The following is a 72089-nucleotide window of genomic DNA, read 5'->3' as shown; positions in this document are numbered from 1 at the left end:
TGATATCACTATACAAATTAGCACTGAATGTGAAAAATAAAACAATCTCCCTAGAAATAGAAGCCGGGGGCGTGGCCGCAGCATGGCAGCGTAAGGATGTGTATCAGCAGAGCTCCGGCCGGCCCGCTTCTTTCTTCAGCTCCCACGGCAGCTGAGGGGAAACCACCCACACTGGGATACCACCGAAACTGAGACAGTCCCCGCCACCACAGTGGACACCCCAGCTTTGTTCTAGTTCCTTGGACGTGTATTTTTCTGGCGGCGGGACCCATGAATCCAAGATGGCGCCAGGTGAATGCTCTATAGCCATATGTGCGGCCCCCTGATTCCTTCCCCACAGCTTCAATCGGCTTAACCTCCTCCCACCTCCTCAACCAGTTCCTCTCACAGCTCAGTCAACTGCTTAGACCTGGGAGATGCTCTAGGGGACAGAGACTTGCGATTACGCATCATGTCCTTTTACACAAAGGCTGATCTGGACAATTTTGCACTCAGGATGGCGAAAGCCCTGAGGCAGGAATTCGAAGCCCTGTAGGCTGATACGGCTCATTTAGGGGGTAGAGTAGATGCCCTGGAGACATCTGTGGGGGACATCACCCCCACCTTACAAGCCATGCAAATGCATTGTAAAGAACAGGATTAGACTCTCTGCTTGACCAATAGGATGATGTAGAAAACTACAGCCGCAAGGTTAAAATCTGCATAGGGGGCCTACCCAGGCACATAGTCCCCACCTATCAAGGTATCTTTAAGCAGATCTTGGACAGAGAGGCGCCAGACCACAATTAAATTGATCGTGCTCATAGAACTTTAAGACATCCTTTGCAATCTTCACAAATACTCACTAAAGAAATGTTTTATGTATCACATCAGAGGTGTCCGCCATATGATGGGTCCAAAATGTCCCTATTTTCAGACCTCTCTAGATGCACCTTGCTACAATGCAGGGCACTCAAGCCACTCTTAGAGGCCCTACAAGATGCTCGCTTAATCTACCGCTGGGGTTTCCCCTTCAGCCTTTCGGTCACTAAAGATGGCCACCAGGTCACCCTGCAGAATTAAAGCGGATCTACCTAATTTCCTTTCTTGCGTTGGCTTGCCTTCAATAGACATTCCAGATTGGCATACCTCTCCGGAGATCCCCGTTCCTGCTAGTTCCCAACCATGGCAGCTTGTTCGCTGCAGGGGGCGGAAAACAGACCATGCAATGGTTCATCTCGCAGATGGATTGACACCCTCTTCATTGGTGGCTCCTTGAGTGACTGTCTCAGTCTTTACTGAACTCTTCCTCCCCCTCAGGGTTGCTGTTGTGAATAATTCACATGCACATCTGGGACTTGGATGCACTTTTTTGCTGAAGTGGGTCCACCTGCTGGGTTCCCGTCTGATGCCTCCCCATTTAACCCCAATAGGATAACTCTTTTGAGTTATGTTTCCCGGTTGGGGAAAACTGCGGTGCACTGATGTCACCACCGGTTTGGCCAGAAGGCGATCTCTGTGCCATCGTTACTGGTATCCTTTGATCGCCTGTCAGGCATTCTGTTTTTTGTATGTTATGTTTAAATGTTGTTTTTCAGGTTTTTACTTGTTTTCTTAGTTTCCCCAGCACTCTTTATTTCATGGTTCTGGCTACTGCAAGTCTCTCTCCACCATTCCTGAAGATCCTTAGTTATCCACATACCGCCTCCTTATGGCTTTCCTGAAAATTGTGTCATACGATGTCCGTAGCTTGGGTTCTCCACATAAACGCACTAAGTTGTGGCTTGAGACAAAAAGACTGGGGGCACACATCCTCTTTTTGCAGGAAACACCTTTTTGTACTGACTCGGTACTACGCCTCCACACACACTTTTAAAATGAATCGTACCTTAGCAACTCATCTCGGTCAAAATCGAGTGAAGTGGCGATAGCCATACATAAACCATGGCACTTTGTTGAACCTTTAGACCACTATGCTGACCTGGATGGAAGGTTTGTCTTCTTAAAAGGCACCTTGTTTGAACATAAAATCACCCTCGCTGCGGTCTATGCACCAAACACCAGGCAGCTTACATTCCTAGACAGGGTTTTGGAATCCCTTTCCTCGTTCCGAGAGGGGCAACTGGTTTTGTGGGGGGATTTTAACATAAGCCCTGACCCGCAGCTGGATACCTCCTCTGACCACTCAATACATTCCTTTGCATTTCTCAAATACTTCCGGAAGTCCCTGCACGCTTATTATTTTTATACAAGATTTATATAGCACAGACAGTTTGGGCAGCACTTTAAAATGTAAAGGAAGACCCTACAACCAACAGTACAATTCAAAACAAGAGGGTTAGAGGATCCTGCGAGCTTACAATCTAAGAGGGAGGGGCTGTAGATGAGGAGAGTAGAAGATATGGTTGTTAGCTGGAGGCAGGATAGACCTCCCTGAAGAGATGAGTTTTCGGGGATCGCCTAAAAGTGGACAAAGTAGGAGATAACCAGACAGATTAAAGTAGTGAATTTCAGAGGATGGGAGAGGCTCTGGAGAAAGTCCAGGAGATGAGCATGGGAGGAGGAGACAAGGGAACTAGAGAGCAGAAGGTCTTGGAAAGAGAGGAGAGGACCGTTTGGGTGATATTTAGAGATAAGATTGGTGATGTAGCTCGGGGCAGAATTGTGAATGGCTTTGCATGTTGTTGTTAGTGTTTTGAATTTTTTTTGTTGGGCAATGGGAAGCCAGTGGAGGGATTGGCAGAGAGGAGTGGCAGACACTGAACAGTTGGTAAGCTGGATGAGTCTATGCACTCTTCATGGTAGACTGAAGAGGGGAGAGGTAGGCCAATGAGGAAGGAGTTACAATAGTCAAGGCAAGAGAAAATAAGGGAGTGAATAAGTTGCTTAGTGGTGTCAACGTTAGAAAGTGGCGTATTTTAGAGATGTTTTGGAGGTGAAGTCTGGACGATTTGGTCTGGATAGTGATTGGATTTGGGGCTGAAAGGACAGGTCAAAGTCTAGGATTACACCTAGTACCTTGGCATGAGGGGAGGGACTGATGGTTGTATTATTGGTCTTGATGGAGACATCGGGGGGGGAGGGGGCACGGGCTGGAGGAAAAATTATGAGCTTGGTTTTAGAAAGATTGAGTTTGAGGAAGTGGTGTGACATCCATGTTGATATGTCAGTTTGTAAGTTAGTAATGCGAGAGGAGACAAATGAGGAGTAGAGAGATAGATTTGTGTGTCGTCAGCACAGATGTGGTACTGGAAGCTATGGGAGATTATTAACAGACCAAGGGAGGAGGTGTAAATGGAGAAGAGAAGGGGTCCAAGGATAGAACCTTGAGGTACCCCTACAGAAAGAAGAAGTGGAGAGGAGGAAACAGAGTTATAGGTCACACTGAAGGAGTGCTGTGATAGGTAGGAGGAAAGCCAGGAGAGAGCAGAGTCTTGAAGGCCAACAGAGTGGAGTTTTTTTGAGAAGGAGGGGGTGGTCAACAGTATTAAAGGCTGCAGAGAGGTCTAGTAGTATGAGTATGGAGTGGTTATGACTAAGGCCTTATAGGATGAAACGCATCAACTGACTCAATCTGCGTTTGTTTAACCACTTAAGGACCGCCGCATGTAAATGTATGTCGGCACAATGGCACCGACAGGCACAAGCACGTACATGTACGTGCTTGCCTTCCAGCGGGTGGGGGGTCCAATCGGACCCCCTCCCGCTGGCTGCGGCGGTCCGTTTGCGCTTCAGGAGCGATCCGGGATAAGGGGATGGCCGTTGGTTTCTGGCCATCCCCTCTCGATCGCTCCTGGCGAATGAGAAGCTTCCCCCGCCTGTGTAGTGTAAACACAGGCAGGGAGGAAGTGATGACACTCTACTCGGGGCAGTCTTTTTGACCGGACTGCGAGGAGAACAAATAGTAAGTGCACCAATCACTACACTGACACGTAGGTATACATAGGCACACAAATCAACCCCCCCCCCTCCCCGATCGCCCCCTGCGCCCCCCTCCCAGTCACAGTGTCACTGATTGCAGTGATCATTTATTTACTGATCACTGCATTTAGTGTCAGTTGTGACAGTAAAAAGTGTCAGGGCAGTTAGTGTTAGGTCCAGGGTAGCCCTCTACCCCCCCTAATAAAGGTTTAACCCCCTGATTGCCCCTAGAGTTAACCCTGTCACCCCCTTTTGCCAGTGTCACTAAGCGATCGTTTTTCTGATCGCTGCATTAGTGTCACTGGTGCCGCTAGGTAGGTAGTTATTTTTTTAGGTTCATCGTCAGGTTTTTATAGCATTAGGTACCCCCATATACTACCCAATAAAGGTTTTAACCCCCTGATTGCCCCTAGAGTTAACCCTTTTACCAGCGATCACCGTATAAGTGTCACTGGTGACGCTGGATAGCCAGTTAGTTATTTAGTTATTTAGGTTCCCCATCAGGTTTTTATATAGTGTCCGGGACCCCCATATACTACCTAATAAAGGTTTTAACCCCCTGATTGCCCCCAGGTAACCCTTTCACCCCCTTTTGCCAGTGTCACTAAGTGATTGTTTTTCTGATCGCTGCATTAGTGTCACTGGTGCCGCTAGGTAGCTAGTTATTTTTTATGTTCACCGCCAGGTTTTTATAGCATTGGGTACCCCCATATACAACCTAACAAAGATTTTAACCCCCTGATTGCCCCTAGAGTTAGCCCTTTCACCAGCGATCACCGTATAAGTGTCACTGGTGACGCTGGTCAGCCAGTTCATTATTTAGGTTCCCCGTCAGGTTTTTATATAGCGTCAGGGACCCCCATATACTACCTAATAAAGATTTTAACCCCCTGATTGCCCCTAGTTAACCCTTTCACCAGTGATCACCGTATAAGTGTTACGGGTGACTCTGGTTAGTTAGTTTGCTTTTTATAGCATCAGGGCACCCACCATTTATTACCCAATAAAGGTTTAACCCCCTGATCACCCGGCGGGTGATATCAATTGGGTTTTAGGGACAGGGTCAGCGTCGCCCCAGGCAGCGCTAGGTTAGTGCCAGTACCGCTAACACCCACGCGCAAAGCATACACCTCCCGTAGTGGTATAGAATCTGAACAGATCAATATCTGATCTGATCAGATCTATACTAGCGTCCTCAGCAGTTTAGGGTTCCACAAAACGCATTGTTAGCGGGATCAGCCCCCCCCGCCCAGCCCACCCAAGTGCAGTATCGATCGACCACTGTCACTTACAAAACACTAAACACATAACTGCAGCGTTCGCGAGTCAGGCCTGATCCCTGCGATCGCTAACAGTTTTTTTGGTAGCGTTTTATATTTAAATCCTGAAGGCAGTGCTTGGTTTTCGGGGTCCTGTACGCGGCTAGGATCCCAAAAAGTCCCCCACATGTGGTATCCCCGTACTCGGGAGAAGCAGCAGAATTTACTTTGGGGTGTGATTTCACTTATGCCCATAGCATGTGTGAGCAATATATCATTTAGTGACAACTTTGTGCAAAAAAAATAAAAAATTGTAATATTCCTGCAACTTGTGGCAAAATATAAAACATTTCATGGACTCAACATGCCTCTCAGTAAATAGCTTGGGGTGTCTACTTTCCAAAATGGGGTCATTTGGGTGGGTTTTGTGCTATTTTGGCATTTTATGGCCTTCGAAACTGTGATAGGTAGTGAGGAGCAAAAATTTGCACCCTTAGAAATCCTGAAATGAAAAATAAAAACTTTTATGGAAAAAAAAAAGAAATCCTGAAGGCAGTGATTGGTTTTCGGGGTGCCGTACGCGGCTAGGCTCCCAAAAAGTCCCACATATGTGGTATCCCCGTACTCAGGAGAAGCAGCAGAATATATTTTGGGGTGCAATTCCACATATAACTATGGCATGTGTGAGCAATATATCATTTAGTGACAACTTTTTGTAAACTTATTTTTTTTGTGTCATTATTCAATCACTTGGGACAAAAAGAAAAAAAAAAATTCAATGGGCTCAACATGCCCCTCAGCAATTTCCTTGGGGTGTCTACTTTCCAAAATGGGGTCATTTGGGGGGGTTTTGTGCTATTTTGGCATTTTATGGCCTTCAAAACTGTGATAGGTAGTGAGGAGTGAAATCAAAAATTTACACCCTTAGAAATCCTGAAGGCAGTGATTGGTTTTCGGGGTGCCGTACGCAGCTAGACTCCCAAAAAGTCCCACATATGTGGTATCCCCATACTCAGGAGAAGCAGCAGAATATATTTTGAGGTGCAATTCCACATATAACTATGGCATCTGTGAGCAATATATCATTTAGTGACAACTTTTTGTAAACCTTTTTTTTTTGTGTCATTATTCAATCACTTGGGACAAAAAAAAAAATATTCAATGGGCTCAACATGCCCCTCAGCAATTTCCTTGGGGTGTCTACTTTCCAAAATGGGGTCATTTTGGGCGGTTTGTACTGCCCTGCCATTTTAGCACCTCAAGAAATGAGATAGGCAGTCATAAATTAAAAGCTGCGTAAATTCCAGAAAATGTACTCTAGTTTGTAGACGCAATAACTTTAGCGCAAACCAATAAATATACGCTTATTGACATTTTTTTTACTAAAGACATGTGGCTGAATACATTTTGGCCTAAATATATGACTAAAATTTAGTTTATTCGATTTTTCTTATAACAAAAAGTAGAAAATATCTTTTTTTTTTTTTAAATTTTCAGTCTTTTTCCTTTTATATCGTAAAAAATAAATATTGCAGAGGCAATCAAATACCATCAAAAGAAAGCTCTATTTGTGGGAAGAAAGGGATGCAAATTTTGTTTGGGTACAACATTGCATTATCGCGCAATTACCAGTTAAAGCAGTGCAGTGAGAAATTGTAAAAAGACCTCTGGTCCTTAGGCTGACAATTGGTCTGGGGATTAAGTGGTTAATGTGGCTATTCAATAAAATGAAGAAATTTTAAGAACAATAACCGGATTGCGGATCATTTTTTCAACATTACTCTACTGTGGATCGAGCACAAGGGCACAAGGAGCTCTGCTATCTATGTGGTGTATGGGTAGTAGCACTAACTTTTCTGTTTATACTTTAAGCATGGAGTAGTGGCTATTGGTTTTGCCAGTTAGTAGGTCATTAGTGAGTTTCAATAGGGCAGTTTCAGTGGAGTGTAGCAAGGGGTCAAGAAGGTTGTTGTCAGTGAGGTAGCAGCTGATGCAAACGGGAGCAAGGAGATGGGTCTTAAGTTGTTCAGGCTGGTGGGATCCAGTGAGGGCTTTTTAAGTATGGGGTGATCAGGGCATGTTTTAGAGGGGAAGACAAGGTGCCAGTAGATAGTGAGAGATTGAAGATGTGAGCGAGGGAGCACAAGATAGAAGAAGAGAGTGACCGTAGTAGAAGTGAGGGAACAGGATCCAGGGGACAGGTGGTAAGGCGGGCTTCTAAGAGACCTTTCGGTAGTACAAAAGGTCAAAAGAGGAGAGTGTTGAGAGAAGATTCGTATGTTAAGTGGGTTAGATGTATGTGCAGTGGAGATGTCCCTACGAATTGCATCAATCTTGTTTTTGAAGTGATTGGCAATCTTGTGAGCAGTGAGTGAGTTATTGGGTGGAGATGCTGGTGCAGAAAGTAGAGAGTTAAAAGTAGAGAAGAGGCGACAAGGACTGTAGGACAGAGTATTAATGAGGGTGACAAAGTAGGTTTATTTGGCAGCATGGATGGAGAAATTGTATTTTAAGAAGGCAGATTTATATTGCGTGAATGCATGCTGGGAGATGGTTTTATGCCACTCACTCCAGTGCTCGGCTAAGGTTTCTGTTGTTGTCGGTGTGCCAAGGTTGTAATAGTCAGGGCCTGAAATTTTATGTAGTGAGAAGAGCAAGAGAGTCCAGTGAGGGTGAAAGTGAACTATTGTAGATAGAGATGGCCAGGTCGGGGCAAGACAGGGGTGAGATTTTGTCATGGAGGTGGTCAGTTGCAGAGCAGAAAAGAGAAGCATTAAAGTGACAAAGGTCTCTGCAAGTAATTGTTTTCTGTTTGGTAGGACAGGTGGTCGGAAACAAGCACATTTTGAAAGTGACGAGGGGGTATCAGTGAGGTTGTAGGGAGTGCAATTCTTAGAGAAATGGGAGAAAACAGATGAATGAGGGTTAGACGGGACTTGAAGCAAACCAACTCCACCTCCTTTCCGTCCACTGGGTCTGGGTGATTCAGTCCAGTAGAGGCCTCCATGGAAGAGGGCTGCGTGCAAGGAAGAATCTGACTCTTGAAGCCATGTTTCTGTGATTACAAGGTTAGGGAGTGGGAGATAAAAAGGTCATGGACAGAAGTGAGCTTATTGCAGACAGAGCAGGCATTCCAGGGGGCACATGAGAAGGGGAGGGTGGTTTTTCCAATAAGATTGCGGCTGATGCTGGAGGAGGGAGAGTGCTGGGTGTGGGGGTGAGATATTGGCCCACCTGGATTGGGGGAGATATCCCCAGAGGTTAGCAGAAGAAGGAGAGTGAGGAGAGGAAGATGGGAGTGGGATGTGTATGAGTGCATGTGCTTCCCTGTCCTTCTGTGTGGGTCAGCAGGTGGGTTAAGTATTAGCAGGAGGTGATGAGAGCAGTAGTAGGGAGAGGTTAGAAGTGATGGTGATATGTACAAGCTCTGGGGTAGAGAAGAGGGGAAAAGAAGTGAGAATTTGAAAACAGATGATACTAGTATGAGAAGGCAGAGTAGAGGGGACATATTAACCACTTGCCGACCGCCGCACGACGATATAAGTCAACAGAATGGCACGGGCAGGCATATGGGCGTACCTGTACGTCCCTGCCTTCCCGCGGGTGGGGGGCCCGATCGGGCCCCCCCCCCGGTGCCAGCGGCGGTCGGTATCCGTTCAGGAGCGATCCGGGATGAGGGGGGGGCCATTCGTTCATGGCCACCCCCTCGCGATCGCTCCTGACGAATGGAAGTGAGGCGTTACATCACTTCCTCTCCTGTAATGTAAACACAGGCAGAGGAAGTGATGTAATCTCTCCTCCGTGTCGGTATTTTTCGTTCCGGCACCGAGGAGAGAGGATCGGTGAGTTGCACCAACACGACACTACACAGTAGAACATGCCAGGCACACTCTCACCCCCCCTTCACCCCCCGATCACCCCCCCAATCACCCCTGCCCCCCCAGTCACAGTGACACCAATTGCATTTTTTTTTTGCATTGGTGTCATTTGTGACTGTAATAACTGTTAGGGCAGTTAGGGTTAGCCCCCTTTAGTTCTAAGGTACCCCCCTAAACCCCCCAATAAAGGTTTAACCCCGTGATCACCCCCCGTCGCCAGTGTCACTAAGGCTGGGTTCACATTGCATCGGTTTATGAGAACGGATGTGATTCGCACCGCACTGCAGTGCAAATCACATCCGATCTCTGTGCGATTCGAGTTCAGCCATACAGATAGTATGGCTGAATTTGCGTCGCACCCGCCGCAAATTCGCACGGGACCCTTTTTTTGGTCCGCAGCAGAATCGCACTGCGATATGCGAACTGATCTGGGGGTGTCATTAACATTTCACTGACACTCCCAGCAGTTCGCATAGGGCAGTGTGAACTGCCGCCGGGAGGCATGCGATGCGGGAACCCGCCGCGGATTCGTGGCGTTCCTGCATCGCTCTAGTGTGAACCCAGCCTAATAAGCGATCATTTTTCTGATCGCTGTATTAGTGTCACAGGTGACGCTAGTTAGGCAGGTAGGTATTTAGGTTCGCCGCAGCTTTTTATAGCGCCAGGGACCCCCATATACTACCGCATAAAGCCCCCTGATTGCCCCCTAGTTAACCCTTTCACCAGTGATCACCATATAACTGTTACAGGTGACGCTGGTTGGTTAGTTATTTTTTTATAGTTTCAGGGCACCCGCCATTTATTACCTAATAAAGGTTTAACCCCCTGATCACCCGGCGGGTGATATAAGTTTGAGGGTCAGATAAGGTCTGCGTCGCCCCAGGCAGTGTCAGGTTAGTGCCAGTACCGCTAACACCCATGCACAAAGCATACACCTCCCTTAGTAATATAGTATCTGATCAGATCTATATTAGCGTCGCCAGCAGTTTAGGTTTCCCAAAACGCACTGTTAGCGGGATCAGCCCAGATACCTGCTAGCACCTGCGTTTAGCCCCTTCGCCAAGCCCAGACCAGCCCACCCAAGTGCAGTATCGATCAATCACTGTCACTTACAAAACACAACACACATAACTGCAGCGTTTGCAGAGTCAGGCCTGATCCCTGCGATCGCTAACAGTTTTTCTTGTAGCGTTTTGATACAGTCGCTGACAGCCTAGGTGCTTTTTTACCTGTGAGTCTCACTAGTGTACCCCTAAATTTAGGGGTGTCTACTTTCCAAAATGGGGTCATTTGTGGGGGTTTTGTGCCATCTTGGCATTTTATGGCCTTCAAAACTGTAATAGGTAGTGAGGAGTGAAGTCAAAAATTTACGCCCTTAGAAAACCTGAAGGCGGTTCTTGGCTTTCGGGGCCCCGTACGCAGCTAGGCTCCCAAAAAATCCCACACATGTGGTATCCCCGTACTCAGGAGAAGCAGCAGAATTTATTTTGGGGTGTCATTTCACATATGCCCATGGCATGCGTGAGCAATATATCATTTAGTGACAACTTTGTGAAAAAAAAAAAAAAAAAAAAAAAAAGCTTGTAATTTTCCCGCAACTTGTGGCAAAATATAAAATATTCCATGGACTCAACATGCCTCTCAGCAAATAGCTTGGGGTGTCTACTTTCTAAAATGGGGTCATTTGTGGGGGTTTTGTGCCATCTTGGCATTTTATGGCCTTCAAAACTGTAATAGGTAGTGAGGAGTGAAGTCAAAAATTTACGCCCTTAGAAAGCCTGAAGGCGGTGCTTGGCTTTCGGGGCCCCGTACGCAGCTAGGCTCCCAAAAAATCCCACACATGTGGTATCCCCGTACTCAGGAGAAGCAGCAGAATTTATTTTGGGGTGTCATTTCACATATGCCCATGGCATGCGTGAGCAATATATCATTTAGTGACAACTTTGTGAAAAAAAAAAAAAAAAAAAAAAAAAAGCTTGTAATTTTCCCGCAACTTGTGGCAAAATATAAAATATTCCATGGACTCAACATGCCTCTCAGCAAATAGCTTGGGGTGTCTACTTTCTAAAATGGGGTCATTTGTGGGGGTTTTGTGCCATCTTGGCATTTTATGGCCTTCAAAACTGTAATAGGTAGTGAGGAGTGAAGTCAAAAATTTACGCCCTTAGAAAGCCTGAAGGCGGTGCTTGGTTTTCGGGGCCCCGTACGCGGCTAGGCTCCCAAAAAGTCCCACATATGTGGTATCCCCATACTCAGGAGAAGCAGCAGAACTTATTTTGGGGTGTCATTTCACATATGCCCATAGCATGTGTGAGCAATATATCATTTAGTGACAACTTTGTGAAAAAAAAAAAAAATAAAAATAAAAGTTTGTAATTTTCCCGCAACTTGTGCCAAATATAAAATATTCCATGGACTCAACATGCCTCTCAGCAAATAGCTTGGGGTGTCTACTTTCTAAAATGGGGTCATTTGTGGGGGTTTTGTGCCATCTTGGCATTTTATGGCCTTCAAAACTGTGATAGGTAGTGAGGAGTGAAATTACAAATGTATGCCCTTAGAAATCCTGAAGGCGGTGCTTGGCTTTCGGGGCCCCGTACGCGGCTAGGCTTCCAAAAAGTCGACCACATGTGGTATCCCCATACTCAGGAGAAGCAGCAGAATGTATTTTGGGGTACAATTCCACATATAACCATGGCATGTGTGAGCAATATATCATTTAGTGACAACTTTGTGAAAAAAAAAAAAAAGTTTGTAATTTTCCCGCAACTTGTGCCAAATATAAAATATTCCATGGACTCAACATGCCTCTCAGCAAATAGCTTGGGGTGTCTACTTTCTAAAATGGGGTCATTTGTGGGGGTTTTGTGCCATCTTGGCATTTTATGGCCTTCAAAACTGTAATAGGTAGTGAGGAGTGAAGTCAAAAATTTACACCCTTACAAAACCTGAAGGCGGTTCTTGGCTTTCGGGGCCCCGTACGCGGCTAGGCTGCCAAAAAATCCCACACATGTGGTATCCCCGTACTCAGGAGAAGCAGCAGAATTTATTTTGGGGTGTCATTTCACATATGCCCATGGCATGCGTGAGCAATATATCATTTAGTGACAACTTTGTGAAAAAAAAAAAAAAGTTAGTAATTTTCCCGCAACTTGTGGCAAAATATAAAATATTCCATGGACTCAACATGCCTCTCAGCAAATAGCTTGGGGTGTCTACTTTCTAAAATGGGGTCATTTGTGGGGGTTTTGTGCCATCTTGGCATTTTATGGCCTTCAAAACTGTAATAGGTAGTGAGGAGTGAAGTCAAAAATTTACGCCCTTAGAAAGCCTGAAGGCGGTGCTTGGTTTCGGGGCCCCGTACGCGGCTAGGCTCCCAAAAAGTCCCACATATGTGGTATCCCCGTACTCAGGAGAAGCAGCAGAACTTATTTTGGGGTGTCATTTCACATATGCCCATAGCATGTGTGAGCAATATATCATTTAGTGACAACTTTGTGAAAAAAAATAAAAATAAAAATAAAAGTTTGTAATTTTCCCGCAACTTGTGCCAAATACAAAATATTCCATGGACTCAACATGCCTCTCAGCAAATAGCTTGGGGTGTCTACTTTCTAAAATGGGGTCATTTGTGGGGGTTTTGTGCCATCTTGGCATTTTATGGCTTTCAAAACTGTGATAGGTAGTGAGGAGTGAAATTACAAATGTATGCCCTTAGAAATCCTGAAGGCGGTGCTTGGCTTTCGGGGCCCCGTACGCGGCTAGGCTTCCAAAAAGTCGACCACATGTGGTATCCCCATACTCAGGAGAAGCAGCAGAATGTATTTTGGGGTACAATTCCACATATAACCATGGCATGTGTGAGCAATATATCATTTAGTGACAACTTTGTGTAAAAAAAAATATATATTTTTTTTTTGTCATTATTCAATCGCTTGAGGCAAAAAAATAAAATATTCAATGGGCTCAACATGCCTCTTATCAATTTCCTTAGGGTATCTACTTTCCAAAATGGGGTCATTTGGGGGGGTTTTGTACTGCCTTGCCATTTTAGCACCTCAAGAAATGAGATTGGCAGTCAAACTAAAAGCTGCGTAAATTCCAGAAAACGTACCTTAGTTTGTAGATGTGACAACTTTTGCACAAACCAATAAATATACAGTTATTGACTTTTTTTTTTACCAAAGACATGTGGCTGAATACATTTTGGCCTAAATGTATGACTAAAATTGAGTTTATTGGATTTTTCTAATAACAAAAAGTAGAAAATATCATTTTTTTTCAAAATTTGCGGTCTTTTTACGTTTATATCGCAAAAAATAAAAATCGCAGAGTCAGTCAAATACCTTTAAAAGAAAGCTCTATTTGTGGGAAAAAAAGGACACAAATTTTGTTTGGGTACAACATTGCATGACCGCGCAATTACCAGTTAAAGCAGCGCAGTGCCAAATTGTAAAAAGACCTCTGGTCATTGACCAGCAAAATGGTCCGGTCTGAAAGTGGTTAAAAGGTAGTGGGGATAGGATTCAGACTTGCAGGATGCCCTCCAAAGTGGTGGTTTGTGGTATATCCAGCATGGAGCAGAGTTCTTTGTGATCTTTTCTTGCAGCTTTTGTTATCCTGATTTAGTTAAACTGCTTATCATCTGGTTGACTGCCCGGAGAGTACTCCATCCCACTGCTGGAAATTTTAGCTGTCATTCTGTCACTCATAATGTATATACACGCATCGATCTTTTGCTAGTGGACCAATATTTTCTGTTGTCGTTTTCCAGCGCATCCATCGGATTTCTCACCATTTCTGACCATGTTCCAATCTCTATTTTCCTCACCTCGTTGTCCCCAGACACAAAACAGTGGACCTGGCGTTTGAATAAGAATCTGCTGGATGACGCTGTAGCACTGAAACAGGTCTGATACTATTTCCCTATATTTTGCTGAAAATCTAAGGGTAGACTGCAGTGGTGGAAAAGGGAACACAGAGGTGATTCGGGGGGGGCAACCCAGGGCTGCAGGCTAAAAAAAAAAAAAAAAGCACACACTGGGGAACTACATTCCTTACTGACCAAATTTCGGGCTGCACAACTTAGACACAAGCATTGCACGACCCAGACACTGGCGACAGAACTCCAATCCCTTAGGGAGGAACTTTCTAATCTTTTACAGATCCGAATACGGGCCCGGATGCGGCATGTATCTGATGTTTTATGAGTTAAGGAACAAATGCGGGAGCCTCCTGGCCAGTGCTCTACGGCATCAACGCACGTCCAGTTATGTTCACAAACTTCACACCACACAGGGCCCCCCAACCGTATTTACCTCTAAGATAGCGTACATAGTCAGAAAGCGGAGCTTCTTTTGCAGTATCCAGACGAAGCGCAGTTTCCTCAGCTTACAACACAAATTAGTGAGCAATCGGACAAGCCGATTAATCTGGGGGAGATAGCGTCTCTTATCAAGGACTTGAAAAGGGGCAAGAGCCCGGGACCTGATGGGTTTACTGATGCCTACTAGTGGAAATTTCTCCCTCTTCTCTCTAAACACGTGTGTGTATTTTAATGCCTAATGCCACATACACACGATCAGACTATCTGGCGGACTTAGTCCGGCGGACAATTCGCCGGACAATTCGCCGGACTTTGCAGCGGAGGTCCGCTGGACTTTCTGAACAAGCGAACTTGCCAACACACGCCCGGACTTTTGGCAGAGGTCTGCCGGACTTTTCAAATGAGCGGACTTGCCCACACACAGAGTAAAGTCCGTTAATTTTGAACGGGACTCCAGGTAGACGGGACTAGCGAAGGAAGTCTCCATTGGTGAGATTGAAACCTCGCGAGCCCCGTCGCCTGGTATGGATTTTAAGGGGAACCCCTATGCCGAAAAAAACGGCGCAGGGGTCCCCCCAAAGTCCATACTAGACCCTTATCCGAACATGCGCCCTCCTCCTTTAATAAGGGAGCCCCCAGATTCCGGCCCCCCACCCTATGTGAATGAGTATGGGGTACGATGTACCCCTACCCATTCACCTGGGGGAAAAAATAAAAAACACACAACACAGGTTTTTAAAGTAGTTTATTAGTCAGCTCCGGGGGTCTTCTTCTGACTTCGGGGGTCTTCTCGCCGGGCTCCTCTGCTATCTTCTGCTTTTTTGCCGCTCTTTTGCTAGTGGAGGAGCCCAGCTTCCTCGTTCGTCATCGTTGCCGACCGCAGGACTTCTTCCGACTTCGGGGGTCTTGTCCCAATCTTCGGTTCTTCTGCCGGGCCTCCGCTATCTTCTTCCAGCTCTTTTACTAGCGTTTGCCTGGTCTTCTCGTTCGTCGCTGTCGCTGTTGCCTTTTTTTGGCGTAGGGGTTCCCCTTAAAATCCATACCAGGCGATGGGGCTCGCGAGGTGTAAATCTCGCCGATGGAGGTGGCGACATTGACTTCCTTCGCTAGTCCCATCTACCTGGAGTCATGTTCAAAATGAACAGACTTTACTCCGTGTGTGGGCAAGTCTGTTCATTTGAAAAGTTTGGCGGACTAGCACACAGATGGGCGGATTGTCCGACGGACTGCCGAGTCCGGTGGACAATTTTGAGTCAAGACTTTTTTCTAAGTCCGCTGGACTTTTGGGAAGAAAAAGTCAGCCGGAGCCCACACACGGGCAAAATTGTCCAATCGTGTGTACACGGCATTATCCTCACGAACGATCATTCCTAAAGAAGCACTGCTGGCTCACATAACGATCCTCCCTAGGGAAGGAAAAGACCCTACTGCCCCAAGTGGTTATAGATCGATCTCGCTGCTGAACACTGACATCAAGATACTGGCGCGGGTCTTGGTGAATCAATTGAAACCCATCTTGGCAACTGTAGTACATCCTGACCAAACAGGGTTTATATCAGGGAGGGAAACCAGAGACCATTCCAACAGGACAATCCAGCTGATCCATTGGGTGAATTCACAAAATACACCAATCCACCCTGCCTTCTACTATCTACTGATGCTGAGAAGGCCAGGGTGGACTGGACGTATCTACAAGCTGTGCTGGCCAGGCTGGGTCTCGGTCACAAAATGCTTAAATGGATAGGGGCCTTATATAGCTGCCTGGAAGCTCGGGTCAAGGTGAATGGAACTCTCTCTGGTTCCTTTCCCATTCAGAATGGGACGAGGCAGGGATGCCCCCTGTCCCCACTCATATTTGCCCTTACCCTTGAGTCTTTACTGAATATAATTTGTTTGAATCCAACATTAAGAGACTCATTGTGGGGATTATTGAACACAAGCTGTCGGCATATGCTGATCATGTACTAATTATGTGGCTGATCCGCTAATTTCCCTCCCTAATATTATGGCTGAGCTAAAAATTCCATTCACTTTCAAAATGAACTATTGCAAGTTGGACATTCTCCCCCTTACTGTGCCCTCCGAACTGAACTACACACTAGAAACTACGTCCTCTTGCTGTCTACAATCAGATCAGACTTGGTGCCTATATCATTTCCCAGGTCCTTCTTTTTGGCCCTCAACAGTCTGTTTTTGAAATTTATCTGGCACAGGCAGAGCCCCAGGGTGGTCCCCTGCACCTTGCAATGTCCCAAGACATCGGGGGGATTGGGGGTACCTCCCCTCCATAAGTATTAAGACAAAAGCCCTGCAGCAGGTATTGAACTGGCATCATCATGTGCACACTAAATTCTTGGCTGGTCGCAACCTGAAACACTCATCTTGGCTCTCCAGAGCAGTGGTCATCAACCCTGTCCTCAGGGCCCACCCACAGGCCAGGTTTTCAAGATAACTGAAATATATCACAGGTGATATAATTTGCTGCTCAGTGATTGCATTATTCTAGTCTGCATCTGCCCAAGGTAATACATATAACCTGGCCTGTTAGTGGGCCCTGAGGTCAGGGTTGATGACCACTGCTCTAGAGAACATCAGAGCCTTTCAGATTTTACGTCCCGTCACCATCCATGTACTGAAATTATAGGACACTCTTAATGCTCAGGGGTTGTTGTCCCCTTCAGTATCTCTCCTGGCTTCTTTGGGGGGCTTCCCCTGGTTCACTCCTGGGGAACATCTCTCCTATATTCGTACATGGGCAAGGGATGGAAAGGTGCACGCTGGAAATTCATACAGAAACAGGGTCTTATCTCCTTGGATTGGCTCCGTGAATAATTTGGCCGCTTCTCACTGAATGACTAGCGCTATAGACAGTTACACCATTTTGTCCGCAGCTTACCCCAAACCATCAGACTTCCATCCTCCCTGACTCCGTTTGAGAAGCTATGTATGTTGGTTGCCCCCATTCCCCACTCTAACTCAGTCCTTTATGAGATGCTGTAGTCAGCAAAGTCTAGGGGTAAGCCGGCCTGTATACAGGAGTGGAAGAGAGACTTGCAGCATACATTTACAGAGGCTCAACTGGACCATCTGTATCACCTTACATGTGCGAGTTCTGTGGACACAAAGATGCAGGAAAATAGTTGTAAGCTGTTGACAAGTTGGTATAGAGTACCTGCTAACCTGGCTAGCATTTTTTCAGCAATCTCTGATGCCTGCTGGAGAGGTTATGGGCTGAGGGACAATTACCTCTATATTTGGTGGGAGTGCCCAAAGCTTCAACCATATTGGCAAGATATGAGGGCCCAGATCAAAGTGATTCTAGATATGCCTGACTCTCCCTTATGCCACGTACACACGATTGGAATTCTCTTCGGAAAAAGCTCTGATGGTTTTCCCAATTCCGATGGAATTCGGCTCAAGCTGTCTTGCCTACACACGGTCACACCAAATTCCGATCGTTTATAATGCGGTGACGTACAAACACGTACGACGCGACTAGAAAAAGGAAGTTCAATAGCCAGTAGCCAATAGTTTCTGTCTCGTAGTTGAATCTGAGCATGCGTGATTTTTGGCGTGTCGGAATTGCATACACATGATCGGAATTACCGATAGAAAGTTTTTCCACCGGATGAAAAGCTCTCATCGGTCTTTTTCTGTCCGGAATTCCATGTGTACGCGGCATTAGAATTTTTGCTTCGTGTGCCATCTATTCCTCCCAGCCATTACCATAATCAGTTTTACCTCATTTTTTGAATGCAGCTGGGCGTTTGATCCCCGTTCACTGGAAAACAGCTCATGTTCCTGGGCGAGTTGACTGGATCCGCTTAGTAAACATCATGGCTGCGGAGGAGTGGATGGCAACGTGCAAGAGCCAACATGAAAAGTACTATGGTATTTGGGCCACTTGAATACCTAAGGCCGCGTACACACGCGCGGACTGTTTGCCCAACCTTGTTCGTCAAACAGTTTCGGCAAACAGTCCGCTCAAAATTTGCATGAGCGGACTTGCCCACACACGAGCGGACTGTTTCAACGAACTGTTTGCCAAACAGTCCGCTCAACTTTTGAAATGAACGGACTCGCCCACGTAAGGCGGAGGCAAATCCGCCCATTTCGAGCGCGTGTACAGGTAGGCGGGGCCCGCGAGGGAGACGTCGCGGGCTCCGCCGCCTGGAATGGGCTTAAAGGGGAACACCAACGCCGAAAAAAAATCGGCGTGGGGGTTCCCCCAAAGTCCACACCAGACCCTTGTCCGAGCACGCTACCCGGCCGGCCAGGAAAGGGGGGCGAGCGAGCGCGCCCCCCTCCTGAGCCGTACCAGGCCGCGTGCCCTCAACATGGGGGGTGCCTTGGGGAAGGGGGGGCCGCGCGGCCCCCCCACCCCAAAGCACCTTGTCCCCATGTTGATGAGGACAAGGGCCTCTTCCCGACAACCCTGGCCGTTGGTTGTCGGGGTCTGCGGGCGGGGGGCTTATCGGAATCCGGGAGCCCCCTTTAAGAAGGGGGCCCCCGGATACCGGCCCCCCACCCTATGTGAATGAGTATGGGGTACAATGTACCCCTACCCATTCACCTGTGAAATAAAGTACAAAAAAAAACACAACACAGGGAAAAAATATTTTATTGCACAGCTCCGGGGGTCTTCCGTCTTCGGGGGTCTTCTCCGGACTCCTCCGCTATCTGTGTGTAGCTCTTTTACTAGCGGAGGAGTCCGGCTTTCTTCCTCCCCGCCGCCGGCCTCTTCTCCCGACTTCGGGGGTCTTGTCCCCCTCTTCGGTTCTTCTGCCGGGCCACCGCGCCTTCTTGTAGCTCTTTTACAGGCGGTGGCCCGGTCTTCTGTCGCCGCTGCCTTCCGTTCTTCTGTCGCCGCCTTCGGTTCTTCTGCCGGGCCACCGCGCCTTCTTGTAGCTCTTTTACAGGCGGTGGCCCGGTCTTCTGTCGCCGCTGTCGCTGTCGCCGTCGCCGCCTTCCGTTCTTGTTCTTCTTCTTGTTCTTCTTCTTCTTCCCCAGGAGATGTTGACACGTCGCTCTCTCCGGCCGGAATGCCAGAGCCGCGCTGTGCGGTCACTTATATAGTGACAATGGGGCGGTGTCACATGGTATATGTCACATGGGTTGGTCACATGGGTTGATGTCACATGGGGACTATGACATCGTAAGGGGGCGGGGTCACCATGTGACCAACCCATGTGACATATACCATGTGACACCGCCCCATTGTCACTATATAAGTGGCAGCGGAGCGTGTCCCTGGCATTCCGGCCGGAGAGCTCGTCGAGTCAACATCTCCAGGAGAAGAAGAAGAACAAGAAGAAGAACAAGAACGGAAGGCGGCGGCGACGACAGCGGCGACAGAAGACCGGGCCACCGCCTGTAAAAGAGCTACAAGAAGGCGCGGTGGCCTGGCAGAAGAACCGAAGGCGGCGACAGAAGAACGGAAGGCAGCGGCGACAGAAGACCGGGCCACCGCCTGTAAAAGAGCTACAAGAAGGCGCGGTGGCCCGGCAGAAGAACCGAAGAGGGGGACAAGACCCCCGAAGTCGGGAGAAGAGGCCGGCGGCGGGGAGGAAGAAAGCCGGACTCCTCCGCTAGTAAAAGAGCTACACACAGATAGCGGAGGAGTCCGGAGAAGACCCCCGAAGACGGAAGACCCCCGGAGCTGTGCAATAAAATATTTTTTCCCTGTGTTGTGTTTTTTTTTGTACTTTATTTCACAGGTGAATGGGTAGGGGTACATTGTACCCCATACTCATTCACATAGGGTGGGGGGCCGGTATCCGGGGGCCCCCTTCTTAAAGGGGGCTCCCGGATTCCGATAAGCCCCCCCGCCCGCAGACCCCGACAACCAACGGCCAGGGTTGTCGGGAAGAGGCCCTTGTCCTCATCAACATGGGGACAAGGTGCTTTGGGGTGGGGGGGCCGCGCGGCCCCCCCTTCCCCAAGGCACCCCCCATGTTGAGGGCACGCGGCCTGGTACGGCTCAGGAGGGGGGGCGCGCTCACTCGCCCCCCTTTCCTGGCCGGCCGGGTAGCGTGCTCGGACAAGGGTCTGGTGTGGACTTTGGGGGAACCCCCACGCCGATTTTTTTCGGCGTTGGGGTTCCCCTTTAAGCCCATTCCAGGCGGCGGAGCCCGCGACGTCTCCCTCGCGGGCCCCGCCTACCTGTACACGCGCTCGAAATGGGCGGACTTTCCGAGTGGGAACAGTTTGCTCATTTCGAAAGTAGCCTACACACGGGCGGACTGTTCGCTCAAACACAGTTTCAGCGGACAGTTTTTCGGAATTTCCGAAAGACTTTGTCCGTCCAACTGTCCGCTGAAACTGTCCGCTGAAAGCCCACACACGAGCGGACTGTCCGCCCAAACACTGTTCAGCGGACAAGGTTGGGCGAACAGTCCGCCCGTGTGTACGCGGCCTAACACTTCGACCATCGGCCATCTCTATAGTCCGGGAACTGATTTAACTTAGTTCTGTTAACTACTTAAGCCCCAGACCATTTTGCTGGCTAAAGACCAGAGCACTTTTTGCGACTTGGCACTGCCTCGCTGTAACTGACAATTGCGCGGTTGTGCGACGTGGCTCCCAAACAAAATTGAAGTCCTTTTTTTCCACAAACAGAGCTTTCTTTTGGTGCTGCCGTTTTTATTTTTTGCGCTACTAAAAGAGCGACAATTTTGAAAAAAATGCATTCTTTATTACATTTTGCTATAATAAAAATCCCCCAAAAAATATATTAAAAAAAACATTTTTTTCCTCAGTTTAGGCCGATATGTATTCTTTTACAAAAAAAAACAATTGCAATAAGTGTTTATTGATTGGTTTGCACAAAAACTAAGCCCCATACACAATATCAGATTTTCTGCAGATTTTTTCCTTCAGATTTACCAAAACCATGTAGTGCAAGGGCCTGTCTGATTGCATACAAATTGAAACTCCTAAGATTTGATCTCATATTATATGGTTTTGGTAAATCTGAAGGAAAAATCAGCAGAAAATCTAATAGTGTGTCTTTATAGTGTTTACAAAATAGGGGATAGTTTCATGGCATTTTTATTAATATTTTTTTTTTACTAGTATTGGCGGCTATCAGCAATTTTTATCGTGACTGCAACATTATGGCGGACATATCGGACATTTTTGGGACCATTGTCATTTATACAGCAATCAGTGCTATACAAATGCACTGATTCCTGTGTAAATGACACTGGCAGTGTAGCGGTCAAGTACGTCCTGGGGAGTGATTCTAACTGTGGGGGGTGTGGCTACATGTGGCATGTCACTGATCTCTGCTCCCGATCACAGGGCACTGTCACTAGACAGAACAGGGAGATGCTTGTTTACATTAGCATATCCTCGTTCTTCCTCTCCGTGAGATGATTGTAGAGTCCACAGGACCCGTGACCCGACTCCCGGAGCTTGCCACCGGCGCACGCATGCCCCTTCGTAAAGGGCAACGTACAGGTAAGTACGTCATGCATAGCTCCTCTCCGTACGCGTTACATTCAATCAGAACTTCAATGTCACCGAACTCCTCCCCCTTCCCTTCGTTAGCAGATGGAGGCACTTGGGGAAGGGGGAAGAGTCCAGTGACTTAGATGTCCGTGACGTCATCGGATCTCCAACGGAACTCCCTGAAGACCCGGAAGCTGGCAGAGAGGTGAGTACCGATCAAAAGAATTTTGATCGATAAAAAAAAATAATCGATTTAATCGAGGAATTAATCTTTAATTTCCACAGCCCTAATATATATATACCCCAATAATCTTTTGTTACCATATTCAAGTTTTTTTGCAACTTTTGATCTTGCGCCCGTTTGGGCTTTCTCCTTTTGTTCTTTGTAAGCTAAATGTTTGTGAAAATCAAAATAAAGACTACTTTAAAAAAATTAAATAGACGCCTTCAAATCAATTATGACTCCTGAAAGTGCTCAGAAACCTATGATATTCTATAATATGAGGTTCAGCCACCCAGAAATTTGGTGGTATAATAGGTACAGTATACAGTATGTGTAGTCAGCTTGGTCAGTAAAGTATGATCTCATATCATACTATATCAGAAAATATTAATTCCATGATTGGTTTTGAACATAGTCCAAGTGCTAAACTATATAGCAACCAAAAAGAAAAGAGTATTATATTGCAGCTTACCAATCCCTAGATGTGGTGGCTGCATTGGTTTTCTTTTTTATACAGTTTTTTCTTCATTTTCACCTGATGATTTGGCCAGTAAGTCTGTTATTTTTCAATTTCCTTTACCCTTTCGCTGCCAAGTCTGAACGGCATACAGACCTACAACACTGTCCAGGACCATACGCCATATTCCTCCTTCTGCTAGAAGCTCATGGTCACTTCAGTGACTATGAACTTATATCAGAACTGTTGATGCTTGCTGAACAAAGCAATAGCTCTGATTAGCGGATAACAAGCTGAGAGCTATTAGTCTAAAATGTGACTCGTCCCCTCCAACCCACCGCCGCTGCTGTGTCTCTCACACACTGCTTCCTACTCTCCACTAGCTGCTGAACTGTCCTGCCCCCCCTTTACTTCCCCCTTCCCCGCTGCACCTGCATCACACAACGCTGAATGTGCGTGTGCAGCTCAGCTTGCAGTGGCTGGGCCGATCTTGTTTCCCCAGGATGACTGGCTCCAGAGCACACATAGTACCAATGTCCAATCTTCTTGAACTAGATATAGACCCTCCTTTTTTTGGGGGGGGGGGGGTCTTTATTTTCTGTAATTCTGTCACCACAAAGTCAGTAACTAATCAGTTATTAATTTGAAAATCAGAAATGAAGGGTGCAATGTAAACTGACCAAAATGATTAAAGTGGAACCCAAGCCAAAAAAAGAGTTAGAGACTTTGTTGGGTTTTATTGCTGCCTATGTCGCGATTGGGCAGATATCCCTTTACTTCCTGTACTACATATACAAGAAGAAATAAATAGTAGTCTCTTCAAAATAAGAAGAAATTCTATCTGACAGTTGCCACTGGAACACATTTCCATTGGGAGATCTCCCTACCTCTGCTCCAGTGACAACAATAAAGTTTGGATTCTTCTTACTTTCTGTCCCAGTGCTAATGGTCACTATGAGAAAACCAAAAGCGATACTAAACTCTGGGTTTTTTTTCCCGTTAAAAATAACAAACATGTTATTCTTACCTGCTCTGTGAAGTGGTTTTGCACAGAGCAGCCTTGATCCTCCCCTTCTCGGGTCCCTTTTCAGTGCTTCTGGCTCCTCCCTCCTGTTGAGTGCCCCTATATCAAGCAGTTTGCTATGGGGGCACCCGAGCCACAGCTCCCTGTGTCCATTCAGGCACGGAGTCGCAGCCCAGCCCTGCCCCCTTTCTCTCCTCTCTTGGCTCACTGTCTTTGATTGACAGCAGCAGGAGCCAATGGGGCCGCGCTGCTGTCTCAGCCAATGAGTAGGGGAGTCCCGAACAGCCAAGTCTCTTGTGGAACATCGCTGGAACTAGATGGACCTCAGGTAAGTATTAGGTGGCTGGATCGGTCCCTCGGATAGCTAAATCTAGGCTGCAGTTACCCTTTTCCTCTGGCGGATTGGCAATGCCTTGCTTCCAGAAGCATCACTGGGCAGCAGTGTTAGTAACTGTTCCCTGGTGGTTTGCTCAACTTCAATCCAACCCATCAGTTATCCTGGAGGCTGCTGTCCTGGGATCCTACTCAGCCCTGACTAATTTGGTCTACCGAAGGACGAAAGGACAAGGGCTACACCGCAGGCAATGACCCCAATGCATATGATAGTTTGGGTATGGGAGAAAGTGATGGCAGCCCTTGGGGTAGACAATACTATCTCGCCCCATACTTTATTGTGGGGCAATCCTAAATTGCCACATCTTAGATCCATTCCTGATCCCAGTGTATGGGCCAGATATGGCGTTACAAAACACATTATGCCAGCTGGCTGGCTACTTCCCTTTCCTACCTTAAAGGAAACTTTTCAGCTTCCTTCCTGCATGCATTTTAGATATTTGCAATTGAAACGCACAGTACAGCCACAGTTCCCGATACTCGTTACTGTAACACATAGAGTGGAAAGGTTTCTTACCATCGTAACGTGGATAAAATACTTTCTTCAATTTATTTCCACATTATGAGCGGTGAAACCGACAGGGATTCCCTCCATTTCCACTGCTGGTGGGCTGATATCCCTGCCCTCATGGAGGAGGAATGGGATGCAGGAGTATAGCAGTACATTCCTACAGTTATTTCATCTAGGGATATATTCATATAGCTTAAAGTGGATGTAAACCCACTCTCATCCTTTCTAAACTACTGCAATATTGGTTATCTAGAAGGATATACATGCCTCCTGCATGTATACTTATCTGTCAAATGTTTCCCCTCTGTCTACTATGAGATCCAAAAAAATGCAGATTTTGTGGGTGGGTCTGTTTTCCAGGGCTCAGTGGGTGGAGTCAGCGATGTCAACATGCATTTTCTCCTGTGTATTTCTTACACTGAACTTCTGCTATGATCACTAACATCCAGTCAAAACCCAGAAAAGTCCCCACATGACTTCAGCATGCCAAATCATGCTGAGGTGTGGAACAGCCAATCCTTGCAGAGCAGCAGAAGAAAGGAGTGGGAGGGAATTAAACAAATAATGCATGTCTCTTAGGCTAGTGCACGAGATATGTAAATCACCTGTCACTCACAGCAAGGGGGAGGATTTGACAAAGTTAAGATTTATCTCACTGAACAATAAAAGAGGATTGCTCAGAGCTGGATTAACTCTTTGTGGCAAGACTGGGCTCAAATGATGGGAAATGTTATACTCCATATTATGACATCAAAAATGACATTCACTTTAAGCTCCTTCGTAGAGCTTATTACACCTCTCAGCGTCTCTCCTGAATATATCCTACATACTCTGAAACATGTCCCAAATGTCAAGAGGCAGTGGGGACGTATTTTAATGTAATCTGGGAGTGTCCGCTTATTCATAATTTCTGGAGGGTAGTGGTAATGGAGATTAATGCGATTACAGACCTTTCTATAATGTTGGATCCCAAAATACTACTATTAGGTATTAGTGACTCAGTCTACTCATCAAAAGCTATTGGTGTTTTAATGCTAGGAAGACAATTCTTAAGAACTGAAAGCTTCCTGCTCCCCTTACTGTTGCCCAGTGGCATTTAATTAATAGACTTAGTATTACCCTTGTACGAAACTTAGATACATTGATCGTCAATGCCCTCAGAAGTTAGGGAAAATTTGGGATGCATGGGTTACAGCCGATCCCTTAGTCTCTAACTCACTATCGTTGGAGTGGACAACTGGTACTTTTCAGGACTCTTCTCCCATCCACTCTCCCTGGTTTGCAGAGAGAGAGGACCCCTCCCCGCTGGATATCCACTCGGCTGGGGACTGCGGTGCACTTGCTGTACAGTCCTGGTATACCTTGCAGTGTCGGCTTCCTCCTACTTTCTTCTTCTCCTCCTATTTATCTCTTTCCCCTCTCTCTCCTGCTATTTATCTCTTTCTCCTCTCTATCTCTGTCCCTTTTGCCTCATTCCCCACCCCACTGTTTTCCCATTTTTCTGTATCCTCCCTGAATGATTTCTCCCTTCATTCTCTTTCCTTTGGAAGTATCCTGGGGTAGATTGGGTTTTGTTCTATAAGTGGGTCATTTGTCCGGTGGATTTAGAGCATATCTGATCAGCATAATCATCCTTATATATGTCTATAGACTCTTTTAAGCTCCATTGCCACTTGTACAACTTTTCCTGCGACTTGAGAATGCAAACTTGCATGACAAGTCGCACCCCACGATTTCCAATGAGTACCGTTCATATGTGCGTGACTTCAAGTCGCAGCGACTTCAAAGTAGTCCCTGCACTACTTTGGTCTGACTTTGATGTGACTTGAGGTCCATAGACCTCAAGAATAAAAAGGCATTGCGTCAAGTCATATCAAAATCGTGGCAGAATCGCATGACTTTCAGGTCGCAATCGTGGAAACCTAGGCTTAGTGTTCAGCCATGTAGTTGTAGTGTCATAATCAAGATACTCCTTATAACAAGTTTTGGAAGTTTGCTCTGTAGCTTACCTGGTTAAAGAGGAAGTAAACCCTGATGGGTTTACTTCCTCTTTCATTCCCTGCAAAGGCAAAGCATAATGGACTACTATGCATCGCATAGTAGCCCATTATGTGTCACTTGCCTGACACAGGAGCCAGCGAAGTCGCCGCTGTCCCCTGTAGTCCGCCGCATCCATCTTGCTGGTGGCGTCTCGCAGCTCCGCCGCTGTCATTCGGCGAAGCCGCGATGACGTCACTCCCGCGCATGCGCACGGGAGTCGACACGCGCGGCAGCTCCATTCTTGGAAATGCCGCACTCAGTGCGCCTGCGTGCCGCTGTCTACGGGCGCATGCGCCGTAGACAGCGGTGCCCGTTTTCGGGCAAATATCTCCTAAACCATATAGGTTTAGGAGATATTGCTTGGACCTACAGGTAAGCCTTAATCTAGGCTTACCTGTAGGTCAAAGTGGTTTGTAAGGGTTTACAACCACTTTAATTCTCCCGGTACACCTAAAAGGTCTTACATTTCTATTGTAGGATCTCTCAGTGTATCATCCATTTCATTGTTTTGTGATTGGTTTGTGTTACTGTTTTATTCATGAATAAAACATTCCTGTTTAAAAAACAAAACAAAAGAAGTAGTAGATGGGCTTTTTTCTTAGGGTGATTGTAAAGGCTCATTTTTTATTTTTTTTAAATAACAAACATGTACTTACCTCCACTGTACAGCTCGTTTTGCACAGAGTGGCCCTGACCGTCCCCCGGCAGCTCTTGCGGCTCCCCTGGGGGGTTACCTTGTGGACACGCTTCTGAGTCCAGCATTTGCATCCACAGACACGAATGCCGGACTCGGCCCCACTCCCCACGTCATTGGATTTGATTTACAGCAGCAGGAGCCAATGGCTGTGCTGCTATCAATCTATCCAATCAAGAGACGGGACCCCGTGGAGAGAGGGAAATATGGGGCTTAGGTAAGTAAAACAGGAAGCTAGGGGGCTAGTCACTGATGCATTAAGGTAAAAAGCATGAGGGTTTACAACCCCTTTAAAGCAACTGCTTTAAGAGACCATTCCAGTGGAAAGAGACAGCAATAAACAAAAAAACTGCATTGAGATCCTAATTCTTCCCCTTCATATTAGATTTTTTATTTATTTTTGGATAGAGTTCTACTATAACCCTTAGGCTGAATTGTCACTTCTCAATGCCATTGTGCTAATGCTGTGTCACATGTTAACATGAATTGAGTTAAGGCAGACTTCATTTTGAATGGGCTGCCAACAAACTGCAACAGACCATAAAAAGGGACATGCAGCCTTTTTTTCCAATAGAACATCAATTGCCTTTGTTATACAGCTATATTGGCCAGGTGGAGTCACAGTAATCCAAAATAAGATATAAACTGTGACAACTTGGAATAGTGCATATATACAAATCTGTTACCCCCCAGCACAAATTACCTCATAGCCCTCCTTTCAGCATAAACCCCTCCTTCTTACACAAATTACCTTACCCCCCCCCCATTTCCCCTCTGAGCACAAATCCTCTCCTCCATAATACACTTTCCGGTATAAATCCCCTCTTCTTACACAAAATCCCCCCCCCCCCCCAAATTGCCCTCAGCACAAATCTCTTATTAAACCCCTGCCCGCCAAATCCACTCTACAAGCACAATCCCCCACCCCTTTCAATTAAAGGCTTACCTATAGGTAAAATTTAGTGATGGAAGTTTACTTCCTCTTTAAACGCCTTTACAGGTTACCAGTTTAGAGTTGCACAGAAGGTCTGGTGCTATAATTACTGCTCTTGCTCTATTTCGTGACAATACAACATGTGTGTGGTGCAATCACCATTCACATATGCGTGCGTGAGTAACGTATGCGTTCACATTTGTGCGTAAGCTTGGTGGGATGAAGTCGCTTTAAAAAAAATATATATATATTTATATATATATTTTTATTTGTATTATTATTTATTTTATACAAAAAATTATTATTTTTTTGGATAAACATTATTGCTCACAAGAGATGAACAACATCCTTTGTGATAGCATGGGCTGTGACAGGTTCTTTAGGGAGAGATCTGGGGTCTAGCCTCCCATGCAGCCGATCAGACACAGATCAGTCTGATCAGCTGCTTTAGCCAGGTAAACAAAGAGGCGGAACTGCAGAGTTAAAAGAGGAGCGACGTCAGTTCCTCTCTCTCTGTTCAGGGTAGCCATCGCTGTCGGTCGCATAGCTCCCAAGCTCTGCGATGGGGCGGCAGATCCAGGAGAAGGCGGCGGCAGCCATCCGCACAAGTGAACGCGTGGCTAATTAGCCACTCACATCACTTCTGCATGAAAGAGAATTACCGGCTAAAAAGATACATACCAGGGATCCACGCATGGTATTCTTTGCCTAGCACTCAGCACTGGAGATCAGTGCACACAAATGTGAGTGTAATTTTTTCTTTTACTTGCTTTTAATAAATTGGTACCAATGGAGAGCACTAGATTTGCTTGTTCTTTTTTCATATGTTATCACATTGATCTGATGATACGGAGGAGAACCTTACCTGGGATTACTTCCGTCTGGTCTGCTGCAAACTTATGATCTACCCTTGATGGGAACATGTGTTTTTGACCTGTCTGATATATCAGGGGTCCACTAGTTGAGGTGAGAGTCCAACTTGTTCAATGGTGAAGGGATCACATCGTCACTTGATATATTGATTGAAGACACACTGCACAAGCGGATTCTTCTTGATTACTGCATATATCATTTTTCACTATATGGACTTTGTATTGATTATTTATTATTTATTTGCACTGTACTGTCACTTTTTGATTTTGTAATGTGGGATTTGGTAATTTGACCTATAGTATTCTAGCTGCATTGTTTTTCACTATTTTATTTATTTTTTTACTTTTATTATTGTATTTAGCGCTGGTTGATTTCTTATTTTATATTTTTGCACCAATTTACTACAATTTCAGCAGCTAATATGGATGTATTCCAATATTTGGAAAATAGAGAGGTTAAACTTAGTGATATCTTTTCACGTACCCCTATTTCTGAACAAACCCCAGATGTAGTCTTGGCCTTTAGAAAGCTTGGTCATGTTTTTGAGAAAAAGGTTAAAGCTTGGTGGGACATTGTTTCCTTTCAGCAATATATTTCAGCCAGATTAATACCACGTCGTTTGAGATGGGATGTTCCCCCTAACGATGGACTCCTTGATAGAGATTCCATGTTGGAATGGGAAAGTTTTTTCCTAAATAAAGGTTTGGAATTAATGGAATTTCTGTTGAAACGAAAGCAAAGAAAAATGACCATTTTAGAAAATCAGATTAATGAGATTAGGAACTCTATTGAATCATTTAAGGATACCCCTGATTTCATTAGACTCTCTGTTGAATTAAAGGACAAGATAGCAAAGTGGGACTTTGAGGTCCAAAATAAGAAAAAGAAAAAATTCATGAGAGACTCTGATGATTTCAATGGGGGGAATGTCTTCAAATGGCAGAAAATGAACCAAACTGAGGGAGATATCCCCCACAATGTTCCTACTGAGGTTGATGTTATGACCCCTATACCCCCACCTGGCTCCCAAGGCACCCCTATTTTGGAATATTCTGTGCCTGGGCCCATTAACACTAGGAGTGGTGCTCCTAGGGGTGGTGCATATAGTAAGGGATCCCGTAACAATTATGGAAGAAAAAGAGGTAGAGGTAATGGTAATCATGATAGGAATTTGGATTCCAGGGATGTCCCTGTTAATGAGTCCCAGTACTATTATGGTTATCATTCTCCTAGCAGACAGGGTGGATACCAGTCTGATTATGGTTCCCATCAGAGGGCTTCTTATGGTGGTCAACCTAGGTACCCCTTGCCTGTGTCTAATAGGTATGCACCATTACAGTATGGAGGAGCTGTAGAGGGAGGGGATTTTTCGGGTGCACAGAGTGGACCTGGGAGGGGCCCTTATATGCAACCCCCTGTCCACCAACCTATCAATCCACCATTTGCACCCCCACCTACCCACCAGGAGTGGTGGAGACAGCAACCCTACGGAACCCCCCGGTCGGGCAATCAGGTTCGAAAAAGAAAAGAGAGAGAGGAAGGAGAGGGGGCAGGAGAGTTCAAAAAGCAAAAACCCCAGTAGGAGCAGGTATTTATAACTTAAGTGGGTGCCCATTAAGTGACAATGAGTTAAAAGTTTTGGATAGGGGTTTAAAATTTGCTCCGGTTAGGAATTTAAGTAAATTCCATACATATGTTAATATCCAAAAGTTTATCAGGAATTTGAATATGAAGAAATATTTCTTATCCAACCCGGTTAGACAAGTAAAAACATTTGAAAATCAACACTCTAATCTCCGTAACAAATCTACGTTTAATCCTTTAAATACCGATAATAAGTTTCTGGAGGTTTTCAAAAATGTTGTCATAAACGATCTAGACAATCTCAAAGTACGTAAAGTAAAGGACCCCCAGTATATCAAATTGGGAATAGAATCCCTTAGGAGCAGGGATGACATTATCATACGCCCCGCAGATAAAGGGGGGGGTTGGTTATTTTAAATAAGATTAATTATATGTCCGAAATGAATAAACTTGTCAGTGATACTGATACTTACCAAATTTTGAACAAAGATCCTATGTTGCAGTACAAGGATGAATTGCATTGGTTAATAGAAGAAGGGAAAAATAAAAACATTCTTAACAAAAAGGAGGGATCATATCTTGATCCATTGTTCTGCAGAACCCCCATTATTTATAGCCTGCCAAAAATACATAAGGATTGTGTCAACCCGCCTGGCAGGCCTATTGTCAACGGTATTGACTCTATCTCCTCGAGAGTGGGTCAGTACATTGACACCTTCTTACAACCCCTGGTGTTGAAAACTAAGGCATTCCTTAAAGACACTAAACACATCATTCAAATTCTTGAATCATTAGAGATCACGGCCTCTTGTTTTCTTGTAACCGCTGACGTTGGTTCATTGTATACTATTATAGGACACAATGATGCGCGAATTTCAGTTCAGTGGGCTATGTCCACTTATTCTGATCTGTCTGAGTGCCATAAAAAGTTTATTCTCAAATGTTTAGATTTTTGTCTTTCTAGGAATTATTTTTGGTTTAACCATCAGTTTTACCTACAAGTAAGGGGGGTTGCCATGGGGGCTAGGTTTGCTCCCAGTGTGGCCAATATATTTATGGCCCACTGGGAGGAGGATGCTGTCTTTCGGAACCGCCCCAAGGAATTAATTTGCTACAATAGATTCATAGATGATCTAATCTTTATATGGGACGGTGACCGGCTTGGTTTGGATAGATTTATCAGCACCATGAACGCTAATGATAAAAACATCCAGTTATCATGGAATATTAGTCAAGAGCGGATGGTGTTTCTGGACCTGGAGATCAAAGTGAATGATGGGCTAGTATTAAAAAATCATTTCAAGCCAACCGATCGGAATTCGTACATTCCTCTGGGGAGCTGCCACCATAAGTCTTGGTTATGCAATATCCCCAGAGGACAGTATGTAAGATTAAGGCGGAACTGTTCTCGTATGGATGATTTTGTGCTTCAGGCCCAAACCTTATCCTCCAAATTTCAAGAAAAAGGATATGATAGATCTGCTCTTGAACATGAAATATCTTTGGTCCAACAGATGGATAGATCTCTCTTGGTTGGAGACAAAGTAAAAAAATCTGAAGCGGAAGGGGTTAATTTCAGAATGGTTCTGGATTATAACGTACAGTATAAAAAAATTTGAAAAAGTTGTTGCTAAAAACTGGTTTATATTGAAACAGGATCGTGTGTTGGGTCCTCTTTTACCTACACGGCCCTCTTTCATATACAAGAAAGCTCCCTCATTACGTGACCAGATAGCACCTAGTGTTATCGATCCTCCTGTGCATACCGAAAGTAGACTTTTCTCTTTTCTATCCGGCTTCTACGCGTGTGGTAGGTGTACGGCATGCAGACATTCCAAATGCAATGTGAAAAGGAGAAAATCTTTTATTGCCACGAGTAATAACAAGGAATATAAGATTGATAAACTTATTACCTGTTCTACTGTAGGGGTGGTATACATGTTACAATGTGGATGCGGTCTCCAATATATTGGTAGAACTTCCAGACCCCTACATGTGAGGTTGGGCGAACATGTGAATAATATTAAAAAAGGTCTCAAGACTCATAATGTGTCTCGCCATTTCAAATTGGTGCATTCTCAGAACCCCAGGAGTTTGAGTTTTTGGGGGATTGAGAAGGTAACCAAACATTGGCGTGGAGGTAACTTCATACGCCAATTAAGCAAACGTGAGTCTTATTGGATCCATGAAACAATGGTTCTTGCCCCGAGAGGCTTAAACGTGGATTTTGATTTAAATTGTTTCATTTCGGACAGATAATTGTTTTTCCCTTTTATATATTTTCATTTGTTTTTTGTTTGTTTTTATTTATATATTTTTATATTTATTTATTCATTTTTTATTTTTTTGATTAGTATACATAAATTTGGTACATATATATATATTTTTTATGCATATGTATATTTATTTTTCATTAACCCATGCGTGGATCAGTGTAGCTTCCTGATGACATCAGCGGCATTGTGGGTTTACATTTTAGGTTCTCATTGCCAGTAATGTTGGACTGATTAGGAGATACACACATATGTGGTCCTTTTTCAGTGCTATAATATTGCATTGCTTCTTTAGGCAATATCATTTTTTTCACATAGTTTATGTGGAAATAACTAGAGGATTGCTATGTGTCGCTAATTAGTAGACAATATTTGCGCTTTCCTCTGGCTTTGTTCTTGCTTTTTATTAGTATTGTTTTTAAATATATCTTCTCTCTCTTTCTTGTACTGTGTTTGAGCGCAGATCTGTGTTCCGGTGTCACGTTTGATACGTGCTTCTCCTGGCACTTGTCTGGCGCACAACTCTGTTTTCTATTGGCTCAATATTAGTGTGTTGGTTTAAAAGCGGCCGTCCGACGTCATTCCGTCACCGCTGATGAAGTCCCGCCTACTTTTTGGGACGCAACGCGTACGGACCACGTGACTCGCGCCGTGACGTCATCCGCAAGCTGACACACTGATCCACGCATGGTATTCTTTGCCTAGCACTCAGCACTGGAGATCAGTGCACACAAATGTGAGTGTAATTTTTTCTTTTACTTGCTTTTAATAAATTGGTACCAACGGAGAGCACTAGATTTGCTTGTTCTTTTTTCATATGTTATCACATTGATCTGATGATACGGAGGAGAACCTTACCTGGGATTACTTCCGTCTGGTCTGCTGCAAACTTATGATCTACCCTTGATGGGAACATGTGTTTTTGACCTGTCTGATATATCAGGGGTCCACTAGTTGAGGTGAGAGTCCAACTTGTTCAATGGTGAAGGGATCACATCGTCACTTGTTATATTGATTGAAGACACACTGCACAAGCGGATTCTTCTTGATTACTGCATATATCATTTTTCACTATATGGACTTTGTATTGATTATTTATTATTTATTTGCGCTGTACTGTCACTTTTTGATACCAGGGATGATGCCTGTAGCTGCAGACATCATTCCAGTATAATCACTGCAACTAGAGGGAGTCCATGGGCATCCTCCCGGTGTGAAGTGGTAAAGTATAACTAAAAGCAAAACCTTTTTTTTAAGATTTGGATAGAGCAGAGAGGGCTTAGAACACCTGAAAGATTTGTATTGCTGTCTGTGGCCCAAATCGTGAATTGTCACCAAAACAGGAATAGAGGGGAAATCTTCATTTCTCTTCCTCTCACTTCCTGTTTTAGCTATGGAACAGGAAGTAAAGAGAAATCTCCCCAATGGGACACAGATAGCGAGGAAAAACGTCCAGGGGTTTTGAAGGTGTAGATTTCCCCCCACTTCCTGGCAACAGAATAGGAGCTGAGGGGAAATTAACTCCAAATTATGGATACACGTACTAATGGTCAGATTTTAGGACAACAGACAATCCCCTGCCAAAAATCTGATCATGTGTACGAGGCTTTAGACTCCATATACACTGCTAGATTCTCTGCAGATTTTTGTCTTCAGATTTACCAAAACCATGTAGCGCAAGGGCCTGCCTTATTGCATACACATTGAAACTCCTAAAGTTTCACCTCATATTATATGGTTTTGGTAAATCTGATGGAAAACCCAGCAGAAAATCTGATTGAAGGGATGTTTAATATACAGAGGTATCGAGGGTCTATCAACCCCTATACTAACAACATCCTATCACTGATAGTGTGTATGGGGCTTTAAGGTTTGATCTCATATTATATGGTTTTGGCAAATCTGAAGGCAAAAATCTGCAGAAAATCTAATAGTGGGTATGGGGTCTAAAGCCTCGTACACATGATCAGATTGTTGGCAGGGGATTGTCTGTTGACAGACTGTTGTCCTAAAATCTGACCGTTAGTACGCTCCTTTTGACAATTGTTGTCCAACTTTCGGCCAACAAACGTTGGATGATATGCTAGTAAACTTTTGGTGGACAATGGCCTGATGTCAGATTTTCGTATTGGTCAGTACACAAATCTGTCACACATCAAACACGAAAATTAGAAGAAGGGGCCCAAGGGGTGGCGCTCAAGAGCTGAAATTCCTCATAGTACGTCACTACGTTCGTCTTTGAGGCACGACAACTGTGTAACGATCGTATGCAAGACTGTCCCCTAATCTATCCATCTTTAGACGATCCCTGAAAACCCTTCTTTTGAAAGAAGCCTATCCTGCTTCTAACTAATACTGTTTTACTTCCTCCATCAGCTCGTCCCCCACAGCTATTACCTTTTGTATCAATTGACCCTTCCTTTTTAGATTGTAAGCTCTAATGAGCAGGGCCCTCTGATTCCTCTTGTACCAAATTGTAATGTAACTGTAATGTCTGCCCTCATGTTGTAAAGCGGTGAGCAAACTGTTGGCGCTATATAAAACCTGAATAATAATAATAATAAAGACAAGATGCTGACACACACTCTTTAGACAAAAATCAGATGCTCGGTTGGCCAACAATCGTACCGCCTGTGCGAGGCTTAATGCCTCGCACACACGTTCTGATTATCGGATGATAAAAATCGCTTTCGGATTGATCGTTCGATAATCGGATTGTTAGTACACAGCTTTTCGACAGCCGATCATGACAGTCCATCCATTAAAATCCAAAGGGATAAATGCGAAAATGTAGCTCAGACGACAGCCATCGTACGACAATCGTTTAATCAATACAGTAAAAATCGATAGACGAACACCACGCATGATCAGAAACAAAAATAAAAAAAATAAACCAGGACACAGAGGTCACACGTATTTTACATCATTTCAAATACGTAGCTACGCACAGCGGAAGGTCTTTCCCGAATCGTACGACAACAATCTTACTTTTTAAAGAGCACATATTGCACTGTTGTATTCAATATTAGTTTTATGCAATAAAATGCGAACGATACGTCGTCCGATAATCGGAATGGGCGGTACGAGGCATTAGAGTCTATGGCAACGTCACAGGACACGTATCTGTTCCAGCCACACACCAAATGTAAGTTAGGTGGAGGGAGATTCCATATAAGGTGACACAAAGGAAATAATCAGAAACAGAAAGCGCCGCTCTCATCACCCCCCCTCCTCATCTCCTCCCTGGTATGGTCAGTCACAACACAGCTCCGCCCATTACTAAGTTAGCGCGCGAACCTTCCCGCCCAGCACACACTCTTCGCCCCGCCCTTTCCTCAGGAAGTCTCGCGCTGATCAGGAGAGAAGTGACGGCCATTGTGCAGCTGTGTGGAGCGGTCCTTGTTGTTCGCGTGCTTCGCCGTGTCCTCCGTCTGATAACGTCATGTCCCGTTACCTGCGGCCCCCAAACACGTCTCTCTTCGTCCGAAATATAGCAGACGATATCAGGTGAGTGAGGAGAGGCCTTGGGAGGCGGGATTCTACACAGCGTGCGCTGGAGTCTTCTTACCGTGTGAGCGGAATGGCGGTGACACCCCGCGGCACATCGCCCCCTGGAGGTGGTGTGTGAGCTGTGCGTCGTTGCCTTCCACTTGGCGTGCTGTAGGCCTTTGTATGAGCCGTGTGATCGCAGCACATGGTGTGTGTGTAGGGGGAGGGGGTGTAGCGGCCTACTAGCGCACGGACCTTGGCCGCACGCGTGAAGGGGAACCCACTCTTGTGTATAGCACGCTGGTTGGATATTTGTAAAATGGCATGTGCGCCCTACACGAGGGGAGGTTTGTCAGAAAATGCTGGGTTGTCCTGCGCTTCTGAACACTGCGCATGCTCAGTTGTAGACACTTCCTAAGCGCTGGTTCACTCCAAAACATGGGGCGGGAAAGTTGTGTGCCATGTGTTCCCTGTACTGCAGGTGAGCACACTGCCTTTGTCAGAGCAAAGAACCCACAAATTGCAGGGTACCACATTAAGTGGCTGGATGCAGCACATTCTGTAGTATTGCATGTTGCGCCCCCCACGTATGTCCCAGTGCATTTAGCAGCACATTTAAAAAGTGGAGGGCCACCCTAAAAAAAATTACATGAATGTTCACAAAATAAAAATGTGTAGAGATTTTTTTACCTACCGGCAACCCCTGTTACTAGGCAGTCTTCCTAATCTGCCTCTTCCTATTCCGTGGTGCTTCCTCCTCTTTGGCGAGCTGCCCTGTTGTCTTCTAGGACAAGGTTTCTTAACTCCAGTCCTCAAGACGCCCCAGCAGGTCGTTTTCAGGCTTCCCAATATTTTGCACAGTTGATTTGATCATTTTCCCTGCCTTTAGTAATTACCACAGCCATTTCATCTGAGGGAAATCCTGAAAACATGACCTGTTAGGGCGCCTTGAGGACTGGAGTTGAGAACCACTGTTCTAGGACATGTGTCCCAGAAAACGGGGCTAGTCACAAAACGACTCGTGCATGCGCAGTAGGAAACAGGCAGTGAAGCCGCAATGCTCCACTGCCTGTTTCCCTTTGCTAAGATGGCGGCGCCGGCACACGATCCAATGGACGGATCGGTCTCGCTGGACATGTAAGACCCCATTCACACCTGAGCGTCTTGTAGCTTGGAGCCTGAAGGGGAAAAAATCCATTATTTTCAATGGAGATGGTTCACATCTCCACTCCATGTCGCCTGAAGCTCAAACAAGTTCCGGACCCTTTTTTGTCGCTCGAATTGAGCAGATTTGGGCATTTTTTAACATTGGTGACCTTTTGCCCTGCACCAAATCGCGGTAAAAAACGCTCCAAAAAACGCTTAAATGCTACGCTCAGGTGTGAATGCAGCCTAAGTGTCCTTATTAAAAGTCAGCAGCTACAGTGTCTGTAGCTGTTGAATTAAAAAAAAACACATCGACCACCTTTTTAGGCCCCTTTCACACTGGGCTGTAACGTCTGAAAAAAATTGTCTGCTTTCACCCCAGTGTGGAAGGCTTTCACGCTGGCTCAGTGCACTAGCAGGACGGTAAAGTCCTGCTAGCAGCATCTTTGGAGTGGTGTATTCAATGTCAATTGAAATCAAGGGGCAGTGTGGCTATACCGCCGGCAAAGCAGCGCTGCTTTGCGGGCGGTTTTACCCCTTTTTTGGGCGATAGTGGGGGGCTAAAACAGCTCGCTAGCGGGTGAATAGCACCATCAAAACCATGCTAAAGATGGCACTGCTCTACCGCCAATGCCCGCACCGCCCAATTGTGAAAGGGGCCTAAGTCTGACATAACCGCGTCACAGAAACATGTGTTTTTGTATAAACCAGGTCAGGGTAAGCTCACATGTTTTTAGATCATTTGCCAGTGCTTAGAAATCGATTGAACACATTTCTTATATGGGTCCCATTCACATCTGTGCTGACTGTTTTTATTTTTTTTTCCCCTGTGTATGAGTGCCGATACCATTACCTATCTTTAGTGTCGTGTGATGGTTTGTTTTGATAGGGCTCATTCACACCATATCTGCGTCATGGTAAAACCACAGATGTCTTTTTACAGCCTGTTCAGAGGGGCTGGCGACAGTGCTATTTGAAAGGGTTGTGTGCAATTTTTCTGATCACACACACAATTTGCATTGGAATTGCACCCGAGCTGCAGGCTGGCCCAAGTGCATGTGAACCAAGTCTTAATGTATCTGTTTTAGTGCTGGAGAATTTGTGCAAGTGCTTGGTATCGGTGCAACACTAATGTGTGGGTTGTTTGTGTTTTTTTTTTTTTTTTTGTATCTTTTGTTTAACCACTTCAATACCAGGCACTTCCCCCCTTTCTGCCCAAGCCAGCTTTCAGTGCTTTTTTTTTTTTTTTTTCCCCGTTATAAAATGTTGTAAAGATCTCTTCTTGGATGACGGGCACTCATAGGCAGCACTGAAAGGTGGCACTATAATGGGTATAAATGGCGCCTGAAAGCGAAATTGGTGGGACTGGTAAGCATGCCCTATTCTGTGATATAGTGAATGATGGAATATGCTCTACAGGAAATGAGCCAAGTGAGCACATTGGGTTGGCTTGGACAGAAAATGCATTGAAAAGGCTTCTAGTTATGAAAAGTGAAATCCCTCTTGAAAAGGTGAACTTGGAAGATGAGATCACCTTTGTTAGCATGTTAGATGTTCCACCTGATTTTAGGGTGGAACATGTGACCTGTTCCCAGTACTTCAGGCCCCCCCTCCCTGTGGCAGCAGTACAGGGAGAAGTTCCACTAGCTTTCACTGTTTGGACAGCATGGCCTGAGCAGGGCTCCACCCACATGTACTGTCTTGGAAAAGACCCCAATTCAACACAGCTCAACAAGTGGAGTATTGAAGAGGGAATCATTGAAATTTCTTTCCTGCAATCCATGGTTGCAGGAAAGAAATTCAAACCGTCTGGCTTGCCTTTAAAAGCATTTTGTTCCACCTCTAGAATTGTGGAGGCTAAATTGCATGAAATACAACAATGGCATTAAATGGATTGGTGATAGTAAAGCTACATTATGTCCTTTCACACTTTTTTAGATTGAACTACAATTTTTATACCTAAAGGCAGACCAATGTTAATGGATTAAAAAAAAAAAGAAAGGTTTGCACCCCCTTCTGATTATTGCAGTTACAGATATCTTCTGTTTTTCTATACAAGAAGTCCTTTTTACTTTTGACCAATACTGACTTTTTCTTTTTTTTTTTAAATGTGACGGAGGGGCCATGTGAAATTGAAATGTATACCGATAACTGAAGACAGATGTATGAATTTATAGGATTCAAGTTTCATATGTGAAGTGACTTTTTATTCCACCCAAAAAATGAATAGAGTTTGAGATCCAGAAATGTAAACCAAGTTTATTTTTTCTGATTTCCTACAGGGTTTTTCAGAGTACTAAATATAATCTGTTTTATTTCAGGTCTGAAGATATTCGCAGAGAATTTGGTCGATATGGCCCTATTGTTGATGTATATGTCCCCCTTGATTACTACACGCGACGTCCAAGGGGATTTGCATATGTTCAATATCCTTTCTTCCCTCAACTGGGTTATGAGGGAAAATGTCCTTAACAAAGATTGTGTGAGAGGTAACTGCACACAAAACAAATTGCTTTGATCCTTTTTATGTTGCTCACTATACATTGCAAAGTAATTCACGAGCACGCTTTGTTTTTTAACTTCTGTGCAATGTAAAACTAACAAAGATCTAGTAGTTGCGGTAGTTTACTAGTAAATATTGCAACAAATCCAGTCAATTTATTGTGTCCACTTATAGTTATGGATAGATTATTTCCTTCACTTTTTCCTAATTCTGCTGTTCTGTTACCTCAGAATTGTAAAGCTGTACATTAAAGGCGAAACTACAGAGAAAGCATGAAAAGAACTTTAGAGTAGAGACAAGTAGACAAAGCAAAGACCCCTTAATGATCAGGCTTGAAGAATAAAAGGGAAATTGGGAAAAGAAAAGCTGGAAGGACAAGCCAAATAGGAGTCAAAGCTTCGCTTAATTCACAAAAGTGGGAAAGTTATTTTTGAAAGTTAAAGATAAAAGCATGAAGCCCCTCCTGACAAGTCCTTCTGACAAGCTCTTAGAAATAAAAGGTCAAGATGTCGTTGAATGGTGACCAAGATTACAGGAGACTATGTATCCTACCTTCATGTGTCCTCTTGTGTAAGTACGCAACTTGATATGGATGGGTCTAGTCAATAGGGTTTGACTAGTTATCAGTCTGCAATTTTGCAGGTGGATAAAGTGTGTGTGTGTGTGTGTGTGTGTGTGTGTGTGGTGGGTTTTTTGTTTTTTTACGGCTTGACTATTCCATTTTACACAACACGCGTACCTGCTGTTTGTAATGTTCCAAACTTCAGTTCAGGTTAGATCTCAAAAGTAAATATCCTCGGCGTGGTGTTTTTTGCATGGTATGGTATTTTGTTTCTGTATTGTCATGTTACATTTACTTTTTTGGTTTCATTTTTCTATTTGCTGCCCCTTGATAGTTTTTACAGGTGGCATGAGGATGTTTTTTGGGGGGGGGGATTTAAAAAAAAAAAAAATGCTATAGCAGAGAAGTGCCAGAATAGGGTTGGGTGGAAAGTGGTTAATAGAATCTCAAGCATCCATTTTTTTTTTTTTTTTTTTTAAGTACAATGTGCATTTCACATTTTAAACTGGATGCAGAGGAACTGTGCTGTTATTGGTCCATATAGCTTCCTGGTAGTCTTAAAGAGTTGAAAGGCACTACCTTACCCACACCAAAACCTATTGGGCCCTTGCTGTGGAATCTCAAATTATGGGGGGTGTGGTGTTAAAAGGTGAACTTGGCTGTTTAAAATTCAGACTTTGCACTGTGCATATAGTTGAGATGGCCAAAATTAAGGTTATTTCAGTTGGGGTTATAGGGCAAAAAATGCTGTGCTCTCAATGGCAGCCAAAAGCTTTGTTTACTTCCCCCCCCCCCAATTCTTCTATCCTAGTTCTAGGGGGCTGTTGTGTCGTTTTTGAGGCTATATAGCTTATATTGCTTGTTTCAGCATGTGTATAAAGTTTCTTTCCCAGAGGGTTAGTGATGTAAGTGGTGGGTGTGAGATCACCTACCTAGAATGCAAGAGATTTTAAAAGGAGCTTGCATTAAGCATCTTGCTGTTTATGGGTTGCTTTGAGTTACCTGTTGTAAGCATGAGAATGATAAATTTGCTAGGTAACATCAGCTATTTCTTCTGGGACCGATGAAATATAGAAGCCTCCAAAAACCCTGAGGTCCCACATGGCATTTGGGAAGAAGGAACTGATTTGAGACTCTGGCTTTTTTTTTTATTTATTTTTTTTATGCCATGGCTAGATTGTGAAACTTGTGATTCGCATTTCTCACCCTAAGGAGCTGTGTAGAGGAGGCTGAGTTCTGATGTGGTTATTTTATTTTCCGATTTATTAGTTGTTTCTAATGTTCACCTTAAAGTGGTTGTAAACCCTTACAAACCACCTTGACATACAGGTAAGCCTAGATTAAGGTTTACCTGTGTGTCCAAGAAATATCTCCTAAACCTACACAGTTTAGGAGATATTTACAAAAAGGCAGGCACCGCTGTCTATGGCGCATGCGCCGTAGACAGCGGCGGACTGAGCAGGCCGCAGATCACGGCCATATGCCGCTCGTGTCAGCACACATGCGTGGGAGTGGCTTAATTGCACCTCCGGCGAATCAGTGCCCGAGCAGCAAGATCCGGAAGTCACTCTGGGATACATGGCAGCAGTGAAAATGGAGGACAGTTTCGTTCTCGGGTAAGTTATTCGTAATGAGCTAGTATGCTATGCATACTAGTTAATTATGCCTCTGCCTTACAGGTTGCATTTAAAAAAAGTGCCTTTACTTCCTCTTTAATAGTGTGTATCTTGCCAGTTTTTTTTTTTTTTTTTTGTGAGGTATGGCTTTACTTGACTGAGGGCGCACACACTCAGGTTGAACATGGTAGCACAGGTTGGTACTTCTGAAATGCTAGTTGCCTGGCAGCATGAATGGTTTTTGAAAGTGGGGAAGCTGGCATGAAACAAGGATCATGCTGTATTTACAGACCTGACTTAAGCTTGTGTGTTGCTTCTTGGTCAATGGCTTAAAGCACCAGTGAACCTTCAGCTGAAATTGGCTAAATACATTCCAGATGCCTCAAAACAAGTCTTAAGCTCTCTGTAGAATATAGAGAATATATTGGCTTGCTGTTCAAAAGATTTTATTTAACATTTGATTTTTGGAATGAATGTGCTTTACAGAATGAAATGCCACACTGTTAGAAATTCAGAAATTTTCCATCCTGCTCCCTGAAATTTCTTAAACTTTCTTAGAACTAGAGGTGCACTGAATAGAAATCATGGTGCCGAAAATGAGTTTTGAGAAATTTTTGTATATAATTAGACTTCATTTAACATTATCAATTTTAAATATGAATTTAGCGCAAGAAAAATGTATCCCTTTTTTAAATTCTATGAATGTCTGCACACTGGTGTATTGGGTTTCCATTGTGGTAGTAAAAAATCCCACTTGGCTTTTTTGGTCAGTTAAAAAAACACGTCATTTAATGCACGTGTGTGTGTGTGTGTCCCCATCACGTGACCTATGAAAAACACTCCATCAGCACAGTAAAATTGTCATGAATTTGTGTAAAATTCACGTATTTTTGGTGCGATTGTCGGCACCCTTTTTTTTTACTTTTATTCTGAAGATTAATGCCATTTTTGGGCTAAACGTTTCAGTGCATCTCTACTTGGAACCCTTTCCTAAGACTTTTTGTTCAAATGCTGCCAATCTGTGTATTTTTGGCGCTATAGGTCTGACTTTAGGTGTGAATGTTGGACCTCTCCAAAGCATGTTTCCAAACAGAATGAATCCTTAAAAAAAAAAAAAAAAAAAAACGCTTTGTTTTCAAGCACCTGGGATATGGGGTTTAAAACTATCAAACTAGAGATGGGACAGCTGGCATTTTCAAGATCAGCAATGGCAAACCCTGTATTTCCTTCTGTTCATGTTTGTCTGGACCTGTTGACTTAAATTTTCCTCAAGTGCAGAGCAGTAGTAATTCTGCAGACTAGTATTGTAATGACCCCTGCTGGTACAGTTAACATCTAGTGGGAACCAGCACTATTTCATCTTTTTGTAAAGAACCTTGACTGCAAGTACATTTGAAGATGTCCGTGATGCTGAAGATGCTTTACATAACCTGGACAGAAGATGGATTTGTGGACGTCAGATTGAAATTCAGTTTGCACAGGGAGACCGGAAAAGTAAGTATACAGTGAAGAAAATCTTTGCATATTTTACTCTAAAGTGACACTAAACACTGGTTAAATACAAATTCTGTAAGTTTGTTGTAATTCTAAGATTTCCATTGCCATGTTCATTCTCTGTGGTCCCATGATATCTGTAAAGAATACAACACACCAACAGAGATTGATTTCTGAGTGACAGGCAGTGCACACAGAACCTGCACAGCTTTACACACCCCAAAGCTGACAATCTCTGCATCTCTCGTTTAGAGTCTGGAGCTTCAGCCTGCTATTCAGTGCAGTTAGAGTGTAAACTGTCTGCATATGTTGTGAATAAATGTAGCTTTTGAGGGCCAGGTCACACTACATGCAGTCCAGGGTGGGACTTGTGTATGTTTTCTGCATCAAAAACAAATGTACAATAGGTTATATAGTTTTCCATGGCATAGTTCACACCAGAGCCTGCAGTTTCTGTGTTCCAAAAAAAGTACATGCTGCTTTTTTCCTGCACTGGAATGCTGTAAACCCCACTGGAACACACGTCCTTAAGGTTTAAGAGAGGGGGTAAAAATGCACTGGACTGCATCAAATGTGCTGGCATGCTTCCAGACTGTTTCTATGGTGTGAAATGGCTATCTTGACAATGGCACATGCTGGGTACTACACTTTTGAGGCAAGGCTAATGTAGTACATGGCCTTGTGCTGTTGTCAGATTGTGCCCTTTTGTGAATGAGAGCCTGCTTCACAACATAAGCTGACTGTTTTCGCACTCTCTACACTGACTGCCGCTCTGGACTCTGTATGCTAGAGTTTAGAGATGAGGAGGCAGTAGCTGCAGAATGGGGGGGGGGGGGGGTGTGTCTGACTCTAATTTCCTTTTTAAAGTGGTTGTATACCTCAGTCATGAAATCTGAACAAACACATGTATATGTCGTGTTTAGAAAATAAAAAGGTTCCTGGATGGCCTCACATCAGAGAAATGGCATCTTTATTGGTCAATAAAATCCAAATGCAGTCACATATCAAATATGGAAAAACAGGATAAAAAATCTAACGCGTTTCACGCCTTGTTCTGGCGCTTAGTCTATCTAAGGACAGAGCGAAATCAGATATAAATATCCTTAAAGTGGTTGTAAACCCTTACAAACCACTTTGACCTACAGGTAAGCCTAAATTAAGGCTTACCTGTAGGTCCAAGCAATATCTCCTAAACCTATATGGTTTAGGAGATATTTGCCTGAAAACGGGCACCACTGTCTACGTCTGCGGCGCGCAGGCGCACTGAACGCGGCAGTTCCAAGAATGGAGCTACCGCATTTGTCGATTCCCGTGCGCATGCGCGGGAGTGACGTCATCGCGGCTTCGCCGAATGACAGCGGCGGAGCTGCGAGACTCCACCAGCAAGATGGATGCGGCGGACTACAGGGGACAGCGGCGACTTCGCTGGCTCCTGTGTCAGGTAAGTGACACATAATGGGCTACTATGCGATGCATAGTAGTCCATTATGCTTTACCTTTGCAGGGAAAAAAGGAAGTAAACTCATCAGGGTTTACTTCCTCTTTAAGTGTCTATGGGATGAATAGCCAATCAAAAAAAATAATTGCAGGCTAGTGTCCACTCATCTAATATACTTTACTTGGAAAATAGAGTACACCTGAACTAAAAAGGAAGAAAAATCCATAAAGATACTTGTATCCAAGCTCTGTGTGAGCAACTATGAACCAGGGAGAAGCAAACGGTACACAAAATAAATAAAAACAAAGACATGTTGAAAAAGAACAATGTATACAGACTTGTTTCATTGTTAAAGCATTAGTAACAAACCCTGCACACGTTAACCCCACCAATACTGTTCTGGATCTAGTCAAAAAACAAATATGCAAACAGCGGAGGTCAAGTGGTATGTATACATATTGTGTAAACGCATGTAATTTCAAACAGATTGTTAGGATGTGTGAATATGATAAACACTTTTATACATAATGTATATACTATGTACCTCATATGTATAAACCAACCTGGCTCTCTGCATAATGGAATTTACATCACAAAACCTGTTATAATAGCCAAATGTACCTAAAATCAAGTGACCACTTGAATTAAACAGGGAGAGACCTTCACACAGATGATGGGGGGGGGGGGGGGGGGCACTAAAAAAAATGTAGTCTCCCCATAGATCAAGAAAAACATGAATGACCGCTGACTAAATTTGATTATAAAATAGTATCAGCCTTGGCATAAAGATATAGAGGACAAGCCCTAACGGAAGATAGAAAATCCTGCAAAGAGATTGAATGGTATATGGAGATCATAAAGAGCAGGGCTCGACAAAACCCGGGCGCAAGGTCGCATTTGCGACTAGAATTAGCAACCTGGGGCAGCACAGCTGGGGGTATCCTTTCTCCATGGACCCCCCCCACCCGGCGTGATCGGGCCGTTCCGCCGGTAATTGAGGCCTTCTGCGGTCCTGTGATTCCTTCTGGAATCTGGCGCCCTCTTGTGGTGGCTGTTGGTATGACAACCAGCAATGCTAATGGAGCTTCCATTGCCTGCCTATCTCCTTCCCTTTATTTAGAACCCCCTAAACATTTATATATATATATAATTATATTTTATTCTAACACCCTAGAGAATAAAATGGTGGTTGTTGCAATACTGTCTGTCACACCGTATTTGCGCAGCGGACTTGCAAGCGCACTTTCTCAAATCGCCTTTCAGGACAACCCCGGAGAGAGTAGCTCCACCTTGCAATCAGGAAACACATGCCCACTTTAAAAACACCTCCTCCTCCTCCATGGCTTCAGTTATTGTGTTTCCTCCTTGGAGGAAGCATGTGCCTGAACCAGGGAGAGCTACACTCTCTGCAGGGGAGTAAGGCTTACCTTTTGTTGCAGGTTGTTTCTCTTTGACCCCCAGCAGCATCTCCACGGGGAGAGGACTCCTGGAGCTCCTGGTCCCGCCATCTCACGGGAGTAAGGACCCTCGGAGTGCCGGCGTCGGGTGCCCGGTGTCCGCTTGTTAGCGCAGGGAGGGCTCTGTTGCTGGCGGAGGCCGCTGCAGGTCAGCGGCATGGCTCCGTTTTCGGCGCCGGGTCCCGGGCGGCGACGGCGTCGTTCACGGTGACGCGCGGGCGCTCTGAGGGGGCGTGGCGCCGTGGTTCAGCGCCTGGAACGCAGGGGTCATGGGGCGGGTCAGGTGACCGTGTGCTTCCGCTTCCGGCCGGCCTTGATGACGCGGCGGCCGGGAAAGTTTAAAATGAGAGCTGTTTGTAAAATAGCTGCCTCACTCAAACGATGGAAGAGTGCAAGCCAGCTATGGCGGAGACAGGCGCCCCCAGCACCGGTCCAGCCCAGGTACGTAAGGTGCACTGGCACCCTCTGCTTTACTGTGGGTATGTCTTTGTTTGTTCCCCCCTCTTGGGGGCCTGTCGCTGCAGGTCAGAGGTGGACTTCGCTCTGACCTTTTGCAGCCTAGTTCTGGGGTCTCACTAGTAGGTCTGTTTGGTGGTGGGTCTCTGCACTGGCTTGGTGTTAAGCAACTGGTTGTTGAGAGCTTTTAGTGAATTAAACCTGTATGTCGTTTCAGGAAAAATCACTAGGAAAAGCTAGACCAGGTCAGAGAAAATGTCCTTCCTGCAAAACCCCCCTCAGAGATTCATGGCAGAAGGCAATGTGCAGAAATTGTATCAGAGAATTGGTGGAAGAGGAAACATCTCAACAATATAAGGATTTGTTTTCTTCGGTTAAAGAGCTGACAAACTCTTTGAGTTCAGTCAAGTCCATCCTGATACAAAACCCTCCCGCACAGACCGAGCCTCAGAACTTACCGCCCAGCCCCAGGGCGTCGTCATCCAGACAGGTGGAAACTGAAGAGTCTGGAGACGAAGGGGGTAGTACTCTCATCTCCTTCAGGGATTCTGAGGAGGAGGAAGAGGAAGAAGATAGCAGGGGCTCCAAATTCAAGCTATCACTAGAGGAAGTAGATGATATTTTAAAAGCAATCTACACTACTCTAGAAATTCAGGAAGAAAGAGTACAACTGTCAGTTCATGACAAAATGTACCAGGGGTTGGACGAAACAAAACGGCGAGTTTTTCCTGTCCACAGGGTCCTCTCAGACTCAGTGAGAAAGGAGTGGAAGGACCCAGAAAAAGCCCCTTTCTTCTCTAAAGCTCTCAAAAGAAGGTTTCCCTTCGAAGATAAGGACTCAGAGGTTTGGAATAAGAAACCCAGAGTCGATGCAGCTTTCTCGCAGGTATCCAGACGAACGGATCTAGCCTTTGAAGATATGGGGATCCTTAAAGACCCAATGGACAAAAAAGCTGACTCCATCCTTAAAAAAGCTTGGGATGCCGCGTCAGTCAGTCTAAAACCAGCAATGGCAGCTACGGTGGTGGCCAGGAATCTGGAATGTTGGGTAGAGAAGCTGAAGAGCCATATTGAGGCGGGGACACCCCGCAAGGATCTCTTAGAGTCCTTTCCACTGATCCTGAATGCAGTCAAATACATGGCGGATGCATCAGCAGAATCAGTTAAACTGGCCGCTAGGTCTTCGGCTCTTGTAAATTCAGCCAGGAGAGCAGTTTGGCTGAAAACATGGTCTGGGGACACTGCCTCTAAGGTCAAGCTGTGTGGTCTTCCCTTCTCGGGTGACTTGCTCTTTGGTCCTGATTTAGAGTCTGTGCTGGATAGAACAGCCGATAAAAAGAAGGCTTTTCCAGTTAAGAAAAAGCAGATGGCTAAAAAGAATTTTCGTGCTTTTCAGCAGTCCCATAAAAAAGACCAGGAGCACAAGAGCAGATGGGGTTCACAGAAGGGCAAAGGCAGGGGTGGAGTCCTCTTTAGATCTCCCCCAGAGCAGTCCCCTAAGAACAAGTGACAATATCTCCCCAGTGGGGGGGAGACTGTCAGCTTTTCGCGAACAATGGGACAGGCTGTCTCCAAATCTGTTCGTGAAGAGCGTTGTCGATCAGGGGTACAGGTTGGAGTTTTCAGAACCACCCCCGAGCAGGTTTTATGTGACAACATTGCCAAGGGATCAGGAGAAGGCCTCTGCAATGAAGCTGTTGTTACAGGAGCTGATACAGCAAGAGGTTCTGATTCAAGTCCCAGTAAGCCAGCAGGGCGGGGGTTTTTATTCACATATTTTTCTGGTGAAAAAACCCTCAGGGAAGTACCGTCTAATCCTGAATCTGAAATTCCTGAACAGGTTCATTCGGTACAAACATTTCAGGATGGATACAATTTTCTCCATCACAAAGCTGTTGACCCCAGAATGCTTCATGGCATCCCTGGACCTAAGGGATGCCTACCTTCATATACCAATTCATCAGGCATCGCAGCAGTTCCTGCGCCTGGCATTGAAGGTAGGGAGTTCAGTATGGCACCTCCAATTCAGGGCTCTGCCGTTCGGACTCTCGTCCTCTCCCAGGGTCTTTACGAAGATTATGGCAGAGGCTTTGGAACCCCTGAAATTGAAGGGGATTCCAGTTGTTCCTTATCTGGACGACCTTTTGTTTTTTGCAGACTCCAGGGAGCAGGTCCTAGTCAATCTCCAGAGGGCCCAGTCTCACCTCGAGGGCCTGGGATGGCTTCTAAACCTAGAGAAGTCAATCCTGACCCCCTCACAGGAAATGAAATTTCTGGGGTATACATTAAATTCGATTCTCCAGAAAGTTTTCCTGCCGTTGGAAAAACAGGAAAAGTTACAGCTAGCTGTACAGCGGATACAGAGCAACCAGACAGTCTCAGTCAGGATGGCTATGGCAGTTCTGGGCCTGCTTACGGCAGCAATCCCGGCTGTTCAGTGGGCCAGGTTCCATTCCAGGCCCCTTCAGAGGGAGGTTCTGTCAAGCTGGTCCCATCAGGATCCTTTGGAAAAACAGCTAAAAATTTCGTCAAAGACGAAAAGGGCTCTTTGGTGGTGGAGAGACCAGGCAAACCTCTCAAGGGGCCTGGTGTGGACCTTTCCTGTGGACAAGCGCCTTACTACAGACGCAAGTGCCTGGGGCTGGGGAGCCCATCTGGATGGTCAGACATCTCAGGGGGTCTGGTCCAAACAGGAAGCTCAAAGATCATCCAACTGGAGGGAGTTGAAGGCGATCTTTCTGGGTTTAGTGGCATTTCAGCAGAGTTTGAGAGGCCACCATGTTCAGGTGTTGTCAGACAACACAACAGCGGTTACCTACATTATGAAGCAAGGGGGAACCAGAAGCAGGAGCTTGATGGAGCTGGCCAATCTGTTGTTAGCCTGGGCAGAACAGAACACAGCCTCACTATCGGCAGTGCATCTGAAGGGCTCTCAGAATTTGTTTGCGGACCTCCTAAGCAGGCGCAAATTGCTAGAGGCAGAATGGAGTCTGAATCAGGAAGTGTTCCTGATGATCTCCGAGGCCTGGGGGGTTCCTCAGGTAGACCTTTTTGCCAGCTAGCAGAACTCAAAGGTGGACAGATTCTTTTCTCTTCACCGAGGAGATGCAGCAATAGGGTTGGATGCATTCGCTCACCCCTGGCATTACCAGCTGTGCTATGCCTTTCCCCCCTTTCCTCTAATTCCACTAGTACTGAGGAAATTCAGGGAAGAAAGGACAGACTTAATACTAGTCACTCCTTTTTGGCCAAAAAGACCCTGGTTCGCGGGTCTTCGAAACCTAGCCTCGAAGCCCCCATGGAGGTTACCACTCAGAAAAGATCTGTTATCCCAGGGGACAGTAAGTCATCCAGAAGTGGAACTCCTGCAGCTAACCGCCTGGTTTCTGAGGAGGACCTGTTAAAGGCTAAAGGTCTCTCAGATAAAGTAGTAAAGACCCTGCTGTCCAGTAGGAAGGCAGTTACACAGGCAATTTACATGAAGGTCTGGAAAAAGTTCAACTCCTGGTGCAGTTCTAGAGAACTCAAGGTCAAGAGCACGGTGTCCGTCTTGGAGTTTCTCCATGAAGGAATGGAGAAGGGTCTCGCAGCCAGTACCCTGAAGACTCAGGTGGCTGCCTTATCAGTTTTCTTTGAAAAGACTTTATCTAAAGAAACTTTAATTTCTAGATTTTTTAGGGCTCTTGCTCGAAATAGACCAGTAGCCCTTAAAGACTTTCCCAGTTGGGATTTGTCTACAGTTTTACAGGGTCTCTCGGGAGCACCGTTTGAACCCTTACAAGAAGCTTCTTTACAGAAGGTGGTTTTAAAAACAATCTTTTTGGTGGCCATCACCTCGGCCAGGAGAGTCAGCGAGCTCCAAGCTCTAGCTATTACAGAACCCTTCCTTTAGAATTTATCAGGACAGGGTGGTACTGAGGACGGATCCAGCATTCCTACCGAAAGTATCCTCAACTTTCCATTGATCACAGGAAATAGTGTTACCTACATTCTCTGCAAGCCCAGCAAATGCAGGAGAGGAAGTTTTTCACACATTGGATGTGAGAAGATGTCTTTTACAGTTTCTGAAAGTTACTAAAGAATTTAGAAAATCAAACGCCCTCTTTGTGATATTTTCTGGATCACGCAAGGGGGAGAAAGCTTCTAAAAGTACGCTGGGTAGGTGGCTTAAGTTGGCTATAACAGAAGCCTATAAAGCAAAAGGAGAAATACCTCCCTCAGGTATTGCTGCCCACTCTACTAGATCCACGGCAGTTTCCTGGGCTGAAAGGGCCGGTGCCACGCCTGAACAAATCTGCAAGGCTGCCACTTGGTCCAGTTATTCGACATTTCTCCGGCATTACCGGTTAGATCTACTGTCTGCAGCAGATCAGGCCTTCGGCAGGAAGGTACTGCAGGCAGTAGTCCCGCCCTAGGGTAAGTTTCTCGGTTATCCTCTCCGGGGTTGTCCTGAAAGGCGATTTGAGAAAGACTCAGTTAGACTTACCGGTGACGGTATTTCTAAGAGCCTTTCAGGACAACCGTTACTTCCCTCCCTAGGTTATGCTTAGTAAATGTATTAAGTTCTACCATGGTGTTGTGCTTTCTGTGCTTTGTTTTCCAGCGTCGGAAGGCCACAATAACTGAAGCCATGGAGGAGGAGGAGGTGTTTTTAAAGTGGGCATGTGTTTCCTGATTGCAAGGTGGAGCTACTCTCTCCGGGGTTGTCCTGAAAGGCTCTTAGAAATACCGTCACCGGTAAGTCTAACTGAGTCTTTTTTTTGGGGGGGAAATAATTTATTTAACCACTTCCCGACCAGCGCACGACGATGTACGTCGACAGAATGGCATATCGGCGTACAGGTACGTCCAATATTCGCTGCCGCCCTGCCATCGGGAGCGCGCCGGCGCACTCCCGCGCTGGTCGGGACCCCCGTGAGTCTGGTCGCGGGACCCGCGGACTCGATCGCCGCGGGCATCCCCGCGATCGTCTCACAGAGCGGCCGAATGGAGGAAATGCTGTGTAAACAACATTTTTCCATTCTGCCTAGCAACTAGTGACGCTGATCTCTGCTCCATGTGATTGGAGCAGAGATCAGTGTACACTAAATGAAAGCCCAACCCCCCCCCCCCCCCCACAGTTAGTAACACACCCCTAGGAACACTTAACCCCTACACTGCCACCCACTGGTTAACCCTTTCACTGCCAGTGTCATTTACACAGGAATCACTGCATTTATATAGCAGTGATTACTGTATAAATGACAATGGTCCCAAAAATGTCCGATGTGTCTGCCATAATGTCGCAGTCACAATAAAAATCGCTAATCGCCGCCATTACTAGTAAAAAAAAATTAATAAAAATGCTATAAAACTATCCCTATTTTGTAAACGCTATAACTTTTGCGCAAACCAATCAATAATCGCTTATTGCGATTTTTTTTTTTTTTTTTTTTTATACCAAAAATATGTAGAAGAATACGTATCGGCCTAAACTGAGGGAAAATATTTTTTTTATATATTTATGGGGGATATTTATTATAACAAAAAGTAAAAAATAATGCGTTTTTTTTTCTAAATTGTCGCTCTATTTTTGTTTATAGCGCAAAAAATAAAAACCGCAGGGGTGATCAAATACCACCAAAAGAAAGCTCTATTTGTGGGGAAAAAAGGACGTCAATTTTGTTTGGGAGCCATGTCGCACGACCGTGCAATTGTCAGTTAAAGCGACGCAGTGCCGAATCGCAAAAAGTGGTCTGGTCTTTGACCAGCAAATTGGTCCGGTCTGAAAGTGGTTAATAAAAAAAAAAATAGTAAAGTTAGCCCAATTTTTTATTTTATTGTTAAAGATAATGTTACGCCGAGTAAATTGATACCCAACATGTCACGCTTCAAAATTGCACCCGCTCATGGAATGGCGACAAACTTTTTTACCCTTTAAAATCTCCATAGGCGACGTTTAAAAAAAAAAAAAAAAAATTCTACAGGTTGCATGTTTTGAGTTAGAGGTCTAGGGCTAGAATTATTGCTCTTGCTCTACCGATCACGGCAATACCTCGCGTGCGGTTTGAACACCGCTTTCATATGCGGGCGGGACAGGGTGCGTTAAAAGAAAAAGATTTTTTTTTTTTTAAACATTTTTATTTTTTTCACTGTTCTTTTAAAAAAAAAAAAAAATGGTGTCACTTTTATTCTTATTACAAGGAATGTAAAAATCCCTTGTAATAAAAAAAGCATGACAGGTCCTCTTAAATATGAGATCTGGGGTCAGACCTCAGATCTCATATTTACACTAAAATGCAATTTAAAAAAAAAATTGTCATTTGAAAAAAAGAAATAAAATGTCCCTCTAAGCGATGTGCAATGACTTGGGGGGGGGGGGGGGGGGTCGACAGCGGTATCTTTCCCTCACTCTTTTCCATGTCAGGCCAGGGACAGGTCCGGATCGCCGTTACCGACCTTGCTCCTAGATAACAAGCAAATTTGTCAAGCCCTGATAAAGAGAATACCCGTCTCACAGTAACCGTCTTTTGTGAGATGGGTATATCCTCATATTTGGTGGTTTTGATAACGATAACCACACAATTGGTATGTGAACATTGTGAAATTAAACTGGTTAGTTTAATGATGGCCCTAACCTAGATGCACTTTTAACATTGTGCACAATCTATTTGTAGGATTGGTACACACCAGTGTTGCTGTTTGTCTTGCATTCTCAAATTAACCAGAATGTTCGGGAGAATTCACTGCTTTCAATAGAATCTGTTCATCCCAAATGCATTGCTGTATGTTGGGGGGGAGTCCTGCATGAATGTGGTTTTATTTTTTGTTTTGCAAAAAAATAAAAAAATTTAAGGCTGGGTTCATGCTAAGATCGTGTATGGCTCCCAGCAGATGTCTGGTGTGTCCCTGTTCTCAGTTTCTGGGACAAATTGAGCCTGAATTGGGACCCGAAACTGAGCCATAGATGCACAGGAACCCCGTGCAATTTGCTTTGTAGTCGCCATGGAGATGTGAGCCGGCTCCATTGAGAACCGGTTCTCAATCTCCTCATGCAAATTGGTTCACATCTGCGCTAGTGTGAACCCAGCCTAAAGAGCTGTACTGACGAAGTATGGAAGCTGATTCTCCATCTCCTAAATACTAGCTCCCTTTCCCAGGTCATTATCTCCTGAATCTAAAGGCGATAACAGCATCTATCTCTCAGCATATATTTCTCTTTTGATAACATGGAAGTGTCAGTTGGGATAAAAAAATTCACCTTTGCAAAGGCTACATGCTCGCTATGTCTATAAGTGCCTGAATGTGGTTTAAATACTTGCCTTATTCCTCACTCCAGCAGGGTCATTTAGTGCTGCAACCAGTCCCATGCAGCCTTCTCTGTAAGCTGTGGCTGACTCATACTCAGCCGCCTTGGCATATTCATCCTGAGGCTGTGCTCGGAGACTGGAGCTGGGGGCAGGGATGTAAGGCAAGTACTACAGCCTGCACAGTAACCTCTAGGCCATAAGCATTTAACCTTTTCAGGGGGAGTAAAATTCCTAGTGCTGAGCTTTCATATTCTGTGAGGTTGCTTGTTTTTCATTTATTTTTATCCTTCCACTTCATAGCACCCAATCAAATGAAATCCAAGGAGGGGCGAAGCTCCTATGGTTCTTCACGTTATGATGATGACCGATCCAGGCGTTCTAGAAGCCGCAGTTATGAGAGGCGAAGGTCCAGGAGTCGATCTTATGACCAGAACTATGAGAGATCCTACAGTCCTAAAGGGTAAGTCTTCCATGCTTGTATTATAACTATCTTGCTTAAAAAAAAAAAAAAATCCTTATGGATTGTTTTCACACACCCCCCCCTTGTCTCTTCCTTCAGAAGATCTGATAGACCGCGCCGTAGCAGAAGCCGATCAAATCGTGGCAGGTACATATCTTTTCTGTTTTGATAACCTTAGTTTTGTCAATCGTCTAGTCTACAGACTTTGCACAGTATGGAGATGAGGTAAAGCGTGTTACGTTTAACTTTTCAGCCATTCTTAAATATCCTGCTAAAGCGTAGAACTGTCTTTTGCTAGTCAAAGGTTTTGTTTGTTGTAGCGTTGGTGATCTTGGTTACACTGGTACGGTCATTCTAGTTGCTACAAGTGTAGTAGGCATAGAAGAAATGGACTATGCAAAGACGAGTGGGAAATTAGTTTATGGGATAATGGTACATTTGGCCTAGGAATTGTTAAAACTAAGGCTTTTGACATATTTTTGGTATCTTAGAACGTTAACGACTTCAGCCCTGGAAGGATTTACCCCCTTCCTGACCAGAGCACTTTTTGCAATTCGGCACTGTCGCTTTAACTGGCAATTGTGCAACATTGTACCCAAACAAAATTGGTGTCTTTCTCCATTCCTCCACCCCCCACCCCGAACTTTATTTTGGTGGTATTTGATCACCTGTGTGGCTTTTCTTTAGAGGGATAATTTTTTTTTTTTCCCCTTCCCTTGTTTTTAGACATGTATTTAACATTATTTTTAGTTAAAAAAGCGCAATAAGCGTATATTGATTTGCGCAATAGTTGTAGCATCTACAAAATGGGATAGTTTTATAGCCTTTTTTTTTGTTTGTTTGTTTGTTTTTTGGGTAAGGGTGGCGTGTCCTAGGGAGTGGATTCTAACGGGGGGCGGCTACAACACACATGAAGCCGTGATCTCTATCCTGTCAATGGGTAGAATGGGGAAATGATTTGCTTACAAAAGCATCTCCCCGTTCTACCTCTGTGACATGATTGCGGGCACCCTGCTTTCTTTCGTTCATTGACGGACACAGCTCCATTAATCTTGACCGTAGGGTTATTACACCACCTTCAGGAGAGGACTGGGCAGAACATTGACCTGACCTTAGCAGGGAACTCTGCTTGGTCATCAACGTCTGTCAGGATGCGCTGCTCTATACAGGTTTGAATACTGAATCTGACAGTGCGGATTCTCTCATCGCTCTCATCTGTCATGCTCAGTATCCTGTAGGCCTCCTTTGCTAATGCACCTTTCGTTTTGACATTTTTGCCAATAAATTTATAGGTACCCAGTGTGACTCACAGGTAAAAAAAAAAAAACCTGGTTGTCGAGGACTGTTCGAATTCACTACCAAAAATGTAACTGCTAATGCCTAGCAGAGATCCGTGCTAACGCTGCGGTTTTGTGTGCTGTTTTGGAAGTGACTGATCTATTGATACTGCACTTGTTTTGAGGCAGACTGAGGGGCTGGCAGGTGTCTGGGCTGATCCTGCAAACACTATACTATTGGACGCTAGTATAGTTCTGATCAAACCTGTTGATCTGTTCAGACACTATACTAGTAATGGAGGTGTAGTATGTGCGTTACTGACAAAGGGTTAAAATCATCATTGTTTGGGATTGATTCTAACTGGCATCACCTGACACTAATACAGTAATCAGAAAAGATCTGTACACTGTACTAATGACACTTGTGATGGAGTGAAAGGGTTAATGGGGGTGGGTTAAAACTTTGCTTCAAGGTAGCTGCCATATATTCCCTAATGCTATTTAGCATCACAAGTGACACCATTACAGTATTCTGTACACTGTACTTGGTGATACGGAGTGAATGAAAGGGTTAATGGGGGGGGGGGGGGATGTCAAGGGATTAAATGTGCCTGTGGGATTTATTTGCTAAAGGCAAGGCTACTCTGCATTGAAAGTGCAATCGCTGTAGATCTGAGGGGAAGCTGCCGATTTTAGTATCTAATCATGTGCAAGCAAATATTCCCATCCCCCCCTCAGATCTACAGTGAGTGCACTTGTAGTGCAGAGTGGATTTGCCTTTAGTAGTGCTTTCACTTACGGTAGATGCTCTCTCCTCACGCGGGAACCGAACAGAGCTCCAGGAAAGGAGATTGCATTATTGCCTGTGTTTAAGTTACATAGGCACAGGACATTCTGCCATTCGTCAGAACTGCTCATCTGGTCCAGGCCATCAATCATTGCCCTGGACCTGATGACCGGTTCTGAATCCGTATCTGAAAGTTGCAGAGACAGATCGTGTAGAGGTACGGGATTTCATGCATCTGGGCAGCCCTGCTGTAGTATGTATACCTGGGGCAGTCTGGAACTGGTTAATCTTCGGATCTGAATTGTTTAACCCAGGGCTCGACAAAACCCGGGCGCCAGGTCGCATTGGCAACTAGAAATAGCGACCTCGCGCCTGGGGCAGCACAGCTGGGGGTATCCTGTCTCTGTGGACCCCCCCCAGTGTGATCGCGTCGGGCCGGTGGCCGAAAATTTAGGCTGCGGCTTTAAGGCCTTCTGCGGTCCTATGATTCCTTATGGAATCTGGCGCCCTCTTGTGGTCGCCGTTGGTATGACAAACCAGCAATGCGAATGAAGGTTCCTCTGCCTGTCTTATATTACCTGCCTCTTCTTCCCTTTTATTTAGAACCCCCTAAACATTGTATATATTTATTCTAACACCCTAGAGAATAAAATGGTGGTTGTTGCAATACTGTCTGTCACACCGTTTTTGTGCAGCGGACTTACAAGCGTACTTTTATTGGGAAAAATAATTTAGTTAATAAAAAATAAGACAACAGTAAAGTTAGCACAATTTTTTATATTGTGAAAGATAATGTTACGCCGAGTAAATTGATACCCAACATGTCACGCTTCAAAATTGCACCCGCTCATGGAATGGCGACAAACTTTTACCCTTTAAAATCTCCATAGGCGACGTTTAAAAAAATTCTACAGGTTGCACGTTTTGAGTTAGAGGAGGTCTGGGGCTAGAATTATTGCTCTCGCTCTACCGATCACGGCGCTACCTCCTATGTGTGGTTCGAACACCGATTTTATATGCGGGCAGGACAGGGCGTGTTTAAAAATTATTTTTGTTCTGCTTATTTTAACTTTTATTTTTTTTCCACTGTTCTTTTAAAAAAAATTATTCTTATTACAAGGAATGTAAAAATCCCTTGTAATAGAAAAAGCATGACAGGTCCTCTTAAATATGAGATCTGGGTCGCGACGGCGCTGCTATCTTCCCCTCACTCGTCTCCATGTCAGGCCAGGGACAGGTCCGGATCGCCGTCACGGACCTGGCGCCTAACTTTTTAAGCTGGCTCCTAGATTCCAAGCAAATTTGTCAACCCCTGGTTTAACCCATCTGCTGCCAAAGCTGCACACATTTAAAGTATAACACAATTTTTTTTTTTAGTTTAATTTTTCTCCATTTTGAGTTGTATGGGGAAAATTCAATCCCATATCAAGTTTTTGCCATCTATGCTCCATTGGGGAGATTCCCTTTACCTTGGCCCGTAGCCACAACAGGAAGTGAGAGAAATATGTTAGTCACAAGGGCTGGTAGCCAGAATCTTGCTGCACTTGGGCACCCAGCGCTGCGTTGTGCTGAGAAGAGGGGAGCGTTGTGAGCTTCATGTATCAAATAGTGGGAGATTTTTAGCTTTGTCGTTATCCTTTTGGGGGCACTTGTTTTGCAAGTACAGAGAAGGCGGTGGGGGTGTGAATAAAGTGAACCTGTTACTTTGTCCTGCATGGGGAAGGGGCGAGTAAAATTATATTTTAGTTGGCAATCCGAGCTATGGTCTTGGGTCCCATTTACATATGATTACTGCACAGGGCTGGTCATCCGCAGGTGATCTATGCAAGAGCAATTCACATGTGAATGGCCCTGAATAGCTGCAGGCTATTGGGCTTCTGTTGCTTAAAGGTATGTCCTACGGATAGAGGTCGACCGATATTTGCAGTTTTTTAATTAATCGGCATCGGCCGATTGAGCTGATCAAAAAGGCCGATTTAGAACAGCGACTAAGACTAAATCTTTTCTGACACTTGTTGCTTACAAGAAAGTCCTGTATTTTCTGCCAGAAAATAACTTGGACCCCCAAAATTATATATATATATATATATATATATATATATATATATATATATATATATATATATATATATATATATATATATATATATATATATATATATATATATATATATATATATATATAATTATTTTTTTTAGCAGATAACCTAGGGAATAAAATAGCGGTTGTTGCAACATTTTATGTCGCACGGCATTTGCGCTGAGGTCTTTCAAATGCATTTTTTTTGGGGGGGGGGGGGGGGAAATACACTAAATGATTTAAAAAAATAAAACCTAAAACAGTCAAGTTAGCTTTTTTTTTTTTTTTTTTTTTCCCCTCCAAAAGTTTTGACTACCTGTTTTTATTTTTTAGGCTGCTTTCACACTGGAGCGGGCAGGCATTGATGGTAAAATGCTGCTAGTTTTAGCAGCGCTTTACCATCATTTTAGCGGTGCTATTCGGCTGCTAGTGGCGCGCATATAACCCAGCTAGCGGCTGAAGAGGTTAAATGCGCCCGTGAAGCACCGCTGCCAAATCGCACTGTATTAATATCAATGGGCAGGAGTGGGGGAGGAGCGGTATACACCACTCCAAACGTGCTGCTTGCAGGACTTTTTTTTTTTTTTTTTTCATCCTGCCAGCGCATCGCCTCAGTGTGAAAGCACTGTCTTTCACATAGACTGCAGGGGAGCCGTTTTGCAGGCACTTTACAGGCGCTATTTTGTAGCCCAAAAGCCCCAGTGGGAAAGGTGTCTGTTAGGTTTTATGAGATGAAGGGGGATAATAAAAAAAAATCGGCCTAACATATCGACCCAAAAAAATCAGCATCAGCCGCCATGATTTATGAATATCTGCATCGGCCAGAGAAACCCATATCGGTCGACCTCTACCTACGAAGTCTCCTGTGGGTCATCGCAAACTGCGGTTATGTGTGAATGGGGTCTTGCATGTTTATTTATTTTTTTATTAGTAATTGGTACAGACATTGTACATCAGGGTGTAATACAAACAGGACATCATGTATAGTATCAAGTCTTGCGTTTTTAGCTTCCCTGTGCTTCATTTATTCAGTAAGGGCCGGTTCACACTGCGGGCGATGCGAGGCGACACCGACTTGCCTCGCCGCGACCTCAGCGGCGACTTGCGAATTACTTCTGTATAGAAGTCAATGCAAGTCGCCCTGAGGTCGCCCGAAAGTAGTACAGGAACCTTTTTTGAGTCGGAGCGACTCGAGTCGCTCCTCTCAGAACGGTTCCATTGTACAGAACGGGGGCGACTTGTCAGATCGCGGCGAGGCAAGTCGTGTCGCCTTGCATCGCCCGCAGTGTGTACATTTTCTCCCCCCTAAACCCCAACAACAATAAACAAACATACAAACAAACTGTTGCACGCATATGTAAGATAGTCAGGTGGCAAAAAGTTCGAAGCACAAACCCATTCCTCTGAGGTCAAGAGTCTTATGGTAGTATTCTCATATAATTTTAGGTTCACAATTCAGCAGTTCCACATGTTTCTACCTTTTCCACCCAATCTCCCCATATTTTAAGAAACTTTCCTGCCCTTCCCCTTGCCTCATGTTATTTTGTATATCGGTATGTCCTGATTAATCAAGGCTTTCCATCTGTTTAAGGAGATCATTGCGGTTTGTGTCCATTGTAAGAGTACAGTCTTCCTAGCATAATATAGCAGCGCAAAAATTGCTTACGGTAACTACTAAGATCTACCTCCTCAAATACCGAGAGGAGACACCATTTAGGACTACATATATTGGGCAGGTCAAAAGTGACCGCAGCAAAGTGGGTCATCTGAGACCAAAATGGTCTTATCTTCTCAGTCCCATAGCATATGTAACAAGTTTCCCTCCCCTTTACCACACTTGTGACACACTGGGGTAGGTATTTTCCGCATACGAAAGACGTAGAGGAGTGTAGTATATCCTGTGAAAAATACGTATCTGTATCATTCTATCTCTGGCGGAGATAGCAGAGCTAAAATACGTATCCAGGAGTTCCTCCCAGTTACCCTCTGAAAGCTCAGGTATATCCCTCATCCATTGTTTCAGGATTTGTAATCTAGTAGCTCTAGGTTCATTCAGTACCTTGTAATAAGTGGAAACAAGTTTAACATGCTCTGGTCGTGCTAGCGCTCCCTCTAATGTAGAATTCTGAAAGAAAACATCCCTGAGTCCCAACTGAGAATCAGATGCGTGTTTCAGTTGTAAATATCGAAATCTCCAGGACTCGGGTATACCCAGCTCCTGTCGCAACGTTGGGAATGTTTTAAAGCCCCCCTCCTCGTACAGTTGGTGAACGTATCTTAAGCCTCTTTCAGCCCATCTGCCTGCAGCAGGTAAATCTCGAAAGTGTGGGAATGAAGGGTTATTCCATATGGGCTGATTGGGTGATATCGTGGGATGGGGTTTCAGGCACCAGTGTCTGACATGCTTTAAAGATTTTGAGAGAGACCTTGATCATGTCTGTACCACTCCTCCCAGCAACATCCCCCCCCCCCCCCCCCCTAAATACAACGTTCGATAGTGCCTCATAGGAGGAAAGCAATGCTGCCTCTGCCGCAGTCGCAGCATTATTCAATTGTGGGAACAGCGACCAATGTACATGTACCAATTGCGAGGCATAGTAGTAGTCTCAGGTTTGGTAGTGCCAGTCCCCCCTTATTTATGGGTAATTGCAGAGTAGTCATTGCTATCCGTGGGTTTTTTAGGAGACCACAGAAATGTGGATACTAAAGAGTCAATCTCTTGAAAAATCGCCTTGGGCAGTTTGCTAAGATGTATAATAGTTTGGGAAAAAACACCATTTTAAATAAATTGGCCCTCCCCATCAATGTAAGGGGTAAGTTAACCCAGTTAAGTTTAACCTTAAGGGAAGCTATACAAGGGAGAAGATTATCTGGGATGTACTTTGAGATTGGTAGCTGAACCACCACCCCTAAGTATTTAAACTTTGTGGCAATCTGCAGAGGACAGTTTTGTGGTAATTGATCAGGGGAATCTGAGTCTATTGGGAATATAATGGATTTGGTCCAATTAATCTTCAGCCCTGAATATGTGCCAAAAGCAGTGATCAACTGCAGCAACCTGGGAATCGTACATTTAGGATTCGACAAATAAAGCAGCATATCATCGGCATATAGTGATATACGCTCTTCCAACGGCCCTATCCACATATCCTGTAGCTCCGCGGAAACCCCTTAACAACCTTGCCAGAGGCTCCACTGCCAACGCATATCGAAGGGGTGACAGGACAACCCTGCCGGGTGCCTCTATGAATTCTAAAGGGTTTAGAAATGACACCATTAAGCCGAAGGCGTGCTATGGGTTGGTCATACAATATTCTAATCCAGGTAATAACATTGTGTCCGAAGCCAAATTTTTCCATAACATATAGGAGATAAGGCCATTCCACTGAATCAAACGCCTTATGGGCGTCCAGAGACACAATCGCTCTAGGGACTGTTAGTGGATTGGGGGTCTGTAGATTGGTATATAATCTGCGAACGTTACTATGGGTAGATCTTCCGGGGATAAAGCCGGTCTGATCCGGGTTAATTAGGGTGCTAATTATAGAATTTAATTGAGTGGCTAGAATTTTTTAGATAAAATTTTCAGGTCCCTATTAATTAATGAGATTGGTCTGTATGATTCACAGTAATGCGGGTCTTTGTTGGGTTTGGGAATTAATACAGTAAGTGCTTCTTTCATGGATGGGGGTAGGCAGCGCTGTGCAAAAATGGTTGAAAAAAGTTTACACAGTCTGGGCACTAGGATATCCTGATATTCTAGATGCCATTCAATGGAGAATCCATCTGGACCCAGGGTCTTGTGTTTAGCAAAGTTTTTAATGGTCAGCGTTATCTCCTCAGCAGAAATGGGCGATTCCAGGGACATCTTCTGTTCTAGGGGCAACACCGGGAAGTCAATCGTATCAACATATTCATATAGTTCAGGAATGGTATAGTGGGCCTGGGAACGATATAAGTTTGTATAGAAGCTTTGGAAAATCTCCATAATCTCATCCTGTGTATCTTTGAGTGTATTCGAAGTATCATAGACACAAGGGATGAAAATGGGGTCAGGGAGCGGTGCGGCCAAAAACGCCAGCAGTTTCCCGCTCCTATCGCCCATTTCAAAAATCCGCTGACGTTGGTATAGGGCAGTGATGGCGAACCTTGGCACCCCAGATGTTTTGGAACTACATTTCCCATGATGCTCTATTACAGTGCAGAGTGCATGAGCATCATGGGAAATGTAGTTCCAAAACATATGGGGTGCTAAGGTTTGCCATCACTGGTATAGGGCTTTTTTTGGGTCTTTGAAAGAAGTGCAAGTTCATATTCTCTACTAATGCTCTGTAAGTTCTGATAACAGAGGGGAGAGGGATCCCTGACATAGGAATCCTCCGCCACCTTTAGCTGAGAGGCCAACTTTGTAGGCGCTCCAAATTTGCCCTCCTCGGATCCAGTACCCCCTTCATGTAGGCCCCTCTAGAAACCGCCTTAAAAGCATCCCAAGTTATTAGTTCGGGGACCTTATCCCTGTTTTCCCCAATCGTCTTTCAGGACAGCCACCTTAGAGAGACACCGGCTCCTCCCCTCTGAGGAAACACCGCCTTCAATTTCATAATTTAAGCCTCCTCCTCCCTTCGTTCCTCAGTTATGGTGTTTCCTCCGGCGGGGAGACATCGCCAAGGAACCTTAGGCTAAATTCGGTTGGTGAAACTGAAGCCACCCGAGCGGAGCCCTGGCCCCGTTCGGCTATCCGACCGTTCATCGGTCGGTCCAGGACAGTCCTATCAGCGGGGAGCTGAAGTGTTCGTACTGTCCATATACCCTAAACTCCGCTTGGGGAAAGCGGGAAGTTTATGGGGTCGTCCGTTCGTTCACCCGCGGGGGTTTCAACGGAACAAACAGTCCAGTCGGCTGGGGAAGCTGAATACTCGACTGACCTTTACACGCACTCCAATCTTCGCTTGGGGAAAGCAGGAAGTCTTTGGAGAGGTTCATCCTTGCGTTTCGCCCAGTGGGGTGCTGAACGAAGGCGTCCAGGGCCCCCCTGTGTACGCAGCCGGCTGGGAGCTGGAAGCCGGACCGGTAGGCGGGCGACGTCAGTTCCGGTGGGGGCGGACCCCTTCGTTCGATCCGCGTCTTCCGGTTCCGGACGCGGCACGTGAAAGGGAACCTAGCGTTCGGCTGGTGCGGCCTCTCTTCACAGTTGCACAGGTAGCTGTTTGAGGCGTATTCGTACCACGCTTCCTCAACGGGAGAATGTCCGAGGCAGAGGCTTCAAAAACTCCTGGAGATAATAGCACCAGCCACTCGAAGGTAAGAGGAAACCTGGGGAGGTGTTCCCTTACTTGTATCCAGTAGCTCCACTGGTGTTCCTCCTTGGTGGTCGGGGGGAAGGGTAGTGTGTCTGGGATCCTGGTGATGGTTGATCCTAGGGGGGGCACTCCCGGTGGTCCTCTATGTAGCGCTGGTGTTGCTGTTTTTTAGGCTCATGCTGCCCCTTCCTGTATTTTGTGTCTTTCAGAAAGCCACGAGCAAGTCCCCCCATGGTTCTAAGAAGAAGTGCCCTTCGTGTAGAACGTCTATGGGAGACTCTTGGTCTAAAGCTATTTGCAAACAATGTATTGAGGATTTACTTAAGGAACAGGCAGTAGAGCAGGGTGCAGATCTGGTAGCTTCTATGAAGGAACTCTCTGGTACCTTTCAGTCCTTCCAAAACTTTTTTTCCAGTTTTCAGTGGCCCCAGCCTCCGAGCACTCCTACACCAGCGCAGCAGAGTGTACCATCCAGCCCTGTGGATGTTCCTCCTGCAAGGGGAGAGAATTCAGAGGGTCCCAGGGAGGAAGCTGAGGAGGAAATTGACAGTGTCGTTTCAGACTCCCAGGGGGAGTCTGACGCAGAGATGCTGGATGGGGAATCCAGCAGAATCTCGCGGTATAAGCTTTCCCTGGAGGATGTGGATGAGCTCTTGGGAGCGATTCATACCACTTTAGGTATTCAAGAAGAAACTAAGACATTGTCACTCCATGATCGGATGTACAAGGGCATGGGGGAACAAAAGAAGCGGGTGTTCCCAGTGCATGACGTCTTGATCGATACCATCAAGAAGGAATGGCGGGATCCCGAAAGGAAACCTTTCTTTTCTGGGGCATTAAGACGTAGGTTTCCTTTTTCGGAGGAAGAGACTCTCGTCTGGAATAAATCTCCCAGACTAGACGCTGCTTTTTCCCAGGTGTCCAGACACACTGATCTATCTTTTGAGGATATGGGGGTACTGTCTAACCCTATGGATCGAAGGATGGATTACCTTCTTAAGAAGGCCTGGGATTCGTCACAGGGAAATCTTAAGCCAGCCATGGCATCCACGGTGGTGGCCCGTAACATGGAGTATTGGCTCACCCAGATTAGCGCACACATTGAAGCAGGGACAGCAAAGGAGACTATTCTATCCTCCTTTCCCATGCTTCTTAAAGGGATAGCCTACATAGCGGACGCTTCGGCGGAATCCGTGAGGATGTCGGCAAGGTCCTTGGCCCTGACCAACTCTGCCAGGAGAGCCTTATGGTTGAAGACCTGGCCTGGAGACAATGCATCCAAACTTAAACTTTGTGGAATCCCCTTTACAGGAGATCTACTGTTTGGACCAGGCCTTGAAGCGGTGCTAGATCGCACAGCAGACAAAAGAAAGGCCTTTCCTGTTAAAAGGAAAATTGGGGAACAAGCCAAAAGAAAGACTCGTCCCCAGAAAAGGGTTGTACCACCCCGTACGGTTCAGCAGAAGAAAAGTTGGGGACTCAAAAGCAAGGGACCCGGGGGAGCAATTTTTCGCCCTCCTGAACAGCCCAAAAAATCTCAGTGACAGGGTCACGGTGGGAGGAAGATTGGGGGCCTTCCTCCCACAGTGGGAAATGATTTCCTCCAATCAGTTTGTCTTGGGGATCGTCAGAGGAGGTTACCATTTGGAGTTTTCGGAACTCCCTCCTCTGAGGTTCCTTGTCACCGAGCTGCCAAAATGCGCAGAAAAATCATCTGCCCTTCTTTCCTCTCTTCAGGAGTTGGAAGAACAGGAGGTGGTAGTACGGGTTCCAGAAGGAGAGACAAGCAGAGGCTTCTACTCTCACGTCTTCGTGATTCGCAAGCCTTCGGGAAAGTTCAGGCTCATCCTGAACCTGAAGCCCCTGAATGTCTCAGTTACCTACAGAAGGTTTCGGATGGATTCGGTTTACTCAGTAAAAGCACTCCTACCTCCGAACTGCTTCATGGCATCAATAGATCTGAAAGATGCATACCTGCATATTCCAATCGCAGAGTCCCACCAGCGTTTTCTCAGACTGGCAGTAAGAACTCCAATGGAAGTACTACACCTTCAGTTCAGAGCGCTTCCTTTCGGACTATCCTCTTCCCCCCGAATCTTCACCAAAGTGATGGCAGAAGTTCTGGCATTTCTGCGTCTCAGGGGAATCTCGGTGATCGCATATCTCGACGATCTCCTTCTGTTTGCCCCTTCCCCAGCACAATTAATTCAGGATTTACAGGTCACAAGAAACCTGTTAGTAAGCCTGGGTTGGCTCCTGAACCTGGAGAAATCCAACTTAATCCCTTCCCAGAGGGTCACTTTCCTAGGGTACGAGTTGGACTCAACAGTACAAAGGGTCTTTCTTCCTTTGGAAAAAATTCAAAAGATAGACAGGGCTCTGTTGTGTCTTCAGGGCAACCACCAGAACTCCATAAGGAAGATCATGTCAGCGCTAGGGTTGCTGACATCCGCTCTTCCAGCGGTTCAGTGGGCAGGGTTACATTACCGCCCTCTACAATTATTTGTGCTGAAGGTTTGGGATCACAGCCAGGAATCTTTGGATTCTCTGGTTTCGATTCCAGATCAGGTAAAGAGGTCCCTCTGGTGGTGGAGGAAGGGAGCAAATTTGTCCCAAGGTCTAGAGTGGGTCATGCCAACCTCCAGGGTGGTCACGACCGATGCAAGCAGCTCAGGTTGGGGGGCACACCTAGACTCCCAATTAATACAGGGTATTTGGGAAAAGAGGGACTCGAGGAGATCCTCGAATTGGAGGGAGCTGAGGGCAGTAGATCTAGCTCTCAGAACCTTTCAGAAGGAGCTTCGGGGGAATCACGTAAGGGTAAGGTCGGACAACTCCTCGGTGGTAGCTTACATCAACAGACAGGGGGGCACCAGGAGCAAGTCCTTATGGGCCCTAGCGGAAGCCATCCTCAGATGGGCCGAAGCAAATATCCTGTCCCTTTCAGCAGTCCACTTGAAGGGAGAACAAAATCAGGTGGCAGATTTTCTCAGCAGGAGAACTCTGAGAGAAGGCAATTGGGTTCTCAAGCAGGAAATATTCGAAATGATCACCCGGAGATGGGGGATTCCTGCAATAGATCTCTTTGCCGCAAGGGAAAATGCGAAGGTAGCAACGTTCTTCTCCATAAACAGGGGGGACGGGGCATTGGCGGTGGACGCACTAGCACAGAGTTGGGGTTTCTCCAGGTGCTATGCTTTCCCCCCTCCAGTGCTCATTCCAGCAGTATTAAGGAAATTTCAAGTGGAGAACACTACCCTCATTCTAATTGCACCTCACTGGCCCAGGAGGCCGTGGTTCTCGATCTTGAAGGGCCTGTCTGTAGAACCCCCCTGGATTCTCCCAGTGCAGGAGGATCTCCTGTCTCAAGGTCCGGTGTTCTGCCCTCAGGTAGGACGATGGAACCTGGCAGCGTGGCTTCTGAGGAAGAATTGCTAAAAGCCAAGGGCTTCTCAGACCGGTTGGTAGCCACTCTTCTAAACTGTAGGAAAAAGGAAACCCAGTCCATTTACTTAAAGGTATGGAAACGGTTTAACAGCTGGTGTTCAGAGGGTTCCTTCAACGTGCATAGCCCTATAGCCGTTCTAGAGTTCCTACAGGCAGGGGCGGATAAGGGGTTAGCGCTTGGAACACTAAAAGCTCAGGTTTCCGCTTTGAGCGTGTTTTTAGAGAAACATCTAGCGTCAGATCCTTGGGTCGTAAGGTTCTTCAGGGCCCTAGGTAGGCAAAGACCAGCTTCAAGCTCCCCCTTCCCGGTTTGGGATCTTTCTTTAGTTTTACAGGTTCTCACAGGGGAACCTTTTGAGCCGTTAGAATCTTGCTCATTAAAGCTGATCACTCTCAAAACGGTGTTTTTGGTAGCGATCACTACAGCAAGAAGAGTAAGTGAACTCGAAGCCCTTTCTGTCAGGGCTCCCTTTTTTCAGGCTTTTCCGGATCGTCTGGTTTTGAAGATAGATCCGGCCTTTTTGCCTAAGGTAGCTTCTAGTTTCCACAGGATGCAGGAGATCGTGCTACCTACATTTTGTTCAAATCCAGTTAGAGAACAGGAACACATGTTTCACAGACTAGATGTTAGAAGATGTGTTCTTTATTATTTAGACTGCACAAGTCAGTTCAGAAAGACAGATTCACTTTTTGTTTTATTTTCAGGGGCCAGGAAGGGTTCCAAAGCCTCTAGACGTACCATAGCTAGATGGTTAAGGTTAGCCATTGGGCAGGCATACGTGGCAGGGGGATTAGATCCTCCAGCGGGCATTAGAGCACACTCAACCAGGGCCGTGGCAACTTCTCAGGCAGAGTGGGCTGGTGCGTCTCCGGAACAGATCTGTAGAGCTGCAACGTGGTCCAGTTTCTCTACGTTTGTGAGACACTATAGACTGGATCTTCTGTCAGCCAAAGACCAAGCCTTTGGTCGAAAGGTGCTACAGGCAGTAGTCCCACCCTAAGGTAATATACTCGCTTATCCTCTCTAAGGTGGCTGTCCTGAAAGACGATTGGGGAAAAATGGAATTACGTACCGGTAATGTCCTTTTCCAGGAGTCTTTCAGGACAGCACCGGTTCCCACCCAAATTGTTGCAGATCATCGGGAACTCATTGCATGAGATCGTCAGGTAAGACTTAAAAAGTTTATTTGTTTGACGTGTTCTTGTGTCTCCCCAGTTTGGCCGGAGGTACTCTGGAAGAACTGAGGAACGAAGGGAGGAGGAGGCTTAAATTATGAAATTGAAGGCGGTGTTTCCTCAGAGGGGAGGAGCCGGTGTCTCTCTAAGGTGGCTGTCCTGAAAGACTCCTGGAAAAGGACATTACCGGTACGTAATTCCATTTTTCCTGCCAAGTGTCACTGCGTCTTTACAGGTATGTCACCATGGGCTCCTGCAGCCAATATGAACTCATCCGCCACACCCGGTCGCCCAAGGCAGTGCATGGGGTCTTGCATGTTTAATAGCAGCTATCAGTTATATTCAATGGACTAAGCAGTTTAAAATAAAACTATGCAATCTTTCTTTCCTGTAGATTTAATCGGCGGCAGCGTTCACAATCAAGGTCCAACAGTAGGTCTCGTTCCAAATCACAGCCAAGAGAGGAAAAAAAGGAGAGGCGTTCTGGATCTAGATCACATTCCAAAACTAAAGCAGATGGCAAACACAAAGCAAGTTCTAGAGTGAGCAGGGAGTCAAGAAAAGAAGACCATGAAAGATCAAAGTCTCCATCCCACTCAGAGTCCAAGTCACGGTCAAAGTCAAGATCCCGATCTTGGAATAGTCATAAATCCAGTGGTCATTAATGCTTTTTCCCCTGAGCAGTTTTATCCATGGAAATGTGAAGGGTTTTTTTGTTTTGTTTTTTAAATATGAATTTTGTTAGTGCTACACCTAATTTTATGTCTGACAGCAAATGATCAAAGTATTTTAGGCCATCAGTCAGTCAAATTAAGCAGTTACCTTACTAATACAAACATTCTGGTTCTTTTAGATAGGGCCTTTTAAACTCCAGTTCAAGGACTGTGATGCCTGGAGGAGTTTTGTCCAACTGTATAGCGCTGAAGATGTTCCCCCACAAGTGTTTCTCAGTTTACTAGTAACTATGCTAGTACATGAACTCCTGAAAAGATTCTACAATTTTGCTATTTGGGGCTTCTAACCGTTTCCTGCCTTGTATTTATAAAGGGAAATTATGTATTTTCAAAGCTGCAGAAAGACTTGTATTGGGCTTTATGTATTGGCCATCCACATAAACATCTTTGTTAAATTGAAGCTGTATATTTTACAGCAAGTTTGGGGCAGGAAACATTTGCTTTGTCATTTTTAATTTACATTTTGAGAGCCTATTTTGTGACCAACAGCATTGAGACCGCTTTTTAGAATGGCTAACTGATCTACCTTAGACACTAGTTTCAGCATCCATTGGGTAAGGTTTGCTCTGGTTCAAACCCTTGATTTTTTTTTTTTTTTTTTTTTTATCCCCCCCCCCCCCCCATGCAAGTAAGTGTAACTGTCATTTTTAGCCTTCACCCACAGTGAAAATTCTGTGTAAATTCCAGAACAAATTGTTGGAGAGTATTCAGGGCTGAGACCTTCCCCATGTGACAGGGCTAAGCAAATTGCCATTCACCAGCACATTCTCAGAAGAGGGGGAGTGAGTCGATTATAGTTATCCTTATATCTTTAGTCAGAAGTTTTCATCCATGGTGCCTGGTAGTTTTAAAGAATTCCTGTATTTTTATTGTACCCAGTGAGCTAGGTTTTTCACAAAGAATGTTTTTGCCACCGCTCTGACAAAACCTCTAAGAGTGCCTCTGAAGAACCACTGTTAGAAATAAGCTGGTAGTTTAGGTACAGTATCTATGGACATGGAGGTCATCACTTGTTGGCTTTTTGTTTGGGACTCTGCAATTTCATTTCACTTGCTGACACTCAGTCTTGTGCATTTTATGTAGTCAAGTGTTGGGGGCTCCCTTGGGATCCAAACAAGTAGGAAGACCCGGGGGCTTAATGCACCTCACCAAGAGGTCTCGAGGAGTAAACTTTTGCATTATAGCCCACAAATTTTGTAGATCAGCTGAAACAGTTCTGTTGGCTTGCCCCTACGTTCTTCAAAAGCACACTTTTACAATCCATTCATTTCATGTGTATACTTGGGTGTATATTTTATGTGTGTGTACATTGTAATAACAATGTCAATGAATGATTGTGGCACACTAGTGTCCGTCCTTTAAGAAATAATCAAATTAACGCCCATTGACAGTCTTTTGCATTTGCAGGTACTTAAGATGACCTGCGGTTTCTTGCATTTGAATTTTTCTGTAGGTTATTGAATAGTGTTGGTTACAATTTTTGTACTAAAGTATTTTGTTTTTGGATTGGCAGTTATTATTTACTATGCAATCATTTATGTGCATGTCTTAAAAGTACATTTCATGTGGAAACTACGGTTTTAGCAGGCGACATGTTGAATTGAAATTTGTATTTCTTTTCTTTATAGAGGCTGACAAGATATTTTTATATGTTCTCTAACCAATGCTGTATTTAAAAACAATTGGTTATTCTTTGAAAGTCTAAGATCTTGTGCTTGCTGTACATTTTGGCATAAGCTGAAATAAACTGGGAAAAAATTGGTATCTTTAAAATTTTTCTTCATTTTGGAGAGGTCAGCGTTCTTGGATGAATGGGTTGTATTTTCGCTCAGGAAAAAGTGTCTAACACATTTGTAATGTGCATATACACACAGGCACGTAAACAAGCGCCATGCATCCTTCAGTAAAAATTCAAAGTAAATAAACTGCTGCAAACTGCAGATGGCTTATAACACCACTCTGAGCAAGGAGATGCAAAGAAAAGGTGGCAAAATGCTCATCTGCATATTGCAGAACACAAGAATACGTTTGCGTGAATGTGTATACACAAATGTGCGCATATGGCAAAAAAGCTTAGTTACAACGGAAAAAGGAGATGCTCAACCAAGAGTATCATGTGCAAGAGGCGTTGGGTACATGGGCATTCTGCTCTAAAGGTCATTTGCATGTCTTTCTGTGATGGGTGAAGTGTCAAAATATTTTTGCTAACAAGGTTTAACCACTTGACCTTTAGAAGGTTTTACCCCTTCATGATCAGAGCATTTTTTCTATTCAGCACTGTTTTTTAACTGACAATAGCTTGGTCATGCATCACTGTATGCAAATTACATTTTTATCATTTTGTCACACAAATGGCTTTCATTTGGCAGTACAGCATTGTCATGACTGGTGTGGCAGTGATCAGATACTGACTGTAAAAAAAAAATCACAGTACTCGGCAAAACAGTCATTACTGGAAGCCATTCATAACGTGACCTTGTAATCATGTGATTGCTATTACCAGTAATAGCAATTGCATGATACCCAGGGTCCTGAGAGCGACCGGGTACTGATGAGC

General features: G+C 45.0%; 1 protein-coding gene across 3 annotated transcripts; it reads left to right on the top strand.

Moving 5' to 3' along the window:
- Nucleotides 1–36137: 36137 nt before the first annotated feature.
- Nucleotides 36138–71305, top strand: SRSF10 (serine and arginine rich splicing factor 10). 3 transcript variants are annotated; one of them, XM_077481835.1, is made up of 6 exons: nt 36138–36328; nt 39778–39884; nt 43530–43631; nt 54572–54731; nt 54831–54878; nt 69193–71305. In XM_077481835.1, exons 1-6 carry the CDS (start codon nt 36264–36266, stop codon nt 69461–69463), a joined length of 753 nt encoding a protein of 250 aa, XP_077337961.1. In that variant the 5' UTR covers nt 36138–36263; the 3' UTR covers nt 69464–71305. The 3 variants fall into 3 exon arrangements, with proteins under 3 accessions (XP_077337961.1, XP_077337963.1, XP_077337962.1); XM_077481837.1 differs by lacking the exons at nt 36138–36328; nt 39778–39884 and adding an exon at nt 40191–40502 and having other exon boundaries at nt 43536–43631; XM_077481836.1 differs by lacking the exons at nt 36138–36328; nt 39778–39884 and adding an exon at nt 40486–40529 and having other exon boundaries at nt 43510–43631.
- The last annotated feature ends 784 nt before the right edge of the window (nt 71306–72089 follow it).

Source organism: Lithobates pipiens, unplaced genomic scaffold (assembly GCF_037356315.1).
Source record: "Lithobates pipiens isolate NorthernLeopardFrog02 unplaced genomic scaffold, aLitPip1_a1.2 Scaffold_16, whole genome shotgun sequence".
Classification (NCBI taxonomy): Eukaryota; Metazoa; Chordata; class Amphibia; order Anura; family Ranidae; genus Lithobates; species Lithobates pipiens.
This window is presented reverse-complemented; position numbering and strand designations above follow the sequence as displayed.

Coding starts and splice junctions, on each gene's coding strand:
- SRSF10 (XM_077481835.1), top strand. CDS start 36,264: ATGTCCCGTTACCTGCGGCCCCCAAACACGTCTCTCTTCGTCCGAAAT. Junction 36,329..39,777: donor AATATAGCAGACGATATCAG/GTGAGTGAGGAG, acceptor GTTTTATTTCAG/GTCTGAAGATATTCGCAGAG. Junction 54,732..54,830: donor AGATCCTACAGTCCTAAAGG/GTAAGTCTTCCA, acceptor CTCTTCCTTCAG/AAGATCTGATAGACCGCGCC.